Raw genomic sequence first — 60,948 nt, 5'->3', positions numbered from 1 at the left:
AAATCAACCTTTTTATCAAAATATCAAACTTTGTGACTTTTACATAATATTAAGAAAATGATATCATATTTCACTCTCTATGTTTTCTGTTATTTTCCTTTCTACTTTTTTTCTTGGTCACATTTTGGGGGAGGGCATCCCGATCCCCCATCCATCAGTATGCCATAGTTCCATAACCTTATTAGCACACAATGAAAGGATTTGAAAGAAAAATAGACACTTTCCCATACTTCGGTTTAAAGAAAATGTTCTTGCCTAAAGGAATATTCAAAGCTGAAAGAGAGCATACTAAAAAGGAACAAAAACAGAACTATTCAAGCAAATAACTACATTTGGAAATGAATTTGATCGCATAATTCGAAAATTATGGCAAAGATAATGAAGTCTGGTGATTAGCAAGAAGTCCGACCACCTATTTATCATTTTATGCCATTTTGGCGCAAGTCTCCTTTTAAACCCCAGACCAAAACATTCCGTGTTCGCTCAAGCATGAATTTCAATGGTATTTGGAGGGTAAGACCTTGGAGCATCTATTGATACCAAAATATGGAGATGATTTGAAACAATAATTTCATAGACTTTTCAAATTTGTTTTATAATGGATAATAACTATATTGTTGGTTCGGAAAATGAATATGCATGCATGATGCCGCGAGAAAGATGAGAAAACGTTTGTTTTCTCACAGATGTCAAGTTCAATTGCTGGCCTCCTTTCTTATGTTTGTGGCTGTATTCATTGTTCGTACAAGCCCTAGAAGGGACGATCGCCCGCCCCGTAGAGGAGTTTGGCACTTCTTTCATTTTTTTCGACACATTGATCTAAATTCCACTGAAATTGCTATCATATAGGCCAAATGGTTATTGAGAGTATTATAATGTCCATGTGTACCCATCATTATTGCCACTGCACTATAGATATTCTTCTTCCGCCGACCCCTATCAAATAATACAATATAATTGTTACAATGATGGCGGACCTGATTCATTTTATAGTGGCCTCCTTTTGGTTTTTGTGATTTTTCTTGAAATAAAAGAAATTATCGGCACCATAATGACCTTCACTTTGTAGTGGAATCCCCCCAACTTTTTTTAATTTCTCGGTCAAACACCGCTTTGGGGAAAAAGCTAAGAATCCACCCCTTATTTCATACCGTATAGTCCCAAGTTCGATAAGACACTGTACGAATAAGGTCTTATTTTCACTCTGCCATGAAAAAAACACGATAGTCCAGCCAGTAAGACATCGGAAATGCGTGTTGGGTTCTAGCAGGGGGCCGCGGTAGCGGGGTGGGGGTTCAGACCCCACACCTATTTTCAAAATTAAACCGTGCCCAAAAACGTACAAATGACCATAGGATTGTGATTTTTTTGCATGGTGTACCCCCCCCCTTCCTTCCAATTTGAAAACCGTTCCGCGCACCTTGTCTTGTACCAGTACCACTGGGCCTCGGCCCACCATTCACTTCACAGGCTCGGCTTCCGTATCATAATACACCCATGTATGATATCATTATAGTGACTAGTCTACAACTGCAGACCCACATCTGAGTGTATCACAACTAATTCAAGGAGTCTGCATAGCAGACTAGGTCTATTGGGGCTGCAGATGTGGGAACAAGTTTTCCGAAGAAGCATACTCTGAAACGGCTGGTTTGCTTTGCAAACAAGCCACGCCGCAGCGCGCGAAGCGCGCTGACTTCCCGCTCACGAGCCCTTCAGAATCTCTACCGGTAAAGAGAGTCGAGTCACCTCCAGCCCCACCCCCGATATCAACAATCTTTACCCTCCAATTCCATGACACCCCACTCTCCACTTGATTTTTTTTTAATCTTTCTGTGTCTTACTCTTTTTCTCTACACACATTGGCAAATATCATCGTTCGTTCTGTGACATTTTGTTTTATTTACCCACTGCTTTTCGTCAAAAACATGCAAGCACCATTGTTAGAAAATGGAAGAGCTCATCGGCAGAGGCTGATAAGATGGTTGGAAGAGTCAACGCTAACCCCTCAATTCGACATGCATGGTCAGCCACCAACGTCACACTCCGTGTTATTGTATATAGTCTTGATTTACAAGTCTTTCTCGATTGGCATATCGGTATCAAAGTGAATTATGTTCTTGTGATAAGATTACATGAATGTTGAAAGGTGATCATTGATAGCTCTAATAAGTCGACGCATGAAGTGCATTTTTCACTTTATATATGTGTGTATATATGTAAATATATATATATATATTTATATATACATATACTACTAATGGAAGGCGGAACTATAAGACGTTGCGTAAGAAAGACTAGTATGTGAGATTAACAAAAGAGAAACAGGAAAGGGGGTTGGCTCCCAACTCCCATGCATAAACCATGTACCCTATATAGGGTCCATGCATAAACCAAGGAAGATTTCCCTATTCACAATAAAACAATAGCAATAACTTTCGCGTTGATGATAGACCTTTCCACCCTTTCCAAACGTTATAAGTTATAAACGTAAGTCTTCTGAAGTTTCTCCAAGAGGTTTGTCCAGCTACATATCTAGCATCATGGATACCTCATCACCAGATGATCCTTATGAAACTGATCTGGATGAAGCCTATGTCCGTTACTTTCAGCAGGAGGTAAGTCATATCTTTTATGTATACAGTATGTGGTTGTTCATAATGATGGTTTGTGATGTAGTGGCCCAGGTTGGAGAAAAAATTATTATGTATCAATAAATAAACAATGGTGAATATACCTTTCAAAATGACAACGATTCTTGACATGTGTAATGTGGAATTTTAAAAGGAAAAATAGAAAAGAAAAACACTATATACGGTAACCCTTTTTTCTTGGTTCCTGACGATATAATTTTGAATTTTCCCAGTCTTCTCTTTCTATTTCTCACGTGGACGGGGGGGGGGGGGGGGGAGATGGGGTATACACATGTCCGACCGCTGTGTGTATATCAGAGGCGGAAATCTCTCCCAGAAGGTAGGGGGGACAAGAGGCTGGAAAATTTGACGAGCAAAAAAAAAGTTATCACCCCTTATTGAAGGTGATTTCGACGAAAATGAATTTGACAAGCCAAAAAAAAAAGGTTATCCAAAAAGTGAGGTCATCTCGTCCTAAAATACATGTTTTATTTATATTTTGAATGATTTTTTTTCTTACCATCGTAAAAGACCACAAATAGCCTAGTAGGGGGGGGGGGACATTTGATATTGTGTCCCCCCTACTATTTGGAGTAGGGGGGACTTGTCCCCCCTGGGATTTCCGCCCATGGTGTATATATACAATGTAATTATCTACAAGCGTCCCAAAAGGTACCATTTCATGTTCTTATGATATTTTTGGCGAAGTATTTTCATCACATGGTGCCTTTTTCCTCACGATTGGCCTATTGTAGCGTTTTAACCTCTGGAAAAACGCTGTATAAATTCAATTATTATTATTTCGTCTGGGGTCGTATTAGCGTATTGTCACACCATTTAGTGTTCATGCTTTTCACTTTGTTTACGCTGACACAATTTTTTTTCATAATCATGTACGGATTACCAAGTGTTTCAGTGCATGAGCACTGCGTGAGCCTAGCCCACTGGCGTAGGCCTATACAGACCGGGGTGTTTCCCCTAAAAACAATTTGTAAGGAAAGTGGGGTGTACCATGATGTTATTTCAATATTTTCTGTATATTGTGTCAAAATCTATCACAAAATAAGATTTTCCTTTCAGAAATGCCCAAATTTGCTCGCCTGATGGGAAGAATAGGCTTTTGACAGATCGGACGTCTTATTCATATTTTTTTGTTATAATTTGCGGTCATTACACCACTGTTGCATGTATCCTATAAAAATACGTGTATTTTAGACATGACATACATTATAGCACGTGTGTCAGAATTAAACGGTGGATGTCCAATTATTATAAAAGGGGAATCCTTCGAAATATAGGAAATTTGGGTCAAATTTCTACATCTTTGCCCATCTTAGCATAATTTGAACCTCATTTCCAGGAGGTATATACTGCCTGTCACTTTCCACCATGCAGCACTATCATGACAATAGAAAAATGTTAGGAGTGCTTATTCACCGATTCGGCATCCTATAGCACCCCACTTCCCAGTGCCTCCGCAATATTCAACTTGCTGTTGTAAGGGCCTTCTTCACAAGACTTTATCAAGCTGCACGCAACAGACAAAGTATATGTGGCCCGGTTTATTTCCAATTGGTCTGATGCCAATTCGTCTATAATTAATTTCCCCTCATCTACTATCATTGGTCTGTCATCAATTCGTCCACTATCCACATGGTGTAGTTGCGATTTCGCCTTCTCACCTGCAGTTGGTCCGTTAGCCATTTATCTATAATTTGGTCTTATTGGATAAGTTTCAATAGAGCGAAATGAATGAAAAGAAAATGGGTATATAGACCAAATGCATGGTTATGAGACGAAATGGTCACGGACGAACTGGTGAGTAGACGACGTGATTATTGGACCAAATGGTTGTTAGATGAAACGTTGATGGACGGAATGGCCTAGACTATATAAATGAAGGTAAACCATATGAGCGGACGAGTTGGCAATAGATGAATTGGCATTTTGCCTGTGCCCGCACCTACACGCTATTTATTGTAAAAAAAGGGGGGTGAACAAAATGTTAATAAGTCGAAAAACAATTTTGTGACTTGATAAAAAAAATGACATGTATTTTCTATTTCAAATTATGCAACATGCTCATCTCGATTTAGAAAGAAAGCCCAGAAATAAGGGTTTTTTATTAGAGAGGGTTCGGTTTTGGTTTTCGTTATCATTCGAGTAGAGGGGAGCGGGGGGGGGGTATACGTGTTTGGTGAGACTTGCATGAATTATGGCATTATTTTGAAAATGGAAAATACATATCAATTACAGATGTTGTTTCCGCCTTTTAGGCAGGGTAAACTGAACCAATTAACTAGCTTGCTTAGAATCTAGAATTTTATCTTTGGCGGATGCACGAAAAACTGTTCAAAATAACAATGGTACGCTGTCGCGGCTGTAGCCTTTTGTATTCGGTGTGAAGGCGCAACATCCCAGTCGATATGCTCACCCCCCCCCCCACACACACACATTGTGATATATTTCGTTGAGGGAAATTTGTGAAGTAACTGTTCGATGCTGTCGTCTCGCTCACCCTTTTTTTTGGGGGGGGGGGGGCGGTGCATGATAAAACTGAAATATGTGTATGCCATATTTGACAACGTTTTTGCACCCCAATTTCTTTTTAATGAAAATACATTTTCAATATAAATTAGGTCTAATGTATGGGACAATTGAATAACAATAATGAAATAAAAACAAACAAAGCAAGAAAGGGAAAACAAATGTGACATTTCATAATGCAGGTATTCGTGCCTAATTTATAGAATGCAAAATCTAGGCTTATTGCTTTGATACTGATCCGTGCTTGATAGGCCTACATTGCATAATGGGCAATTTATATTTGTATATGTTTGTCTTTATTGCAGCCACCTGGCTTTATCAAACTTGAAAAACACCCGGGAAAAACATAGGGCCTGCCAATGCCTATGTATATTCAAATGAATTTAGGTATTACTCATCGGCTTGCACTCCGAAAACCTAGCAATCCTTATATCTTCCATATTAGAAAAAAATGGTAGCTTTGATTTGTAATTTTGAGAATTAGTTATGATGCTTCAATGCAGAGAATCATAAAGTCAGAAGGGAGTGAATGACATCTACCTGACTTTTTTGTTCAAAGTGACCAATCAATGAGTTTGATTGAAATGGTGACCCGACCTGCCCTTCACCATGACTTCACCATGCACGCGCTAAATAATCAGAAACCGTAGCGATTTTTCATGTGTCCGGAGGTAGAATCCATGCACTGGCCAGGGACGTCCAAGTAGAGCTGCCGTACCCCCCCCCCCCACCAATATCCTACGTTCCACTGCCTTGCAAACGCAGCAGCGAGCCATCTGTCTCGCTCCCTGGTACAAGTATGGTCGAAGCTCCGTGTGCATTTGTCCGTGTGTGTGCTTCCGCATCATGCCTCGATTGCGCAATCCGGCATCTGTACATTCCGGCATGCACATACACTCTTCATGAAGCAGGCAGTGGACACGACGCTGTCCGAGATCCCGTTCTCAAGGAGTTCCTATTTTCAACCAGTGATGTACAGAAAGTACATTCCATAATATGAGCATGAGCATATTTGGCCGGGGCGTCTGTGTGCGACTCGAAAGGCAGAATATCGAGGGAGAGAGAGGAACACTGGAGTTGAAGGGGGGGGGGGGGGTGGAGTGGAAGAAAAGAGGAGGAATGTTGTAATTGCATATTTTTTTTTATTCTGTCCGCCATTCCTCTCCCATTATGCGCATTGAGTTCAATTTTATTCAATAATTACTTTTGATATAAACTTGAAATGAAACAGAGGCCTCGTTAGAAAGGGAGGAACAAAGCGACGGACAGAGGCGATAGAGTGGGAGGGAATGAATATCGGGAGAGGGGGGTAATCGAATTATATATTGTTTGGATATGGGGACGTGCATTACGATTTGGGGTCTAGGGGGTTTAGGAACTGACCATGATCGAGGGTAAAATAATGTCTGTTCCCTGTTGGAACTAAATATAAACCGGGTAGTGTGGAAAACGGAACGGGGTCGCGCTGGCACTGTAGCCAGGTTATCCATGGTCCCCATGGTCAACGCTTGCGCTGTGCATGTTTTATGGCGCTAGCTGCCAGCGGCTCCTGCTGCTATAGGGCAGCTAGCTCTCTCAAGCCCTTGGCCTTGGACATTTTTTGGCAGTGCTGGGGAACTGAGATGTTTCATAACGGGGGTCTTGGGAGGGTCGGGTGGCATTTCGAATTTGAACGGAAATTGTGTCAGTTGGAGTATTTCTTGATAAATTAAAATGAGGTATGAAAAAAGGGACATCAACGCGGCACGTCCCCTTGTCCCCTTGCTATCAATATGCGGACCTCCGGGAAGTTGGGAGACAGATGAAATAAGAATATCATCACTGATTATATCAGAAATGCACTTGTTTTGATTCCCGCGGCTTTTATTTTACCTCTAACAGAGCAATGCAAGTTACAAACATTGACGGTTTGACTCGATGGTCTATCCCCTTGTGGATAATTTTGCACTTAATTGGTCCAATTAATTGTCACTTTGTCTATTTATCCCTCATATTCCACCCATCTACCTCCACGTTTCACTCAATCTCTTTACGCTGTCCAATTGAAATATTGAAAATAATGTCAGGTGTAGTAGTAGGCCAAAACCGTGCCCCCGACTAACCGATTGTTGATAATGACAGACTGTATGATAAGACGAATAGGCGGCCCTGTGGCGTACCTGGGATTTTTCACGGGGGGGGGGGGTGGCAAAACCGTTCGAAGAATTTGACAAAAAAAAAAGGGTCTTCAATCAAAAAGCTCTTCTATCGTACCCGAAAAAAAAATTGACAAGGAAAAAAAAGAAGAAAGCTAGGGTCTTCAAGCTCGTCAGGGGGGGGGGTATGTCTTTTGTATGGGTTGTGATTCGTCAGGGGGGGGGGAGACTGCCCCCTCTGCCCCCCCCCCCCGTAAGTACGCTAGTGAATATAGGCCTATATTTGGCTGGTGATTGGATTGGGTCTGGTTGACATTGACGGAGACGAGGCCTATGTACAGAGGGTCAATATCGATCGCAATTTACTGAACGGCACATGCAGTTGCATGATATCACCTCACTTATTCTTGCTATACGGTTATTTTGTCTTCGTAACTGTCTTGGGGTGATTGATTTCGATTGGGTGCTAATTCACTGATTACATGGAAGTTAGTAAATTAACAACAGATCACCAAATTCCCTTCATTATCTCGATAATAGTTCCCTTCCTTTGACATCAATGTCTCCTGTCCAACTCTTTCAGGAGGCCTACCAGGTGGACACGAAAGAATCATGCACAAAAAAACGGAGAAAAACATTACCGAAAACGGCAAAAATTGCACACCGACCAGTTCTGTAAATTTGATATGAGAGGAAACATGAAACCCATACAATTTAGAAAAAAATTCTCAAAATTTCATGTTAGGGATAAAGTGTAGTAGAGGAAATAATTTCAGGGAGACGAAATGGGAATATATTATTTTCCCCTAATTGAAATACAGGGCATGAAGAAACCCATGAACCAGGATTAATTCAACATTTTGCGTTTTTCTTTTATTGTCATGAAAATGGTATTGAAATGAAGTAGGGGAGAGTGGGGAAAATAAGGACCCTTTTTAATTTCCAAATATATCTTTTTAATGTGAGGTAATGTATAGAAACGTGATTAGATGTCTATTACAAGATCTAGAGTATAGACCGACATTATGTTCATTAGAAATGTTAGAACTAATTTGCATTATTGCGTCATAACTACTTATGTCGGGTGGCTTTACATGACCCCACAAACAGTAGGTCCTAACCCAGTTGACTACCATCCTTTCTTCCCTGTCTGATTATGCCCCTGTTATTCTTGTCCTCTAAGGGAGTTTTAATGTTGCAAGAAGATATTCGTGATTAATTGCAAATTTCAGAAGCGCATTTACGAGAGATGGATCAATTACAGCTAAAGCAAATTAAATATACTTCTTGATGTAAAAAACAGGCCATCAATCAATTACATATTTGCAATGAAATGCACGAATTTCGATCACTTTTTGACATAAAATTGACTTGCGACCATTTGCAAGTTTCTCGCAACGCTCCATTAGATTTTGTATGACATGTTGTTTCCCTTTTTTTTAAATAAAGGATGGTTCACCAGTCGATCCAGTTGGTCCTAGCTCTCCAAAAAGACCCAGGGTTACAGAGGAAGTACAGTGCATTGACCCCACTGACCAACCATCGACATCAGGTCTGCAATCTTCCAGAGGGCAGCGGGGAAGTCGCAGAAAGAGGAGAGGGCGTGGTCGTGGACAATCCTGGATAGTCGGTTTCCAATCAGACACCTCATCTTCGGTTCCCGAAGGAGAAACTACAAATACAAGAGGAGCCAAGGGAAGAGGGAAAGGGAGAGACGAATCCAGGGGGAGAGGTCGAGGTACCAGAAGTAGAGGTGGAGCAAGAGGGAGAGGAGGAGCTAAAGGGAGAGGAGCCAGAGGGAGAGGCGTGACCAGAAGTCGAAGCAGGGGAAGAGGCAGAGGTGGAGCTGGGGGCAGCGCAGGAGTTGCCTCCCGAGCAGAAGTAGAGGGAGACGTGGAAAGAATTCAAGCGCTTCGTGAAGCGAGAAAACGTAAACTCAAAGTAGGTTAAATGGAAAGATGAATACGGGAAGATTCTCCCCTGACATGAAGAAAAAAAATTGGCCAGGATGGGGGGGGGGGGCTGTGCATGAGCATTGAAAAAGTGCCATATTATATGCAAAAAATGCTCCCTCACGAACGTAATATTTGCCCCTTTCACAAAAAAGGACGGGTTTTAAGAGGTTTGCTCGAGCCAATTTGTGCACTTTCTCGAATCTTTGTACCTAATAAAAGTGCCTCTCAAAAACATGTTTCCCTGAAATGAAGTGCCCGTTTTATGTTTTTGATGAATACCCCTTTGAAACAAGAAAACAATTTCAACATGTTTTATATTACCACTCATGAAGGAAAAAAAATTGTAAGAAGAATATTCCTATGTGCCTTCCTACATGTTCCCCTTGAACGTAAAGACCCGTTTCAAAACGAGTGCCCCTTTGGAAAAAACAAATTCTCATTTCTATGCATTAATACTTATGAATGAGCAAAATGGAAGAATAATCCTACGTGCTCAATATTACACTAAATAGTAAATTATCATGATAGATTGTATTAACAATTAACATCGCATCTTGGCCATTTCCCTTTTTAATATTTCTTTAATTTTATCCTTGGTTGTGGAGCAGGGGGTGTTGGTCCCCAAGTCCTCCACCATTCGGATGAGGGGTTTTGATTTACTTTTGAACTTGTGCCAATGTTGCTAATCATTTTAGTGAACTTCACGAGGGTCTGGAGACCTTATCTTCAAGGTCATTCTATTCAATGAAATATTTCATTTTTTTCTCTCATAAAAAAATGCGAAGGAGGACAAAAATTTAAAAAAGTCTGAGCAATCTTGAAATGTGTTTCTTGTCTAATTTTAATCAGGAGAATTAAAACCAAGTTGTTGAAAATGAAAACCTAACAAAAATCATACCTGTAAAGCATGAAAATCTCAACCAAAAAGTACTTTATTTTTTGTACCAAATATTGCAATAATTGATGCAGTATTTCTGATTCCTTGGGTTTCATCCTTTTCCTTTACCTGCTTTCTAGGAGGACATATCGAGGATGTCTAGAGATGAAATTGAATCATTGCTCTATAAAACAGTACAACGGAGACCAGGTATGTTGTTTGATCTTATGATGCAACCCCCCGATGACAACATCCCAAGTGGAGAGAATGTGCCTTGGTGCAGTTGTGGCAGGTGTATAGACATGCCAACCGATGCAGAAAGGTTATGCTGCGGACGAAACCCCCAGGACTGCACCAGCCAACATGCCGTAAGAATATAAAACATCACAATGAAAAAAACACCACCTTCTATCCTTGTGGGTCCAAAAAAAAGGCACCTCACAAAATGCCATGCATACATATGACCGGGAAGACTATATTCTCAGAATAATTAGATAACACATTTCTATGTTATGTGTTAAATGCTTGGATAATCAGAAGGTATTTTTTTACTGTGATGTTAAGTTGAAGTAAAATGTTTAAGTAAGGCATGGCTGCAATGGATGAATCCAGATGCCAATGATGTCATAATTATAAATCCATTTTCATAGAAATTGACTTTAGAATTGACAATAAAAAGAGTTTTCTTTAAGAATATGTTTAATAACTGTTTTTCAAAAAAGATTATGACATCATTGACTGGATTCATTGATTGCAGTCCTACCACATACCACATAAATATGGTACTAAATTATTTGGGAAGATTCTCTTTCAGGCCACATCTACTGATCGCAATTATATTCATGATGTATTTCTTTCAAATGTGGATTTACTATATTATTTATTGTAGTTACTGTTTAGTATATTTTCTTTACTGTCTTTAAATGCATGTATGGAACTGATAACAATAAGAGATTAATTAGGAAACATTATTGATGTGGGTTTAGGTAAAGGTTATCCCTGGGTTTGTCTAAGCACCACATTGACCCTATGCATTTAAAACATCGCCATTCATTCTAATTTCTAAAGACGGGGGGGGGGGTGTCAAGCTGAATGAAATGTTGACAAGCAAAAAAAGATCTCCACCACCGACTTTACTTTGTTTAGTACCCTACAAACAAATTGACAAGCAAAAAAGAAAACGGGGAGGGGGGGGGAATTATTATATAGATGGAAAACTTTTCAGGCGCGGGGGGGGGGTACAAATAGAATTTGAGGGGGGTGAGCACCTGTAACCACCCCTAGATATTATTATTGTGTATAAATATGAAATATGCATGAATATTGTTTTGTATCACTTGTGACAGTTGCTGGATCATTTTGCACACATTAATATGTATGCAAACAAGCAGATCTTTAGTTCATATTTTGCTGTTATATATTGTGTTTGCATAGGTCTTTGAACTGATTATTGATGAGGCAGCCCTATTGATCCAAAGGGCAATGTGGATTGACTTGTATAATCTAGAAGATGATCCTCAGGAACCAGGAGAAGAAAACCGGGCCATGAGACATGCTGCCTACCGGAGTTTTGTATTTTGGCAACATGGACGATTAGGACAAGGGAACAGACGGGTCATCCCCAGCTGTTGTGTGACCAAGATACGGTCTCTTTACCCTAGTTTAAATGGATTGTATACTGGTTATCTTCCTGGAAGATTTGTGTAGCATGATTTTTACCTTCTAATACAGACCATTATTTTTTCCTGTCACAGCCCTTTCTTTCCATTCAATTACTATTAGCTGGTTTTGACTTTCTTCATGTTCCTTTCATTGTCATATTGATTTTGGCGGTGTCTGCTCTCATTGCATATTCTAGGGGATGTAAGGAGATAAGCCCCCAATCACAATCTGAAAACACAATACAGGTGATGGTGACATGTTATTTACTTCTGAGTAGGTTATATCCACATTATAGTTCATACAGTAGAATGTAGAGCAAGGAAAATGCATATGATATGAACAAACTTTTTAAGTGATGGTTATCCTTTTCTGCCGTGTCACGGAAATGCATCCCGTTATGGTTATATAAGAAAGGTGGACTGGTAATGGTATAGACAAATAAATCCCGAGATTGGAGGTTAGCTTGTGTGAAAACAGAAAATTTAAAGAAATCTGTGTAAACTGAATATAATAAACAAGTAATATGAAAGTTTATTGACCATTCAATTTTTTTTTATCACTAATGCATAGGTGGATCCAGGGGGGCGGGGAGTCCCTTCACTATTTCTTATATCATTTCCTCTTTCATTTTTTGTCCTGTACTCTGATATGAGATATAGTGGTATAAATTCGAAGACTGATGTATGGGTTTAACAGATCCAGGTCCCATTTCATAAAGGTGTTGTAACTTTGCCTTTATGGCAACTACCATCTAAACCTGGATTTTGTTTAACTGCTGAGCCCTGTTACCATGGTAGTGATCATAATGGCAGTTACAACAGTTGAAAGTCCTTTATGAAATGGGGCCTGGGTTTATTAACACTAATCTGCTGAAGTTGCCACAGTTATTAAAACAGGTTGTATTCAGTTGCATTATTCAATGTTTACGCATTCGTTCTCGCCCGATGGACAATATATTTTATCATAGGGTGTTTACAACAGCCTCATATGCAATTCAAACTCCGGCATAGATATATAAATCTCATGATCTCATGTGTACTCCGTATAATTAACAGTCATTCAATCATTCAGTTTCTATTCATTGATATCCTTTAATACATTATTGTTAGAAATATATTTTGAACAGTTCAAGGCAGTAAGTAGATAATGGCAGAAACATCATATAGCAAGATGTATCTCACAAGCTGTGAAATGCATGTAATACTTCGATTAAAATGATATAAAAATACAAAGATATACCTTTTATGACTTCTCCCTTTGTATGTATGGCAATGGTGAAGAAGTGACTGATAAAAATCATAACGGTGGTTTATGCTGATGGTGATGTAGTGGTGTTCATAGAAAGTATGATTGAAATTGTCATGATTTGGTGAAAAATTGATGGTGCAAAATTCCAACAGAATGAAAAAAAACATGAAAGAACAAATGGCAAAAAATTTACAAAATAATTTCAAATGAAAAAAGTATGGATACACTTCCTCTGACCGTAATTATTACCAAAGCATGCTATGATACCTGCAAATACATTTCTAATATGTTTCCTGTACAAAATAACAAAACATGGGCTTTAATTGTAATAATCAATAATCCTTATAGAATGTTCATTTCCAAATGCAAATCTCAAAACAGCTAATATTTACCAGTACAGGCCATGAAGACTTGATAATTGCACTTACATGGAGTACCCAAAAATATGTAAAAGAGGGTTGATCAGAAATCATATTTTCTTTCAGTTTATCGTGGTATGCGTCTTTGTTTCACTTACTTAGGAATAACAAAGTTACAATTCCTGAGGTGAATTGGCAGTGTTTGTTTCATTATATATAGAAATGCAATATTGACATGACTGTGGATGGCACAACCTGCCAAATATTGAAGATAAAACATCCAAAGAATACAAACAAAATTTTTAAAGTTTGATTGCATGCATTCGAATTCATGCCACTAACATCGTGGTATAATCAGTAAACTAGGAAAGGAATAGCCCCTCAACAGTAAGGCATCAGTACCTAAAGTGTTTGCACTGTGGTGTTTCATGGCAGTATATCATAGTCATAGATATCAAAACCCAAATTCAGGAAACTATTTGTGTTTTTTACACACATTTCATCCATTTTACTATCTGCTTCTAGCCAAATTCAATACTATTTTGCTAGGTTTTGTTCTCTGATTAGAATTAATTTCATGACATATATGAGTGAAATGTTACAATTATTATGGATAAAAAGATGGAAAAGTGAATGGATGAAATGTGAATTCATGAGGAATTCACTATCCAAAATTGTTTACGAAATTTGATATTATTTAACACGTGTCTACATGAACATAAAAATTTATTATAAATTTGGAGTCATGCCAAAATCAGCAAATTCAACATATAAGATTTTACAATAAACAAGGCAATTTTTGCAATCATGCCGTTGATAGCAAAATGTGGCAATTCTTAGTAATACCGTTTAGTCATTGACATAGGCCTGTTGATCCACCAAAGTATTCTGGATTAGTTGGGATTTACAAGTTGCGAACCCACCAGAATCTGCTTATACCATAATCATGGCCATTTACAAACAATGATCTACATAACATAGACCTTACGACCCCCAGAAACTAATCTTATCCTCAATCGAGCAGATTTTGAAGAAAATCCATCATATGGTTCTTTATAACCTATGACTTACTGATAAAACAATCTCGTGTAGGGTTACTCCTAGGAAATGACCTAAGATACTAGTTACCTTTCCCAGTTCATTTTCTTTGATGTATTAACGTTTCAAATCTGATAAGAACTAGGCATAAACAGTTGATCTGAAAGCTACTCTTGCTGGAGTGTCAACTGCCATGAAAGTAGCGGAAATTCTGATTCCTAATTGGTTCTTCCAATGTTAAGGTGACAAATAAATCAGTGTTGCCGAACTGGGAATGAGATGAATAACTTTTCACAAAAAGCACAATCCATATGATAAAATGACAAGTTTATCAGTCCTAAATAACCATAGACCTTCATCATGTGAAATTAAATCATCTAATAAACAGTGTATTTCGATGACCCTTCATCCAAGTTTCATGAAATAGGTCCATTTAATTTGAAGTTACGATATTTTGAAAACTTAACCTTTCTGAATTCATTGACATACAATACAAACAATAACTGACCTTAAACTCGTGCAAGACTATCCGTAATATTCACCATCAAGCCTTAGTCTCATACCTCTGATTAATAAAATTCAAGAGATCATTATTATTCAAAATAATACCAACATGTTCTCATGTCAATGAGCCTACAGCTTTTGACTTTCATGATGTGAGCTGAAAATGATCAGTAATACTTGTCCATGTTACATGCGCTATATCCATATACTTGCAAACTTTCTGTAGTTGCAGCAAACAATTATTTCATGAGAAAGTCTTTTACACAAAGTTTGACATCCTTAACCACAACTGGTATTGTTCTTTAATGCCTCCGCAGTCAAAGGGTTAAATGACCTTGGTTATGGGGCTGAAACTAATACAAGATGAGCACTGATAATTGATTGCCCTTATGTTAAGGGACAATTCTGTGCAATGATTGTGAGAGAAGTTATCATATGAAGCACAGCAAGCTCTGTGAATTTGCCAATTCAACTAGACAAATTTTGCAACATTGAAGTACTCAATCAACCTCACTTTCTTCCACTTCATTTCGGCCCCTTCTTCTTGCTAAGATCTCTTCTATTGGAGGAGCAGGAAATGGAGCAAGGCGGGGGCGAATTAGACGTGGGTCATCTGGCCTGATTGTTGCTCTCCTAAACATCGGTCCTTCATCTGTTGCCTTCCTAACAAAGATGTCCTTCATCAAAGGTTCGATGTAGTCATATGTCTTTGGGACTTTCACTCTTACTGCGACGTAGTCACCAGCGTGCTTTGACCAAACTGCTACTTTCCTGCATCAGAGCGAAATGGGAAAAAAATTGTCAAAACATCTATTTTACATTAGCAAAAACCAATAAGCACATCTCTCACAATGATACATATTGATTTGATAGGTGCCAATCTGATCACTCTTTTTTTTCCAAATTGCAAATACATGTAAGCACAAATCTTCCAACAACTAGCTTTCCCCAGATTTCCATGAAAGGAATCTAGATTGCACTAGGAAGAATCTAACAATGCTAACGATTATCTTCTTTCTTGATATCTTGTCAAAAATTATGAGTAAAACACTCAAGCATGGCTTACATTTCCCACAAAAGTAGTTAGAAAATGAAAATACAATTTACTGAAATTAAAAGAGGCGCAATAGCACGGTCAGAAGAGCGGAAGTTACAGATCCCGGTGACCTGGTTTGATTCCCACTTGGTGCATTAGTACCCTTTGCTAAGGTAGTAATCTTCATGACCAGGTCCCTTGGGGAGGACTGCAAGTCGTTGGTCCTCTGGTTACTTGCTTAAAAGCATTCATGCTTTCTCAGCAGTCAGATATAAAAAAAAAACACTATTGCCAAAAACTAAAGAGGATTAAAAAAAAGATCCCTCTCACAGCACTAAGCTAGTTGTTGATTTGTGAAAATGACTTGGGATGCTTACTTTGGAGTTCCATCTTCATTAGTCTGGTATGGACGGTCCTTGTGGGACATGAAGTCAATCACAGCAAGAAGGTTCCTTGCTCTGTATCCAGGATACCTAGTATAAAGAAATGTGTTAGAAAAAAACAAGACATACATGTTCAATTCAATAATTTATACTCCCAGCTCTTTCCCATAATCTCACAGCAAATTGTACTCATACCTTTTTGTAAATCTCTGTAATGGCTTTTATGTAATATTTTGGTCACAGAAATTAAGGATGTAATGCTGAGGTGGAAACAAATATTAAAACAGTACATGCTACATTTGTTAAAAATCATACTCACCGAAAGGAAAACCTCTTGGATGCATACATTAATATGTGGTTGTGAAGGCTCTCGAGCATGCTCGTGTGGCTGTAATAGATTATACAGAGAAAATACTGATTGGTATTTCATAGGTCTATATGTTAATCTCGTGTTATTCATGGCAGAATCTACAAACCTAAGAGATCAGATTTTGGGAAAACTCTCATTATTAATTGTCAATTTATGCATAAAAACAAAAGTTTACTCAAATTAATTAAATAAAAGTATAAAACCCCTAAAATGCTTATTTTTGGTTCATAGACTCTTCATAGGAGTCTGATCAAATGTAGTAAAAAAATTAACATCAAATTTATATTCTTATGTTGTTTTCTAAATTTCTTATGCATTTGCTTTTTTTTCCAATTTGAATTTGCAGATTTTTCAAAATGAAATTGTTGGGGACCTTTTTTTACTGTAAGCAAGATGAAATAATGGCTTCTAATCAATAATATGAAAAATAATGACACATTTATGAATTTTGGCTGAAAAAATTATTTGCATGGGAAAGCGGCGCCTATTGTCTTGATCTGCCACATGTATGCAGGCGAGTCAAAATTATGTCCACATTTCCACTACATACAAAATTTATGTTGAATTATCACATTACAAATTGAGCAATTCAGGATTTCATATAACCTTGAAAATATGCCATGAAATACCATGACCCCCTTTTTGTGTGACAAATCTATCGAAAAAAAAAATCCTGAAGATTACTTGGATGGTGCATGATTATACATGAGAATTGTACACTTCTGCGTGTAAAACAATGTTTTGACCCTTGACCACAAGACAACCGCATCTTATCACCTCATACTCATACATTAGGCAATTGATGTATGAGTATGAGTTTATATCTATGAGACAACATAAACACATAATGCCATCAGCATCTACCAGAGGTGATGAAGGCAAATGCATGTTACTCTTACCGGTAGTTGACATAATGGCCCAAGTTGGTTAGAAACCTCTTGTCATAGCACACCTGAACCAGAGCTCTGTGTGGGTCTCCCCCACGTTCCAACCACTCCTCTCTCTCCTCAAGATCACCATGAGCACACTCAGCTGCACCTCCGAATCCAGCCACCCATGAATGTTGATTAGTGACATGGTGTGTCAAGCCATGCCACTTGGCCTGCAAATTTGACAACAATAACAAATGGAATAATACTATAAGCATTATTTTTAAATTGCAATAAAAGCAATATAACAAGTACGAAACCTCTAAATGCTGGTCCATCATTCACTCCATTAGTGTTGTGTTAAGTACCAATTTCTTGTGTGATATCACAATTACGTTGCAAAGTCAACATGCACTGGTGTCCCCTCACATTCAGCTTTCTCACCATTACAAAAAATCAAGTCATCCAAGAACAATTTTGTTTACGGTACATGCTGTTGTAGAGTATGTACATGCTATTGTAGAGCAAATGATGGAATTCAGCAGTAGCAATAGAGAGGGAAATAAATGTGGACCCCCCTTTCCAAGCTCCATATTTGAATTTATCATATTATCCGTTCTACCATGTTAGGCAGGCCAAAATAAGACAAAGATAATGAAAGATTTTGGCAGGAAACAAAAGCATGTTAAGACGTTTTTTTTTTTAAATATCAGTTATGAGAAAATAACCATACCTTGAAATCTACAAGATTCCCTCTGCATGTTTTGGAGCAATACCAAAAATGCCTAATGATGTGTTTTACCCAATACAGAAGGCTTCTTCTTGATGCTTTTGATGATGCCTATAGATTAGAACATGTAAATAGATGATCATAATAAGACAAAACAGACAATTTGTGTGAAATAAAATGTACATTTGTTAAAAACCAAAAACCAATTTGAATTAAAATTGAAAATCCAGTCGTGACTGGCTATATCAGAGCTGCCAACCTGAACAAGAACATTTCAGTATTTTCAAAGCAGAAAATCAGTATTTTGGCGAGGAAATCAGTATTTTCAAAGAAATACCATAGGACAACACATAAAAATGAAACTTGAGAAATCAGTATTTTGCATGAAACCATCAGTATTCTTCTCATTTTTCAGTACTAAATACGGAAAATCCGTACTACTTGGCAGCTCTGCTATATGCCATGTATCTCTGGAGAAGTGGGAGGGAATTTTGAAATAAAAGAGATGATGAATGGTGAAAAACTACTCCCAATGTAGTCTCTGTCATGAAATATGTCACATCATTATTATTTCCCACATACAAGGAGATTCCTTGCAAAACTTAAAAAAAAACATTGAAACCTTACAAAATTTTAATTCAATTTACCTTTGCAAGTTTCTTGGCAAGGTTCTTGGCACCGTGCCAGACGTCCCAGGAGTGTTTCACTTCGGGCTTTGATTCTCCTTTGTGAAGGAAAAAAAGTAGGGAAAAGAAAATTAAAGTTCATTTAGGTACAAAATTAACAAGATTAATTCATATAATTTTATACCTCTAAACAATTTGATCCATGAGAAAAGAAGAGACATTTTTGTGCGTGCTAAGTTTTTTCAAACGCACGATGGTAACAATCATATGCCCCTCTCCCTAGCTTTTATAGGTGTTATCATAGCACAGTCTTTTAAGGGTTCAAAAGACAAAATCAGGTCAATTCAGCATGTCCATAAAAATCTATAGATTCTAAAAACGGGACTCAGCTGCAAAGCTGCATTGTTAAGTAATTTGATGACTCTGCATATAGTTTATACTGCATATAGTTTATAGGAAACAACAAAACAAAAGACAGAAAAGATAATATCAGAGCTGCCAACCTGAACAAGAACATTTCAGTATTTTTAAAGCTGAAAATCAGTATTTTGGCGAGGAAATCAATATTTTCAAAGAAATACCATAGGACAACACATGAACTGAAACTTGAGAAATCAGTATTCTGCATGAAACCATCAGTATTCTTCTCATTTTTCAGTACTAAATACTGAAAATCCGTACTACTTGGCAGCTCTGTAATATAAAGTAATGTGAAGGATGGCAATAACATTGAAAAAAAAAACATACTCATGTATTTCGCAATTGAGGGATGGGCATCCGTTACCACCTCCTTGACTTTCAGACCTCTCTCCTCCATTATGGATAGCCCTTCCTTGAAGGCTTTTGCCTCCATGACATTGCTTTTCATGCCGACCTCCCTCTTATCAACAAAACCGACATGAAGCACATCGTTGGTTTCATGTTCCATGAAGGTATAAGTACAATATTGTGCACAGTGGCCGGGGCTGTCATTTCTTGCGTCCCCTGTAAGAAATTTTGGTAAAAGAAAGGTTCATAGGATGAAAAAAGTAACTTTTACATTGTGAATGCATTGATTGTAAGCCATTAATTACCTTAAAAACAAAAGAAAGTTATAAAAAAGTAAAAGCTTCAAAATTAATTATAGCAATGTAGGGATATGTTATTTTAAGACATTAGCTTGCTTGGCTGAACTTTGCAAACAGCCCATTGAACAAAAATTGAACAAAAATGGAGAACGTGTCCTCATAAACCCTGAAACCCACCATAATAATAAAAAAATATGATCTAGGCACAAACAGCGATTTAATAGCCTGACTTTGTTAAAAATCTGAGACATATTTAGTAGGTGCCCAGTTTTCTCAAATTTTCACGAAGTCTGTTGGTTGCAATATGTTGTTTGTAGCTCATATACACACCATTATTAGCTAGCTGGGGTAATAATAGCAGGGCCCACTGGGAGAACAGTATTCAGAACTACAGAGCTACCAAGTCTCACGCATTATGCGTGAGACTCAAGCATTTTGGTCTCTTGTTCATCCCCTCAAATCTCTGTCTCATGCAACTATCACAGCCTATCCCCATATACATTGTACACAATGTCTGTGATCTCACTCAGATTCACAGAAAATCTCACGCATAGCTGGTCTTTGAACTTGGCATCTCTGGAACTAAAGTGGCTTACCCAGGTAAACATCCCATATTATCATAGAATGTACATTCTCAGGGACAGAATGTACATTCTCAGGGACGCATTGGACGCACTGTTAGTGAATAACTTACCACATACAACAACTGGCGTTGCTTTGTGCTTGTTTATGGTTGTATCCTGGATCCCCTTCCAGCAAGCTTCTACTGCTGGGATGGCATACTGGGTCTGGATCGCATGAAATGTCCTTTGAGACATGAAATTCAATTTCGAAAATTGGGATAGCAGTTTGATTTTTTGGAAGTTGTTTCCAGACAGCAGAATTGCGCTACCAAGCCTAACATCCCCCACATGGCTTCTTCCTATGACCTCCTGGCTGCAAAATTTGCGTTCATGTTCTTTAGGACACACCTTCAACAAATAGAAATGAGGAAATATCCAATTAAGACAAAGATAAAATTAAGAGACATACTCTACTACAAACTATTCATAAACTCCACACTAGAAAAAGTTAAATGCGAAGTAGAGAGAAAGGACATAAAACAAATACTTTCTTTTGTCCTGGACTGCAATTCAAGCTTCTAAATATATTTGCAACAAATAACTCTGGAACGGTTGATTAATATATATCTACATCTACACAATGCATGAAAGTATGGCACTGAAGAGGGACTGTACTCTTAAAAAAATGTACACTGATATTCCCTTTGCAATAAATTAGTACAGGTGACTTATGGTTCACTTTTTTCAGAAAGGAATTCCCCATTCCAGCAATTCTTTTCTGAACCGATTTCATGCAAAGATGAAGGCCTCTCCTACAATGTGTTAATCAAATATATACGTTTAGTGCCTTTCTATTTGTAAAATATTTGCTAATATCCTGCATAAAGCCAGGGGAGGAATTTCTTAAATGTATATACCATAGTGAAGTAAACTGAAATAAAATAGAATTGAATAGCCTTAACATGACATTAGAACCAATCTAAAATGCTTAAATGCAAGACTGATTTTGAAGCTTATTCTACATTTGGATACAATGCTAGCACTTACCCAATTTACATGCCCAGCTGAACCATTGGCATCATGAACTGTTGCAATCGTCTCTGCACCACAAACTGCACATGTTGGGTAGGCTTCTTTTGCCAACTGTTTTAATCGGTTTTTTGATATCAGCACAAACCCTAAGTCCGAGGCCTCTTCTGGTGACACTTTTACATGCAGACCTGATCTTGTTGTCTGTAAACTGGACTCTAGTTCATTCTGCTCGCCAAGGACTTCTTCGTCCTCCCCGATTCTCCTTAAGAAAGCTATATCCTCAGGCCTGTTGAAGAAGAAGGACCCCCAAAAAAGATTTGATTTTACTCATCGTTATTATTGTTCTCTATTTATCATTTTGGCAATACCTGCCCCTCTGACCTGCTCATAAAAAGTCTTGGATTTTTATCATGCTGATATCAAGCAAAAAAGGGTGCATTTTTTCCTATCTTGCATACCAAATTCTAACTACTAACTTCATTTTTCTGCTGGAAATTTTGAGAAGGGTTAAGTGAACACTTGCCCAAATACAAACTTCATATAAAATTACCAGTATTGTAAAGTTTTAAAAACTACTTCTAAATAAAATGCATTTGAGAAAATGAGCGACAATAATGGGTATCCTGTCAGCTTGCAGTAAATGCTCAATCTTGATATTTATTTTTAATAACAATTAATCAGAATCTGACAAAGGGATTTCTGAATCAAAATAATAACGGGAACTAAGGATTTTTCAAATTCATTCAAGCATATTTCTAAGGTATGCAAATTCATTCAAGTATATTTCTAAGGTATGCATAGATTTTAATTGAAATTAATCAGAAAGGTGGCACCTTCAATCTTGGAGAAATATTCCCCATTGAAATTTAGATATCCTCACATGGGTTTGTTAGTTGTTCTTCATTCTGAATTATTTTCTGAGATTGTATTCCCTAAAAATACATTTAAAGAATTATGTCATCAGGTCGCCGTCATGAAAGAATGGAAAAAAAATTACAACACTTTTGTGTATAAATTGCAATAATTACCGTCTTTGTAATAAAACCTCTGCAGCAAAATCGCTATCACCACATTCATCTACAATATCCTCCTCTTCATGTGGATATATGAAGTCACCTACTTCAGCAAAACTTACGCTGATGCTGCAAAATCAGAAAAATGGTAAAATAATTTTGTAGATCAACCAAGTAAAACAAAAAAAATTATGCAGATGTGTACATTCTTCAAAGAGGAATGCATGTACTGCATACATTTCTGTAGACACAGGGAACACTGAAATTACTGAAAAATGAATGAAATCCAAATAAAAGATGGAAAGGTGTAACTCTGTATGATTAATTTGTTTAGTATATACCAGATCAGCATGAACATCCTGCATAATAAACTTAACCCATACACCATAAGGACAGTTGCATACCCAATATAAACAGAGGATCACATAAATGTACATTAACTTACTCATGCACATCTGCATTGTCAATATCAAGTTCTTCCTGCTGCGGTGGACTTGACGGTGCTCCAGATACAGGCCTTTCAAGATAAAATAGCAGAAAACCTTGTTAGTGTAGTTATAAAAGTTGGAATTATTATTTGACCAGATTTAGGCTGCGCTCATCTGTCAGCTATAAATGTTGCAAAATAAGACTGAGTCTGCAATCAGTTTACTATCATTGCCAAACTAAATACATGTACACATATCTGAATCTGATTCAACATTTAAAAAAATTATCAGAGTAGGATGTTTAAGCATTCATTGACCTGTGCAAGGGCAGCCTTTGACCCAATATTCCAGGAACAAAGCTTTATCCACGTAATATCTCATACCACATTTATATGTAGGGTTTATAATGACCTCTGTGATGTTTTATCTCAATATAACAAATTCTAATCAGTTTGTCACTCATACATGTATGGCCAAAGTTCTTGAAGATGAGCCACCAAATGATTCTTCATGATGAGAATGTAAAAGATGGACAGACAACCTAAAAACACAATGGCCAGAATTCACAAAGGTGGTTTTGAAAACCCATGGTTGAATCCATGGTTTATGCAGATTTCCTGTATTAATTACGCTTAATTTAGCGTGTATCGGGCGCGTGTATCAAAAATGTCCAATGCTGATGCGCGTTTTTGTCATAGTACGCTAAATTGATGCCTGTTACCATGGTAAGATACACTATTTTATTCATGAGTCAACTGTTTGAAGAGTGGACTCATGAATAAAAACAGTGGACTCATGAATCAAATAGCGTGGGTAACCACAGCAACAGGCGTCAATTTGGCGCGCTTTGACAAAAGCGCGCATCAGCACTGGAATTTTTGATACACGCGCCCGATACGCGCTAAATTAAGCGTAATTAATACAGGAAATCTGCATAAACCATGGACTCAACGGTGGGTTTTCAAAACCACCTTTGTGAATCCCAGCCAATGCCTCCATTTACAATGATGGGCAGTGACATAAAAGGTCAATGGTTCCAAAAATGCTTTTCTGTTGCTTTCCAAAAAATTATATAAAGTGGAGTACAAATAAATAAACTCACTGTTTTGAATGAAGTGATGATGGCATGGATAAATCATCTGAGGAGCTGAAAGAAAATTAATAGAAGGAGGATGTAATACACTTAAGATAACAACACACTTGACAAAAAAAACAAATGAATTATTACTTTTTTATGAAAATCACCCAAAATATGAAAAATTTGAGCTGTCATTTCATATTGGCATCAAAGTAGTACACTAACAACAACTTGAACTTGGCAAAACAAAAATTATTTACAGCCTATTCAAATTAAAATTGTTACACCTGACCCTAAAAAGTCTGGGCTATTTTGATGCCTACAAAGACAGAAGAGCAGGGGGGTGGAGGATAATTTATACATGAAGTAATAACAGGGCCAGACATAAATGTAGATTGAATTTTTTTTTTCATTTTCAGCTATATTTTAAAAAAAAAGGAAATAAAAAAATGCATATAGATTATAGACATTTCATTTATGGTCACTCTGGATACTAAAAATAAGACATTGATATACTAATATTCCAATGCATTAACAAGAGTAACTTTTGACTTTACACACTATATTATTCAGGTATTACAAGAAAGGGTAATTTTCAGATACACTATTTCCTTTGTGACCTTTCTCATCATAGCCCCAAATCTTATACATGTATACCAAATGTAATTCCCCGTTAGTGTTTAACTCCTTTCCTGGGTACAATAAAAAATGCATTGCATTTGGTCTTCAAGCCTAGGTAAGGGGGGCACACAAATAAATATATAAACTCACTGTTTTGAATGAAGTGGTGATGGCATGGATGAATCATCTGAGGAGCTATAAGAAAATTAATAGGAGGATGTAATACAATTGTGATTATGGCGTACTTGACTCAAGAATGAATAAAAAAAAATTTTTCTCTTTGGGACAATCATAAAAAATGTGATACTTGTGTTAGATTCATAACTGAATTAAAGACGGATTCTCAACTGCACATAGCCAAAATCTTTGCCTTTGCCATTGCCAGCTCTGAACTTTATCCCATACTGTATATTGCATATTATTATTTAGATGTATGGTTTTAGAGGCGCCGATATATTTTGACGTCTTGTGAGGTTGTGTCAAAGAGGCAAAATATTAAAAATGAATTTTAACGTGCATGCCTATGAATTGGATGAAATTAATATTTTGCCCTGCACACAAGATTATTTATTGGTAATGGTAAATAATTGATATTGTGCATACAGCTATTGTTACGTCACAATAAAATTGCATGGCGTATTAGTTGCAAGGTATAGCTAGGGAACGAAATTGCATCAGTTTGAATTCAGTGTTTAAAACATGACAATACTCAGTTGCCATGATTTACAGGATTAACATGAAATAGTAAATAAAACCCCACTTTTTATTCATTAATCTATGTTTAGCTTTGTGGAGGTATCTAAATAGTAATACTGGATGACCCATTTTCGTGGGATGCGTAGAAATATTGTTACTCACTGAAGAACAATATTGGATTTGTCTCCGACTCATCCTTTATTATTCTTCAGCTCGTACAATAATTGGATGGATCCCACTCAAAACCATCCAATAATCCCTACTAAAATAGCTAAGCCCTGGAACACAAAGGGATGTTATGACAATGTGATATGCCCTATACAAGAACTGCATTATTATTATACTTTATTTTGAAAATGTGAAAACCATCACATCAATCTAATTACACTGGTAATGATTTTATTTGAAATGAAGAGGAGGTTCATGCATAATCACAGTTTGAAGTCATAACTTGATTAGTTAATTAATCAATGTATCATGAATATAATTTTAACATGATCCCGAAACTAATAAACATAACTGTTAAAATGCCAAACGGTTCTCGAGTAATAAGAACAATGACCATTGTGACTATCAATCTTTGACTAATAAAATCAATATCAGATAATCAGTCCCAAATCCATACATGATCCAATGGGTTCTTGAGATGTCACACAAACAAAAACAGGTTAAACGGACAGTTGAAAGTTTTGTGCCTCAAGCACTACTCACAGTGGGTGTGCAGTGGGCATAAATTGGTACCCTAATTTGGTAAATGCTGACCTACCTATTGAGAAGAACTTGGACCTCAGTTCCGTCTTTGCCAGGAGTTGATGTCTGTACTGTCTTCCTGTAACATACATGAATGGTAATATACATGTACATCTTCATCTGGATAGATTATCTTATGCTTTATAAACATTCCTCTACATACAAGTTACCTCAATCTACATAAACACACACTTCAAAAACCAAATTCTTTCAGAATTCCAAACAAGATAATCATTGCATTAACAAAGCTCCAATTTTTTTTTCTTGAATCTATTAGAATGGATTTTAGCATTTAAGTTATTCAACTCCATGAACTTGTACACTATCATTTTGTCAACCATCAATAGACATTCGCTTCCTAGACTGATTAAAAGATGGCAATAACAGGGTATTCAAAATAGAGGGGGTAGTTAATTGGGAAGCAAGATAACCAGAAGGTGACATCATGATTCTCCCTAATTGGACAAAAAATGGTATTATGGAATAACTCTCTCTAGACTTTTTCCAAATTTTTTTCTTCCTTCCCTTTCCCCACTTTGTTTTCTGTTTTGTTCTTAAAAAAAATTGGAGTGGGAAGGGGTTGGCAGGCACAATCGTACATATATGCACACCTTGATGATCAAACAGATTTACTTTACATTCTTACAGACTATTTATCCATTGCTGGAAGATAACCAAACATATTTTGTTATGATTTAACTAGCTCCCCTATCCCAATCAAAAACTGTTTAACCCTAAACCTCCCAGGGAATGCTGATTCTTGGAGGGGGGGGGGAGAATTACGTAAAACTCCCCCATAAGATCTCAGCCGCGGGTTGCACGATCACAACGAAAAATTTGCATGATGGTAGAGAATGACGTAATTTACAGCTGCATTGGTAAATCTCTCTGAATTCATATTTTATATGATTTTTGAAATCATTCTTTTTGCTCTGATTTACTAAATACAGCTCCTAGAATGCTATTTTTGGTGAAAATATTCTTTATAGCATTCCTAACAATTGTAAATGAAAAAAATTCTGGCACCAAGAACAATTTCTTATATTTATTGTTTTTTTTAATTTCTTATGTATTTCTATGTTTTCTTACATGTTGTTTCTTTATTGTTTTTTCAATATGGAAATCGTTTCAGACTTAATTCTGATCATAAACAAAGCAAAATTACAGTGTAACTAAGTTTAATCAATAAATAGTGATACACAGGGCCGTCACCAGCTTTTTTCTAGGGGGGGGGGTGCTTTTTATGAAAAAAAAACACAAAAAACAACGTATTAACTCAATTTCATGCAGTTATATAGCCCGCCGGCCAGATCTTTTTCAAAAGAGCCCTCAAGTATCCCTACCCCCCCCCTCAGGTTTTTTTTTTTTTTTTTTTTCTGAAGGGGGGTGCGTTCGCACCCTCCGCACCCCCCCTGGCGACGGCCCTGGATACATGAATGAATTTTGGTAAAATATACAAATTGCTTTGGATTTGTACATGAAATCATGTTTATGAGCAATTTTGGGTCTGAAATGCAATTACATAATGTCGCCTAATGTCGTAACCATGCAAGAGTCACATATTTGGTCTCAAAATTTGCGCGAGACTTTAAAGTAAAAAGTTAGTGAGCAGTGAGGTAAAATAAAATTGCGCAGCAGATATTGAGAAAATTGTGGAGGGGGGGGGCGTGCATTTATGGCCCCTCCGCCCTCCAACCTGGGAGAATTACGGTTAAACTAGAAATTAGAAACCAGGCATGCATGTAACAATCAAAACAGAACTTAAACAACTTAACACCAAACTGGTAATGCGGGCTCAACTTGCTTGACCTTTTTGACCATGCAATTACAGAATGTAAAATACAGGTAGGTAAATACAGTTTTGTCTCACAAACAAAATGACCAATCAAATTATAGAATTAATGAAAATAATATGACCCACTAAGAGATAAATATCATACTTACGTGCTCAAATTGGCTCCAGTCACCACTGATTGCTCTGAGTCAGTTAATGTTCCTTCCTTTTCTTCAGACCTAAAAAGATAACAGCAATATGGACTTATGAAATAATATCGGTCTTTCCTGGAATGGATTTCAGATCACAAGTACCCGCATCTTCCTAATTCCAGAATCGGAAATTGGCACAACTTCCCTTATAACAATCACTTTCACGAATTATTATCCAATTTTTCATCTAATATCTAATCATTGCATACCGGTAGTCACTGATTTCTATTCAGCCATTGTTTCCAAACATGAACTTTCACATGTCAAATATCTATACTACATATTTGAAAAAGGGACGGCCAACTTAAAACTGTTAGTATAGCTTCATTACTTAATTATTAGGCTTGTATTACCTTGATAAACTAACCCGGTGAACTATGGAGGGGGGATAAAACCAACCCCCCCCCCTCCCGACAATTTCCGTGACCATTAATTCAACTGCATTTTTTTTACAAGGCTGCTCGCTTACTTTTTTCTTTTGATTCCTGCCCATCTTTTCAGACCAAATTTATGATGGCTGGACATCTTGGTTTATGCAACATAAGCATACCGATTCGTACCAGTACAAGTCAGACCCCAAATTGCTCAAAAAATATGTACATCTCCATAAACGTTATTTCTGTCTTGAGTTGGATCTATGTTATCAAACGTAATGATTGATTAGCTATAAAATAAATAGAATCAAAGGACATCTGGATGTGAAGTGTGACTGAGTTGAACTTGAAGTCACAAATCACAAGCTACAGGGCTACATCTACTTCTACTTCTACGACGATACTCAGCAGGATCCATAAGTCAGGATCTAAGACTAAGCTAGATTATATTTTTAAACTCATAAGTCTAGACTAGGCAAAATATAATCAGGAAGAAAATAGAACGATGATTAACCCTACATGTAAATAGACTGGGCTATTTCGAAGCCTAAGAAGAGCCCCCCCCCCCTTACAAAAATGTATGATCTCGGCCATCGATCGCGCAATCATGACAAAACTTGGCATGCGCATTACCCATGGCATAATCTACAAAACTACTAGGGCCTAGTACTAGGCCCCTATTCTGCGAAAATTTGGATTTGTACACAAATTCATGTTTTTGTGCAATTTGGGGTCTGCATACTGTTGCAAATTTGGTCTCCAAAGTTGCGCGAGACTTGAATGTAAAAACTCACAGAGCGATGCGGTCAAAAAATTTCCAAGACAAATTTATCACGAAAAATGGGGGGCTGAATCAGCTCCCCCCAATGCCCCCCAGTCATTTTAGGGTTAAGTATTGCGATTCACTCATGCATTGGTTGCTCAATACCGGTAAGGCTGCAACATTCATGCAGACTGTCTAAAGCTACATGTAAACTAAAAGTAATGAACAAATTCTAGGCCTACAGCATGATAATTTGATCCCCGGCGCGGCGCGGGGACCCGTTACCTCAACCGTACCCCGGCCGCCGTAGTGTTCGGGCGCGGCTGTAGTGCTAGAGCCGCCCAAGATGAAGTGCATGCCGGTGATTGTCGGAAGTTATCAATTACAAGGTAGAATCTTAAGTTATGTCGATTATAGGCATAAAAATGAAGAGGGTGTAAAGATTCGGTAAAAATTAGTTCTACTCACATGTCCAACAAGTTTGACAAAAATTGGTCATTGGTCAGTCCTCCTCGTAGACGAAGTTCACTCCATCGCTCAAACACCTCACTCTGAACTCTTATGGTTCCTCTCTTTTTTCTTGAAAGTTCATAAGCTTTCGAGGTCTCCCTCCTCCTTTCAAGTCGTGTACCTGGAGAGGCACCCTTCGGTCCCCTCCTCCCTTCTTCTTCATCCCCCATATTCTCTTGATTACTGGATCTAGTATTAATTATTTGGTGAGTCTGGGAATTAAACCTGCTTCTTCGGTGAATTGCAGTAGATCGCTTCGTGTTGGTTGCGCGCGCTGGTTGCGGTGTAGCGCTAAAACGATCGCCGGCCTGGCTGGGCTAGCTATACACGGTAGATGCTGACCGTGCATTGCTGCAGCAACTATGCACTTGGCGAAAAATAACATAAATCTTTGCAAACAGTGTGGAACAAAGAAATAAAGTAAGAGATGAATACTTCACGGGTAAAGGGGTGATTAAAAGTAGAGAACGACTCAGTAACAATTAATATTAAACATGCACTATCTTTACATAGGTGCACGAACACCATCGTGGTGCGACTCAAACCAAAACAAATGTTGTACTTTCTATTGTAGAGGGAGCTATGCAGGAATTCAAATACAAACCGCCGTGGCACGCCAAGCCGACGAAAATAAACCCTGTCGGGATACCCGTGTTTTTATAAAATCGATTATTTTCACTATCAAAACAGAATTTCTGTCCTTGTGCTTCATGTCAGATCATTTTTAGGGCAAACACAATCATATTATTCATAAATGAAGTGAAATGAAGACAAACGCATTTTTGAGAATCTCCAAAACTATCCACCCTCTTTAATGGCACAGATGGAAAGTGAAATAATCCGCATCCCAGAATTTCAATTGAACACCAAAGATAGATGAACAATTTATACTTAAGCAAAATATTGAGTAAAATTCTGGCTCAAGTATTGAAGATTCTTCCATAAAGATTGTTTGATATGATAGGCCTATATTAATGAAAAGAAACATACAGGTTCTGTTAATTACATCTCAAATTTTGTTAGTATCCCATGAATGACACCTCCCCCCCCCAAAAAAAAAAGAGAGAGAGAAGAGAATCTAAAGTATGCTTATAGATAGAAAGATGCTCATATTGTGAACCCAGAAAATCAAAAGTAAAATGAAACATCTTTCTTATATTTGACCTACAGGCCTAAAATCATATTTGCATAGGAAATTCAGCTTTGATACTGTTTCTTGATCACACTTCCATAGGGTTAAATAGTGCCATTGATCTATGCAGGAAATTTATAGTTTAACACAAAAATGGTCAAGAGTAAAGATTTGGCTTTTCATCCAATTGAATATGCTGGGAATATATCCAGACAAAACCAGAAGAAAAAGAAATAAGGAATCACAACTGACACAGAAACTCACCCATTATTAATGCTAAAGAACTGAGCAAGTTGTCCATGTGCAAAATTAAATTTCTTTGTGTGCTGAAGCCACACAGATGACCCTTCAGACTGACCACAAATGGTTGACCTAAATATGCTAGAGGATGTGATACAGTCACTGGTCAGTCTCTGGTCAATCAATGGTCAATAAGAATTGGGTTAGGTGAGGTCAAACCTATCAAATTTCTGACCGCAGCACCTGAATGATGCCCTTGACGAAGGTTGACCCATGAGCTAGAACTTGGTCAACTACAGCTAGGAGGTGCTATTCCTTCTTCTTCAGTCTCTTTCTTTCTTCCTCCCCCTTCTCCTTAAATATCCGGCAGCAATAGGCATTATATCTACTTCCCCTTCTCCTTAAATAACCGGCAGGCCTGTGTACATGTATGGCTCAAGGGGGGGGGGGGCTGGTGATTTTTATTTTCTTCTAGGACTACCTTTACTTTTTAGCACAATTGCTATGTTGTACAGTTTACTTGGTAATTTCAGAAGCTCTTTTTTGCTACTTTTTCATTTTGTATAAAAAAAATATAGTAATGTGCCCCACAGAAAAGCCACCTTGCCCTAAACATTTCAGAATATATTGACGATACTCGATAAATAGTGGAGAATACAATGAACAATGCAGTAATAGTTTCTACTCTAGTTCTCAGTAACAACACTGCACCCAACTGCGTTTCCTTTCACCATTCCAGTGTATTCATAGAACTATGTACACACAAGTCCAAGGTTAAATTGTGCAGTCATCATCATGTACCAGTGTTTTTAATTGAAAAATAACATACCTGCAATTCAGTTCCACATGAATAAGCCGTGTGTAAAGAATCCACTTCCGCTTAGCCGCAACAATGAATGGCCTTTTAATACACAAAGTAATCTGTAAAATTCTATGACCTACATCATCATTTCATACTAGTGAAAACTAATGATCATTTCTACATATTTTGGCTTCCGTAAAAATTGAAAAAATGGCTGCTCATCAAGGCTAACTGATTATTGGGCTCAATTCAATAAAAAATGCAGTTTGGAAATTAATGAAATATCAAATCTTTCCCACACCCTTTTGACCACATTATCACACACCCAAATATATGTCCTTATGCAATTCATGAATAATATACGTAAGAAGCGTAAAGCAGTTATTGGTCTGTTCTTTGTATTTTGATAGAGAGTGGTATGGAGACTGGTGAGCTTTCTACAGCTAGCTCGAGAGATCTCGGAGGTAAACATAAAACGGAATGATTGATTGTGATGGTCATACACGGTCGAAAGGCAATTAGAAGCTCCTCATGAATTTACATGGCACTGCCTTCTTCCAATAGGACTCCTTCCCCCATCAACCAACTACAATAAATGGAGTTATGGAATTAATGATTAACAAACGGGATTACTTGCATGCATTTTCATTTTCTACCATGGGTATACATTACAAGGTAGTATTCAAATCTAACCACTCTTTCAAACAAAGAACTTCAAAATAATTGCTTGATATGATATTTGATCAAAAGCAATACTGTGTTTTTCAAGTTTATGATATTTTTATGATGCCATCCATTGAAAGACAAGGAGCCACTGTATATGATAAGGGATCTAATTCTAATGCGACATTTGTGATTAAAAAAATCTACTATTCCACAGAACAAGGCATCATGCATGCCTTTCCAGACACTTAAAGGGCCTAAATGTACGCATCTAGATGGTGTTAATGAAGCCACCGCCTCATATAAAAAGAATGATCAATTACAAACAAATCTACAACATAACTTAATAATGTTTCATCCTAAATCAAATATAAAGAAACTTGCTCGTTACCCCAATGAATTCTGAATGATTTTGCTAAACACATATTTGCCATAAACTCCAGCCCACGCATATGCAGACTCATACCCAACAGGTTTATACCTAATGGAAAAAAATGCCTTGAATTCGCCTCTGCCCTCTCCCCCCCCCAAAAAAAAAAAAATGGAGTGATATAAAAAACGATAGAATCTCTGGTTAATAGGATGGACTATCAATAGAATAAAGTTGAATTTATCCCAGGAAAAGCTCTTAGTGATATTAGAGATTACCAACTATTTGCTTCAGGTTTCAATTCTTTTTCAAGTCACTCGTCATCAATTTCATACTATTCATTCGAAAATAGAAATGGCACAATGTATCTCCATTTTTTCTCTCTTTTTGTAGTCAATTTCTTTTTTTCTACCTGCGTGCTCCCCTTGCTATTCAAATAAGCTAATGCACAATCGAGTGCAATGAACTTTCTGAGGACCCTTTTTCCCCCATTTTCTGCTGACGTCAGAAATAGCGCTTCTGAGATATTATTGACATTTCAGAATCCGCGGGAAATCAATATTCCACCTAAGAAGAGAGGAATGTTGTGGGTACAGTACGCGAGCTTTTGTAGGAGAACGCAAAGAATGGTTAATTTGGACAAAATTACAGCAGTCATGCCATTAGATACAAATATCCTGTTATATTACAATTTCCTGAAGTGTACTGATGCAATTGGAAGAACTAGAAATCTAAAGGATTTTGTGACTTATTGAGGAAAATAAAAGAAAGTTTTTGAGGGAAATCTGAATTAAATCAATAGGCCCAATCATTGTTACACTAAATCACATTTAATAGTAATATTTCTCTTAAACTAAGGTGTCAAATTGAAAATTAAGGATAAGAATTAAAATCTACATAGATAGGTATTTCAAATGTAAGAAAGTATTTTGATCATTTCAAAAACCTGTTTTTCCATTCAATTTTACAGGACACCCTATAAATTATAAAATAATTACATTTTGATTGTGTGATAATGATACACAACACGCTGTTGTCAATTGAGTTTTTAGTGTTCATTCATATTTCTTTCTTTTATAAAAGTCTATGAATTCATTAATGTGATAGTTAAGAAATTTACATTATTAGAAATTTTTAATTAAAAAATTTACCATTTCAAAACACCTATATGCATATGATAAAAAGAAAATTCTCAGCTAGAATCCTGAACAAACATTGGTGGTCTTCAATTGTATTCATGTATAGCATTATTCCAATTTTGATTGGATAAGAAAATGTATCTAGTGGATGCTAATAAGCCTCTATTACAAGAACTATCAACAGTATAATAAAAAATCTTTAACTCGTTAAAAGATTTGGCTACGTATATGTCTTCAAAATATAATAAGATAGGCCCTTCTCAGTAAACGGTCACACTTCACATGTCAGATCTAATTAATTCCCACTCCCTGATTGGTGAAAACAGAGAGATGGAATTAATGAAAGAAAGAAACGGAGCCATCAACATCAAAGCATCATCCAAGGTAGAAAAAAGATGAGTCAAAAAGAGAAGACAAATTTACACTTCATTCGTTCCCTCATTCCAACTTTTCTGCCCTTGGGCTAGCTTGATTAGAATTTCTAACTGCCGTATTTACGTGTGTTGGACGGATTCTTCATTACGCCACTCTTCTCCTCAACAAATTGATTGTCAAAATTGAATTTAGGGTGTTTACCAAAATGTTAATTTCTTGGCCGATAGCGAGCACGCTGGGCAAATTTCTGACTTTCTAGGCGATAAAATCTAATCAATTATGATAACTGGTAGGTGGGTTGGTTATATTTTAAATAAATATTCCAATTATACCGACATGATGAAATGAGGGGGAGAAACTTCTTCTGGATATAAAATCAAGACAAATCAAAAGATCATTTCCATTATTAAATATTGCAAAAGGAGTCTAACAGACATGTACATTAATTGTATAATTGCATTACTTGCCTGGTTTACCATGGGCAGTGCATAGTGACGGTATATTCAATAAAAACAATACAAAATTAAAATAATTCAAGAGTCCCAAGGGGTATTTCAAATAACAAGCAAGGAATATTTCAAACAAATTAGTATATTTACAGCTAATTTAGAATTTCATGACCGGCCTTGACAGTTGAACTACCCTACAATCTGTTAGACCTACGATTTAAAATAAAAATAAAAAGAAATACAAAGTAAAAAATCAAATAAAAGATTGCTCTATTACAAATAAAATTCTTGGTAGAGTAATGGTAAATCTTGTTTGAGGAGAAATTCATTGACAAAATAATTCATTACAAAAACAAGATTCTTAAACTTGTCCTATAGACAAAATGATGGTGCAGTATATTAGGAAATAAATTCATTTTAAAAGCAAAGCCGAGGAAACTAATAGTTGGTATATAATTTTCACTATAAAATTAGTAAGTGCCATGCACTTTTATTGAAGAAAGTACATTACACACTGTTAGTGCATTTTTGGGGGACAACTTATATCATATATAACATTTCCATATTAAATCATGCTGGAATGCAACAACCACCATAAACTTCGTTTATAAAAGCAACTCAGAATTTGAGAAAAGAAAACAAGCGTAAAATTATAAATTCTTCATTCAACACTTGAAATAAAATCTAATTCTGTTTTATCAATTAGATGCTTTTCTTCTTCATGCACAGGTGTAGATCTTTAAAAAAGTAAAGTTAATCCTGACATAGTACTTACTCCCCTTTACCATAAAACAGAGTTCAACACTCACAACATCAACAGATCAATTATGTAAGCATGTTTACCATGAGGCCATTGCAAATCCCCCAATAACTACCTTACTCATACAACCATATGATATAACTGAGTAATGTCAATGGCCAAGTTATTTATCAATAGTATATTATGCAAGATTATTCGAGAATAGAAAAGATAGAATGAAATAAAACAAAAAATAAAATAAGGAAAGATCAGGGGCCTATTTCATAAAATTTGTTAAAATTATAAATTTGCAAAATGGTTTAAAGTTACTGAAATCTATCAATTTGATTGACTGGTCGTACTTGTTATATATATATATGTATGGTGCATTTGTTATTATAACTATAACAAGTGTAATATAATACAAGACAGGACCCAGAGAGAAACAAAGGGATTGAAGAGAGGGGAGAGAGGAGGATAGACTTGGGGGAGGGGGACTGAATAAGTCCTACATAAAAGAGTAATGAAATAGATATGTTTTCAAGTACAATACTAACACAAAGAGAATTATAATGCCCACACCTTTCTTTCACACTTGCTGGTAGGTCCATGATTTATATCAAAAAACCTGTACAATATCAGAAAGTTATTATTTCTTCCCCTAAAGATGCATACATGTACATGGAAGAGTAACAACATTTGCAGCTGTGCTTCCAAGAGAAAACACCCGAAGATGTCAAAGAATAATACCGTGTTTTTTTTTCAAGAGCATTGTCTTATGAGGTGCAGATGGTGGGATGGGTATAGGCCTATAGCTTTTGATATCACTGATGAATTAAAAAAAGGGGCATGGAAAATAGGAGCAAGGACAAGGGCTCATCACTCAGCGGGGGTGCCTTCAGAAGCATCTATCATCCTTTCCTTTGTTCTGCCCAGACCCGGTGGCAGGGTACGCTATCCTGATGGGGAACAATGAGGGGGATACACTGCCACCACCAACACCACCACCGCCCGCACCAAACACCATGCGGGCAAAACACACGAGGTTTCTGCCAAGGTTTGGGGACGGCCTGGTCTTTTGTGGTTTGGGAAATCGGAAGCTGGCACGTAAGCCACTCTACCTCCATTTCTCTTGAGTCTCCGTAACCGAGTCTCTTCTCCTCCTCTCTCTCCCTCTCTCTGCTACTGCCTACCATTCCGTGCATATCGCATCCTCCCAATTTGTTGGTTATCTATTTTTCTCTTCTGCTCTCCTATTTATGTAATAAGTATCTTCTCTTTTGATAATCCCAATCCCTATCCCCTCATTCTCTTTCAGTCCTGTGTCACCTTCAATGCCCTGGCCTGGGTGAATTCTCAAAGTTTCTCTCAGGAGAAATAAAACAAGTTTAATATAAAGCAAGGTGTCTTACAAACTGTACATTAGACTATTTGATGTAAATACACTAAATCCATCCTTAATTGATATTTATAGACATGTCATATCCAAGTATCATAGGCTTTGATTCTTTTAGCCCATCCCCAACAATCATCCTACAGCTACATGTACTTCTGGAAGACAGAAAGGTGTGCCTAAAAACATAATTAAATCTGTTTCTTTTCATACTATTTAAAACTTTACTTATGCAATACAAACATGATAAAATGTCTATAATTCTCTAATCTTAATTGGTAAAAACATTTTTACTGAAGGGAATCTAAAGGTATGTCAAATATCCTCTTGTGTGTCTTTCATTTTCTCCCCCACAAAAAAAAATTACATCACAGCAGGAATGCTTCTCTAAATGTTTGCATGCTGCATTTGAAAATGTAAGGAATATACAAAGCTTTCATGGATCTATGCTATTTCATGTTTACCAACTTAATTAAAACTTCTGGAAAGAACAGAAGAGTCAAGGAGAGGAAGAACAAAATACACTACATAACTTATTCTAAAATCAATAATGCAATGCAAAGTTGAGTGCTTGCCTTTATAATACTGGTTATTTTCCAACAAAATCTCTCTCTGGACGCAATCAAACTTTGAATGAGTATATTCCAGGAGTAAAAGATGTACGAGAAGAAAACAATTAGATCCACAGAAGTGACAGAAGTGACAGAAGTGACAGAACTATGCTGACAGAGAGTTCAAGATAAAAACGATGGCAACATCAGCCTACCATAATAGCAATGCTCGGCAATACCTCCAGTATTTCTTTTCCAAAAAAGGACATCATAACTACAGAGGACATGACGACACAAACATTCACAAATGGGCCCCTTACCTCCGTTATTCTCCTTTTCGTCTTTCCTCCGGTCGTAGCAAACGACCAACATCCACCCCGCCATCATCCCTCCTGAAACGCTTTCCAAAACATGGCCAGTTTCACTGGGACTCAAAGGTCCAATCTGGGATAAAATATGAACGGGCAGTGCTCCAAGATGACATCCTCTTCCAAAACATCTAAGAGAAAATCAATTTTCATTTTGATCTTCATCGCTTCTTTTGAAGCAAAAAAGTATGAGTGGGACAGTCAAGTTCAATATCTTTCTCCACCACTGAGCACACAGGCAAATAAAGAACTGCGGCGAATATATATTCTGCGGGGTGGGTGAGCTACAACTACTACGAATAACAAACTTGACAGAGAGCAAAGGCTCTCAATTGCTTTTTTCCTTCCCTCCTAAATGACACTGAACTCTTCCACTTTTAAGAGGGGGGTGGTCAGCCCTCCTGGCCAAGCAGGGACCTATGCATGTATTTGCCAAGCATCAGAGCGAGACCCACGCTGCACAATGGGTTGGTCCTTTTTGATAAGGCATGTGTGACTGAAGAATCTAGATCACGATCAAACAATTAAACTTCGAAAAAAGAATTTCAAACAAAACATACAATGAATTTAAGAGTATCATTTGCACTCAGCCATATCTGAAAGTTTAATTTTCATACATGTACAACTTAATCTATCTTTCAAATAGCATCTATCATGCATGAAGCAAACTAGAGCAGCAGTTTGGTGATTCTACTACTACTACAAAGCGTATCAATCTCTCGTGCTATTTGTTGAAGGTTTACACGGTCAAACTTTTAATAAATCATACATTGCTGAAACCGATTTTGTTGTAAGGGATACATGTTTATGCACATATTGTACGAAAAATATGAAATGATTTGTATTTCTTATAAAAGAAGGAAAGAGGGGACATGATATTATCAGGAATATCAGCCCTCTGTATCAACAAAATATTGCTTAACTTAAATTGCTTCATTATTTTTCATCAGATGAAAATGACATTTTCAACATTTTGCTATTTGAATTTTAAACTCTGTAACCTGGAATATCCCTTTGAGTGTTTAGCTCAATTCAAGTTCTTTAACTTTGCCATCCACTTACAACTACCATTGGTGACAATGCGCAACACCCAATCAAGATCAACTATTTAATGAAAGTATTAACATTTGACGGCAAAGCTACCATAGTAGTAATTTCTATGCAACGGGCACATATGTCTCACAAAGTAATAAAAAAAGGTGTGTTCAACAAAATCATTCAAGTATTAATGGAGAATAAGTCAAATAATTCCCAAATTGAAAAAAATAATTCCAAAGAAGCCAATGGTACATGTAACTTTCAAGCTAGAACAGTGTGCATCTTGAAGAAATCATATATAATAAAAGTAAACAGAAGAGCAATTGAACAAAATAGATGGAAAAAATACAAAAAACATTGTTTTTAAATTTCACATAAAATACAGTCATTTGTGAGATCTGCAGCTACATTTGTAAATTGGGATTATTAAATGAGCTAATCATCTTCACAGATCTTAACAAGGATAATAAAAAATAGAGAGTCATTAGGAAGAAAAACAAAATTAATGACCTGCATTATTAAGAGGTATGAGTATCCCATGGGTGTAGCCAGATGCTACGTACCGGTTGTTGTCTACGATAACCCATATATGGCTGGGAAACAGAGACTGATATTTACAATATAGGCCTATATAAAATAAAGTAAACTATTGAAAGCATAGTGTTGTGGCCCAATGCATTAGTCTCCTGACTTTGAAACAGAGGGCCACGGGTTCTGATCCCAGCCAAGGTGGAATTTCCAGAAACAAGAAATATAAGCAGGAGAATTATCATATTGAAGATCACAAACACAGATATGCACATGTGGGACAGTGTATCATTATTGCATGGAAAAGACAGGACATACCATATTTATGGTAGTCCATTTTTCAGCAACTTCACATTACCTGAATTATTGCACATATTTCTGAGTTATACAAACTTTTGGGTGGTCATTTCATTGGATTTCAGTTCAAACTAATTTTTAAATTGTAAACCATAACTGGTATTTATATATATCTTTAATTTCATATCTAAAAAAATGAAAGAACAAACACCTACTTCCTCTTCTATATCTTGTGACTGAGATAAGAATCACTCCTTTTAACCACACCATACTACCCCCACAAGAGCCTAAATATTTGTATAGCACATACACACCTTTATCTTAATATGTCCCCGACTCTCGTTATCACTGCAAACTTTTCGTTTGACACTGGGCAAATAATCAAGGAATGATAAAAATTTCCATTGATTCTTGAGATGGAGCCAAATGAACATTGAACCAAAACACTCGTAAGTACCTTGCAGCCCACCAACGTCCTGACGTAATATTTGTTTTAATTTCATTTTTAGTCAAATTCCTACTCGTACTACCAATTCCCTATTAAAATCCAGTCACTGATAAAGCAAAGTACAGTACAGTCTGTACATTAAACTTCAAATTTGCAGGTGTATCACTATCAGTTTTAATCTAAAGTATTCATTTTACAAGAGGGAATGAGAGACAAATGGGAAGTTGCAGGCTTGAGAACAAAAAAAAAATATATTCACCATTTAGAAAAATACATGTAAATGCCATTGCATAAAGACTTGTTTTAGTGACAGATGCCCAATATCTGTAACAAATTTACCCTCAGCCAATCAGACAGAAGGATTTCAGTAGCTTTTAACTGCTTTAAGAAATTTGAATATTAATCAGTTCCATGAAACAGGCCCCGATAAGAGGCTAGATTACAATGATCAATATTCACAATCAAGCATACAAATCACTTATACAATCAATTGCTAATAAAGCTTTGTGCCACAAGCCCCATGTTTAAGAAGGCATATACACACTGTAGGTACAGTGTATTTATAAAAGGCATCAGTTTGATAGATCATCAAACAACATAAAAATTGCTCAACTTCAAGTTTGTTTACCTTCCGGCCATGCTGACCTTTAGAGAGCAAACAAGAACCCTTCCTGCTGCAATTAAAGCTGCCCTTTGGTTCTATATGGGATACCAGCCAGCTATAAAGAATATCAGATAATTCAAGGGCAAAGCAAGGGGGAAGGTGAGGGGGGGGGGTGCTGGGGTTTGGGTTCACTCCTTAATAAAATCTGGGCGATAAACTGACAAGAAAGAATTTCTAAAGGTCTCATTGACGTGTATGATTGAAAATAATTGTGATAATAATACTACTACTAATAATTATAATAACATTAAATAATAATGAGCCAAAAAATTTGAGGGGCAAAATGTTACAAATTCTGCAAAAATTTATTACAAAAATCAAATTTTGACATAATATTCTGAAGTTATCCTCTTTCACCCTTCTCTCTTTTTATCTTCCTTGGTCATGATTTTTTTTAGGGGGGTGGGGGCAAGCGCCCCCGGCCCCCCTTCCATCTGTATGCCACTGAATAATAATCAATATTCAACATTACTACATGTAAGTAATTTTTATACTCTTATTAGGAAAAATTATCTTATCTTCTTTGAATGCAAAACAAGTGTTGATGAATTTGTAGTTTTGAATGGAAGTCCAACCGACCTAAAACTTGATTTAATTAAAAAGAGGAAAATCAAACACTGACAATTTAATTCTTACCTGATAAAATAACAAAGAAATTTAAGACATTTTAAATGTTTTCTCATTTTTCACAAAACATCAAAACATTTATGTGCACAACACAGTGATATGCTGATGAGAGAGTTGATGATATCACTTAACTCCTAACTATCTTTTGTTATTTTATTGTATGACTAGCACATCAATGATGTGGAGCTCATCCGGCATCTCGCAACACAATTTAACAAAATTTTAATTTCAGCCCAGTTGGCACTGTAGTGAATTATATTGGTGACATAAATTGAGGATATAGAATTGAAATTGATGAAGAAATGACATAAATGTAGAAGCATTTTTTGTGATCTATGAATAAATTTCATATGAATTAAGTATTAATTATTATCTAGTCAAAGCTTCTTAACTCTGTGTAGAACCTTGGTGAACCTTATGTAGCTCTCAGATGGAACAAAAATAACCAAAATCAATCAACAAATAAGTAAGCAATTTTTGTGAGATTTGAAAATATATGAATAAATAGCAGATTCAATGAGTTTCAAAATTCTATGTTTAAATTTTCACCACCTTGAGCTATCATATAAAGCAAAGAAAACTGAAATTGATCAACAAATGAAGAAGAAAAAACATTTTTTGTGATTTATGAATAAATTTTGCATAAATTAGAATAAATAATTTTCCAGACAAAATTTCAAATTTTTGTGTACAAGTTTGGTGAACCTCATGCAGCTCTACCAGATGGAAAAAAAAAAATCTGTCAACAAATAAAGAAAAAGAGGATTTTTCAGTGATTTATGAATACATTTAGCATAAATTAGCATAAACAATTTTCTACTGAAAATTTTCAAAATTCTGTGTAGAAGTTTGATGGGCCTCATGAAGTTCTACCGGATGGAAGAAAAAATATCAAAATCTGTCAACAAATAAAGAAGGAGAGGCATTTTCTGTGATTTATGTATACATTTAGCATAAATTAGCATAAATAATTATTCTTCTAAAATTTTTCGAAATTCTGTGTAGAAGTTTGATGGGCCTCATGAAGTTCTACCAGATGGAAGAAAAATATCAAAATCTGTCAACAAATAAAGAAGGAGAGGCATTTTCTGTGATTTCTGAATAAATTTCGCATAAATTAGCATAAGTAATTTTCCACTGAAAATTTCAAAAATCTGTGTCAAAGTTTTGTGAACCTCATAAAGTTCTACAAGATGGAAGAAGAAAAAATGTAAAAATCGGTCAACAATTAAAGAAGAAAAAGCATTTTATGTGTAATTTTAAAAATATGAATAAATTAGCATAAAAATTGTTCTAGTCAAACTTTCAAAATTCTGCGTACAAGATTGGTGAACCTCATGAAGCTCTACCAGATGGAAGGAAAAATCAAAATCGGTCAACAAATAAAGAAGAAGCATTTTATGTGAATTTTAAAATATATGCATCAAATAATTTTGCATAAATTAGCATAAAGATTGTTCTGGTCAAAATTTCAAAATTCTGTGTAGAAGATTGGTGAACCTCATGTAGCTCTACCAGATGGATGCAAAAAAAAATCAAAATCGGTCAACAAATAAAGAAGCATTTTATGTGAATTTTTAAAATATGCATGAATTAGCATAAAAATTGTTTTGGTCAAAATTTTAAAATTCTGTGTAGAAGTTTGGTGAACCTCATGAAGCTCTACCAGATGGAAGCAAAAAAAAATCAAAATCAGTCAACAAATAAAGAAGTAGCATTTTTTGTGAATTTTGAAAAATGCGCATAAATCAGAATATTTAATGAATTTCAAAATTCTGTGTAGAAGTTTTGAATGTCCCATCCAGTGCTATCAAAAGCAAACAGAATTGAAATCGGACTTGAAATGGCGAAGTAGTAGCATTTTGAAATTGTGGACGGACAACAGACGACGGACGCCACGCCACAGGATAAGCTCATCTTGCCCTTCGGGCCGGATGAGCTAAAACTATAATTATATAGAATTTTTCAACTTTTGCTGATTTGCTAGTAGGACACTCTTTAAAAAATCACACTAGGTTAAATGGCAAAGCTATATTTTCAGGGACAAATCAAACTTTTTTCATTAAAATTACAATGGGGATATACTAGAAATATTTTGTATATCATATACCAGGCTGTATATGTTACCCTTTTGTGAAATTACCCAGTAAGCAAAACTTTAAATAACCAATTTTGATAAAATAATTGTTGGCTTTCTCAACTTGGGCTAACTTTTGATCTCTCAAAAAATGAAATGTAAAACAGATTTGTCATCTGAAAGCACCTTCCCCTAAATTAATTTCACGTAAAAAGCCTGAATTTCTGAATGCAAAGAATGTCAAAGCTTTGTGAATTATATTTACCGACGAGCAAAGAACATATCAACCAATGTACATTAATATTGCATGAAACAATGATAATGTTCATTCCAAGTAAATTTTTAACTCCATCTTGTCCAAATTCGCCATATTTAGATATGATTTTATGTAAACACTGAACTTCAAACAAGCCATTCCGAACTTTCCCCCCAAAGGGGCCACAGCTCCATTCAAACCATGATCTCGCTGACCCCTACATACCGACACAACAGATTAGGCATTCCAAAGTCTTCTATCTAGCCCAATAATATAGGCCTATATACAAATTTTGGTTGAACAATTGTAATTCAAATCCTGAAATAAAATTTGTATTCATTTGAAAGTCCTTTATACAGATTCATCTGAATCATTATACATATACATAGTTTGATCGAGCCAAAGTTATAGAATAATGAAATCTATGTGTCAACCGAGTTCATGTATTACTGGAAGGTGCTGAGAAACCCAAACCAAACATTAGTTTAATGGTCAAGTCCACCTCAGAAAAATGTTGATTTGAATCAATAGAGAAAAATCAGACAAGCACAATGCTGAAAATTTCATCAAAATCGGATATAAAATAAGAAAGTTATGACATTTCAAAGTTTCGCTTATTTTCAACAAAATAGTTATATGAATGAGCCAGTTACATCCAAATGAGAGAGTCGATGATGTCACCCACTCACTATTTCTTTTGTTTTTTATTGTTTGAATTAAACAATATTTCAATTTTTACGAATTTGACGATTAGGACCTCCTTGCCTGAATCACAAAATATTAAAATAATGGAATTCCACGTGTTCAGGGAGGAATGAAACTTCGTTTCACATGACAATGACGAGAAAATTCAAATATTTCATATTTCATATAATAAAATACAAAAGAAATAGTGAGTGAGTGATGTCATCAACTCTCTCATTTGGATGTAACTGGCTCGTTGGACTTGTCCTTTGATAGATAATCAGATAATTATTCCTTTCTTATGACAAAGAACAATGATTATTCTCCAAATTACTTGGCGAACTATTTGCTTTCTACAAGAAGCAATTAATCATCTATCTCTAGAGATTCTTTCTGCCCATGTTGTTGAAGTTGATTGGAAACCTACATAGTGATCACCAATGCGAATGCCTATCAAGACTAACCTGAAACTTTGATTATTCTGGAATTCATAATTAAGCCTACCTGATTAAAAAATCTTTGCAAGCAAAAAAGGACAGGGGGGAAACTAGTATTTGTTAAATTTCTTCATTATACAAAAGAGCACATTAATATGGAGCCCCTGGCCCACGTACATGTACATGTATTTCAATGATCTAAAATTGAACAAAAATATTACCTCCATGTATCTGAACAGCCATGATCATAGAATGCCCACACATGTCATTTGTCTCTTTTTATCAGTCGTGTGGTTATCGTTTATCTCCTGCTATTACTAGGCAAACAAACTTCATTGATAAAATTGATATTACTCAATCTGATGAAAAAAAGGTAGATAATACAACCACCTCCTCATATTACATCATTGCTAATTCTGGCTACTATCTAATCACCTTCCTGTTTGGAGCCATGCTATCAACCCAACACTCCCACATCTTTTTATAGTGTCTAACTCAATATTCATCCCTTTCAATTTTTAGTCACAAAGATTTACATTTTTATTTTACAAATCTAAACCAAATCGATCTTCATCTTTTTCAATTCTTAGTCACAAAGGTTTACATTAACATCTTTCATATTCAATCTAATTGAAAAAAAATCGTATTGAGCTGAAAGTCACATTCTTGTAACTACAGCAGTCTTCGAAGATTATTCTATCATAAGGTAGGGATTTATCCAGAAAAGTCAACTTTCAAGCTACAAACCTATCTTGTATGATAATTACATTGTAGAACAGGATGAGGGGGTAAAACTGTTCCAGTGGGAGTTTCATAAAAATGTTTGTTATTAAAGTTACACATGACTTTACACACAACAGGTGGACGCTTCATAAAGCTGTTCGTAAAGTTATCAGTTCTCAATTGCTACACAGTAAAGTCAGCTACATATGAATACACCATTTAGCAGAAGAAGGAGCCACCAGCCGTTAATCGTTACTTATGAACAGCTTCATGAAACACCCACCGGATCATCCTGGGAGCTTCTATGTCATCTACACTTGAGCGCAAGAAAGGCACAAGTCGTGCATACAGTCATTAGTAACTTACAAACAGCTTTACGAGACAACCATCTAGATAGCATTTATCGAAACAGGATTAAGCAGATTATAAAATACAATTGAAATGTGAATCACAGCTAAGTCTGAATAAGTCAAGTCGATTAATCATCTGAAGTCGAATTAATTCTTCAAACAAGATTGTTCAAACCATGTGTTATTCTTTTACTTCTTCTTCGTCCAAATCCTAATATCAAAATTGAACCATTTTTCTGGTCCCTACTATTAAAATATGACCTCAAAAAATTCACCTGTAGTTTCCTATTTTCCTTTCTTATTTTTAAAGTGAATAAGAGTACTGAATTTCTAAATTGATCAATTATTCAAACAAGTTGAATCACCCCCTTTGAAACACTAGGAAATGTGGAATGTTTGTGAATTCACATGGCACAAGCAGAAAACTCCCCCTAAACTTACATGGGTATAGCAGACTGGCAGAAACAGAGGAACTGAAAGACTATGACCTCGGGGGTCGACCTCCTCTATGGACCTACCAGGGAAGGGTCACGGGGGCCAAAAGAGAGGTTCCTGCAGAAAACTTTAAGCTTTGACAATGGTCCCGCCTGTTTCTCTAGCACACACTCCACAACACAACACATGCTAATGCTACTATGAGAAATGCCTTAACATATCAAAGCTAATTTGAACGATCCAATGACGCGGAGAACATTCCACACAATACAAAAGAAAAAAAAACCCGCCAAACCAGAGCGTTACTTGGGTGTTCGAGATGGAACAGCAGGTACTGTGCCTATTCGCCGAGAACAGTCAATTACAGAAAAAAGGAGCTGAAGTTATAAAAATAGACAGGAAATAATAAATTCATGTCAGATTTCTGAGAAAGGAAGGACCGCCCACTGATGAACGCTAAATATACGTGATAGTTTTCAGGTTCAGTGTGCTCCAATGACGAAATGCTCTCCCTGCCATGTGCTCACATTCAATGCTAAGGTAGAAAATTGTGGTGGAAAAATTACATCAACTAGAGTCTAAACACCTGTTCCAGGACTTACTTCAGCACTTTAAATTAATATACATAATCAGCTGGATAAGGTCGATGTTCTCAAAGCACTGGTTTTAAAAGTATATCCTCAGGTGACTTAAAAAACATGTTTAGTCAGTGTTACATGTTATTGCAAACTCATTCACCAAACATACATTTATTTATAAAATAACACAGTGAATATTTGTCAAAAACAAAATGACTTTGCTCTCAAATGAGATGAAAAAGAAATTATGAGTATACAATGTATCTTTCATGAATTTTTGGTAGGCCTACTTGGTTGGTTTCCTCCAAAATATTCTGAATGGGAATTGACTGGAGGTTTCTTTTTCATGAATGCTGAAGAGGATACACAGCACTATATGCAAATGAGGACTGAAATCCTTTATTTCGTTAATTTAAATGAGAATACCACCCACCTTGTTTAATACCTGTGATATCATGTTTCACATTTCCAGTCAGAAGTTTCTATAATTATGTCACTGGTTTCAATAGACAGTGGGTCAAGAAAGGAATCTGAACTATCCAGTAATATTCCTTGGGGAAACTCTGGTGAATCTTATGTCAGATAGGTGTCAGCTTTCAAGAGGAGTGGATATTACTTGCTTACCCCAGACTTTGCAAAAAAAAATGGAAATACCTGTAAGAATGACATATTTGAAAGGAAAAGTGAAATAGTAGTAAACAAAAAACAAGTGGAATGCCTCTGGCGGTCTCACCTTGTATCACGCGATTCAATGTGGCAGCAGTGCTTTACTTTGAAAACTACTATAAAATAATTATTCACAAAAAACAATACAATATTACGTTCACTGATATATATTACCTGTTTCTATTGAATTCTGTAATTCCCCAATGCTTCGTACAAGGATCAACTGATTCAGATGATGGTATAAAAAAGAAATGTGAAAATATCCAGTAATATTCTTTCGGAAACTTACACACTCTGGTGGATCTTTACAGTCAACAGCATCCAGAATTGTGGGAATTGCGATACAGGCCAATATTAACTAGTTGATTATTGAATTCTGTGGCTTTGTACCAGGATCGACTGGTTCCAACAGGCAATGGGTTTAAAAGAGAAATCTGGGCCCTGTTTCATAAAGGACTAGCAACTGTTGTAACTTTGCCATAATAGCAGCTACCATGGCAAAAGGGCTCAGCAGCCAATCAGAATCAAGGTTTCCATGGTAGTTGCCATAACAGCAAAGTTACAATTTCAAGTCCTTTATGAAATGGGCCCTTGAAGTATCCAATAGCGTTTCTTGGGAAAATTTCATACTTCAGTGAATCTTTAAAGTCAAAGCATCCATAATTGTTGGCATTGAGATAAAACTATATATATTAACCTGTTGACTATTGAATTCTGTAATTCATTTAGGCAATGGATCAGGATCAATTGGTTCCAAAAGACAATGGGTCAAGAAAGGAAGCTGAACTACATGTACCCAGTAATATTTTTTGGGGAAACTTTATACACACTCTGGTGTATCGTCCAGAAGCGTCCCAAATTGTGGGCATCAAGATACAACCATTCAATCTGATTACTATTGAATTCTGTAATTCCCAAAGACTTCGTATCAGGGTCGAGTGTTTCCAATGGAGGATGGGTCAAAAAGGAAACTATCCAGTAATATTCCTGGGGAAGCTTACACACTCTGGTGAAGCATCCAGAAGCGTCACATATTGTGGGCATTGAGATAGAGCCATTTAATCTGTTGCAGGGTGCTACATAACTTTATAGAAGCACTTGCCCAGTCGGGCAAGTAAATTTTTAACTAGGTAAAATATAATTGCCCGAAAATCTATTTCACTTGCCCGAAAAAAATCCTTGAAAAAAGTTTTATCTCTTCAAAAGAAAGTATTGCTGTTTTATATGACCATTGCCCTTTTTCTCTCTTTTGACAAGAACTGATCTGCCTTGTTATTGTTATGACCAAAGTTAGGGTCAATATCATATCATATCGACCCTAATTTTGGTCATTCTACTGTTAGAATTTTGCTTGCCCAATCCAGGCAAGTACTTTTGGTCTTTACTTCAAAACACTTGCCCGACTCTAACTTTTGCTTGCCCCGGGCAATCGGGCAAGTGCTTATGTAGCACCCTGCTGTTGAATATTGAATTCTGTAATTCCTATAGACTTTGTACCAGGATCGACTGTTTCCAATAGAGGATGGATCAAAAAAGGAATCTGTACTATCCAGTAATATTCCTTGGGAAAGTCTGGTGAATCGTAAGTCCGATAGGTGTCAGCTTTCAAGAGCAGTGGGTATTACTTGCTTACCACAGACTTTGCACACACACACACAAAAAATGGAAATACCTGTAAGATAGACATCTTTGAAAGGAAAAGAAGAAAAGTAGAATAATAATAAATAAAACAAAATATTGAAATTTAAAAGAGACATCTTTGAAAGGAAGAGGAAAAAGCCTGAAACTATTGAAAAAGGGTTTGTTTCTGCTTTACAGATTGAAACTACAGTGCGTATCAAAAAAAAGTTTACACTTTGAAAAAATTCTGTAAAATTATACATTTGTAATATCCTGAAGATTTTTCCACATTTTAACATTGGTACAGATCCATTTAAGCAAATGACGATATAACTGTCAAAAATATTTCTGCTTGAGTGAGCACCACTTACTTTTGAAAAGTTAGTGAAAAATAATTTGCGCAGAACTTTGAAATAGTTATGCGAATAAAAGTAAACCTTAATCATGAAGAACACGTGGAATTTAGCTAGTTTAACTGATTTGAAGATATCTTTTACCTTTCTTGACTCGTTTCTTTGCCCAAACCACTTCAAAAAGTGCATTTCACCCCTCCCCACTCCCCACACACCGAGGCCATCGCGACGATATTTGCTTTACACTGAGCTGTGATTTACATGAAATGGCTTAGGCTTGATTTTCATTTTGTTAATCATTGTCAAGCTTGGGAAAAGTGTGGAGAAACAAGTATTAAGTGAAAAATGAAATGTAAACCCACTTTAAATGATAAAAACTTAGTGACAAAATGCTGGAGATGTCTGATATAAACTTTTGTTCAGATTCAGCTATGTCCTCAGATCCAGCTGGCACAAAAAGTGTAAAGCTTGTAAAACTTACCAAGTGCTGAAATTTCAATTTGGGTGGCAAAATGGTTGCAAAATGCTCGAATGTATCCCTTTTATTTCAATTGACTTAAAGTGCAAGGGAGATGTATGAGAAATGTTTAGCAGGGAAAGTTTGATTTCACCATTTCCCCCTTGACACAGCGTGAAAACAAGCATTTCTGCACAAACAGATTTCTGCGAGCTTTACAAAGATGGACAGTGCTCACTCAAGTGTAACATTGCGTCAAAACTTTTACTTTTATTAGATAAATGAGACCCAAACCCAAGATTATATGTGAAAAAATTACCCACATATTGTATATTCTATAATTCCCAAGGCTTTTTCAAAGTGTAAACTTTTTTTTGATACGCACTGTATATTGTCACTCTGCTAGTTTCATCAGCAGCTATATCACCAATTATGGGTGGTTAGGCTAGTCCTAAATCCTAAACAGGTAGCCATTAACCTCACCTGGGTTGAATGCAGCACAATGTGGTTCAAGTTCTTGCTCAAGAAAATCACACCATGGCTGGGATATGCCCCCTCCCCCCACTGTTTCAAAGTCTATCTCTTAGGTCCGTGTACATGTAACTGTGATAGAGTCCGATGAATGTAGCTTTGTAGGGCACTGTGGCCCAGTGGATAAGTCTCCAGACTTTTAAAGAGAGGGTAAAATCCCAGCCTCCCCAACAAAATTTCCCTCAGCAAGAAATTGATCCACATTGTGCTGCACTCAACCCAGGTGAGCTGAATGAGTATCTAGTGCTTTATTTCTTTAAATGCACAGCACTGTAAATGGCAGCTTCAGGCAGCTATCAAAGCTGGGGCTGTAATAATATCGTAACCCAGAATAAATTATTTCTAGATAAAATGTGCTATATAAAATCTTATTATCATTATAATAAACTGAAGTGCTTCAGTGCATTATGCAAAAAGCACAAAATAAATGTTGGATATCATTATTGCCATCTTTTACTCTCATAGCACAAGTAAAAACTTCAGAGAAAGGCCTGGGTAGGCAATGGAACGAGCATCTTGATAGAGATAGACTAATAAAGGAAGAGATTGTGGGCAGATACAAAAGAAAAATAAGGTACGAGTTGAGAAAGCATTAGATAAGATTTCAAGATACCTTTCACTCTCATCTTCAAACAAGACCTCCTTGTCCTCCACTGCTTCCTCAGCACTTGCAGTACTGGTATCCTCCAAAGAGAGTCCTCCAAGAGAAGGGTCAGGGATACCAGAACTGCCTTCTGTAGCTGATGTAGCCAAGGGGTCTTCCTGCATGTACCTGGTTCCAACTACCGAGTAGAAGCAACAGGAAGGTAAGTTAAGGCCACTTGCTTGTGGTTGACAGTGCGGGGATTGCTGCCATAAGTGGTGTCCACAGGTAGGTTGTGAACTTAGAACGGCTGTGCATGGCGAGGTCTGCTGGGCCTGGGTTAGCAGCAACAGTTTGGAGTTGGTGCTCTGTAATCGAGTGGACAGTTGCAGAATGCGTTTCTGAAAGAGTCTTGCGAACATTGCGGTTCCTGGATATGAAAAATGAAGGAATACCTCAAAATGAGAAAACTCTGTGGAAACTTACATTATATTTGGTAATGATACTCAATATCAAAGAGCTCTCTATATCTATACCCAGAGCCTAGACTACAGTGCATTTCAATATATTGGTCTGCATGGAAAGGGGAGGAGCAATCAAGCATAACAATCCAAATTTCATTAAAAATCGAATGCAAAAAGAGAGTATTTTCAAATTTCATCAAGTTTCTTATTCCATATAACAGTGCGACGTAATGTAACTCAATAAGCTTTATTGCCAAGGAAGTAGGAATGTACATTTATGTAACTGTTGCCTTGACAGGAACATATTCATGATATTAATCCATCAGTAAAAAGAACTGAAAAGAAATTTAGAAAATTATTGTTAGGTCAGCAGGTAGTATTGAATATTTTCTTTGATATTTGATATCACAATTTTGATATCGAAATTAATTCAATCTATTTATTAGAGAAACTACATAGGGCCTACATATGATCCTGTACACCAAAATTGAACTTGGTAATTGTAGTAAACAATTTCAAGAGTCAATAAAAACAAAGTATCTTGTTCTAAATCTACATTGTAGCAAGCTTTGACACATATCATATATACATAAAAACTATTAAAACATTTGTGATATAAAATCTATAGATGCTGAAACCCAAACATGCTGATCTGCGACACAAAAAGGCACACATGGGCAAATGTTTTAGAGCTGCTCAAGAGAGAGAGAAAAAAAGACTAGCACTAGAATATGTTATTTGAGCAATTTTTTTTCTTCCAGAATCGCTTTGCTCATAATTGTACAATATTCATGCACATTTGCACACCTGAAGTTGAATGGCCATTTGTTGGATTTTGTTGCAATTCACTCAGTGGTGGTTACCATAGCAGGAATTCACTGAAGATTGAAGCAATGCAAGGTACATGACTTCATGCATTACCACAGTGGGCAACTGGGACTTTAGACACCGTTCTCACTACCGTCATAAAAGAACAGTCGAAGCGTTCCTGGAAGCGATATGCCAAACTTGTTCAGAACACCACCACGCGATGTAATTTTGAAGATCACTTGGTCTCGTTAAACTGGTTTTAGCATAGGACACCATTCTCACTACTGTCCTACAACTAAACTAGTTTAGTGGAAAATAGTTTAACATGTAATGAAAACGGTAGAAGCAGCCTTGGAAGCGATCTTTCAAACCGGTTCAGAAAACCACCTGGCGATGTAGTTTTGAAGATCGCTTTGCCTCGTTAAACTGGTTTTAGCGTGAGGACACAACCGTTCTTCGCACATTTTGAACACACTACTCCACAAACTGTATGTGGAATGCCTACCCAGCGGCTTCTAATTTCGCGCATAACATGTTACCCCACTGAGAGTGTTCCCATAGTAATAAGACCACTTTACGTTAAGTAGTTTTGAAAACCGTTTTCGGGTGATCAAATGGGAACACTAGCAATGCGATCATCCAAACTGATTTCCCGAACAGGTTTTCAGTAAATCAGTTGTAGAAAGTATAATGAGAACGGTGTCTTACTGCCTCTTCACAACTTTTGACCTGTCCACTCCAACTGACCTAAATCAAACTATTCTCTGTCCACCAACCATTGAGAGGTCAATGTCATGAGTGGTCAAGTGTTGGACATGTGTATGAGAACAACTTTTTTTGGACAGATTATCTCATCAATCTTCAAATCAAGAACAAAATCACAGTTGATTGTCGGGTCAAGATGATGCTTACAAATACAGACAATGGATTCGACAGACAAGGATGAACAGTACCTATGTAAAGAAAAAAACAGAGGCAGAGAAAGTTCTGAAGATGGGGATGTCTTCCTTAAATAGTTATTTTTATTTCATTCCTTTTTAAAGTTCCAATATGACTATCAATGATAAATAAGAATAATCAATGACCAAAATTGATGAAAATAGAAGTTAAGCAAAATTGAACTTTAAGTTAAAGCATCACCAATTCCATTCAGAATGAGCATATGGGGGTTATGAATGAAAAGATAGGTCAGCAAAGAAGAAAATTCTTTCAAAAGTATTTCCCTGGCTAAAAAATTATGAAATGCAGATAATTTAAAGGACAAGTCCACCCCAACAAAAACTTGATTTGAATAAAGAGATAGAAAAAAAGCATAACACTGAAAATTTCATCAAAATCGGATGCAAAATAAGAAAGTTATGACATTTCTAAGTTTCGCTTAATTTCGAGAAATAGTTATTTGCACATCCCGGATGGTATGCAAATGAGGGAACTGATGACATCACTCACCATTTCTTTTGTATTTTGTTATGTGAAATATGAAATATGGGCCATTCCGGTTAAGACTTGGACAAAGGGGTCGAAAAATAAAGTACTCGCTAGGCTTGATTTTTCATGTGTTTTAGATGGGCTAACACATTGGTAAACTGGTTCAGATATGGAAAAGATAAGCTGGCATGTCAATTTCACAATATCACCTGATTTCTAAAAATGTTGAGACGTTACTCTTCCCGAGTGGACATGCATAAAAATGAATAAATAAGGATGATTTCCGTTGTTTTTATGCATAAAGTCGATCATAGAAAAAACTTGGAGGTGACTGAAGCACTAGTTTGCGCTGCCAAGCTCAGTCGCAAGCGCAATCTTCGATACGCCGGTCTGTTGGGACGTTACTCTAAGCGATATTGAAATCAATTGCATAATTTCAAAATATGACTTGAAAATGCCTTTAAATGACAAACATCTCTGATCTTTGATGAAATACTAGTAAATAAAAGACTGAAACATCGAGTTTTGTGCACCAATTCTTCGCAGTTGTGAAGACAATTCGCGTGTCCACTGTTGAGACGTTACGGTGCTAATGAAGGAACAAATTTTCAAATAAAAGAAAAGGAAATTTTCTCGGCTTTACAAACGATGTGACTGTTTGAACGCAAATTAATGACACGGTAACATTACGGGGAGTCTCGGGCAGAATTGATAATCATAAAATTGAAATAGATAAACTTGAATGAAAGAACTAAAACTTAGTAATGAAATATAATGTATAGAATAAACAAATAAATTTGATTGAAAATTGGAACAATATCAAAATAACGTAGTTACATCTAATCAATTTATTTTTAATGTCTGATGTATATGTACTTTTCAACCTTTGAAAAAGCGCTTGATAAGAATTATTTTTTTTATTATTATTAGGTTGTGAACGTTTTGATTGATTGTTGTTGTGTTATATTTTAGACATATTCTGTGAGGAGATTATGGAAAAGAAAATAATAAAAGGAAAAAATGTCTCGCGTGATGTGTCTTTTTTTTAAATAACGATTTCATGATGAAATCCTTGAATGAAATTATGGAGAAGAAAATAATAATAGGTACAAATTCTCGCGTGATGTGTCTTTTTAAAAAAAATAATTTTGAGTCTTGTATCGTTTATGCATCCTTTGACAGAATTTCTGCCCTCAATGAACCATCTTTTTTTATTGCGTAATGCATTATTCATGCTACAATGAGTTGTCAATATCAATTCAGCATTTATTTCAAATTCATTAAAAGTACTGGGTGATAAAATAATCATCTGACAAAATTTTAATAAATTAAAACAAAAGTGATATTATTTGTTGGCACATAATTATTTATACAAATTGAAAGATAATTGATAGAAAATCGGGGATGCAATAAAAAGGCAGAAAGCTTGTTAAAATGATTTCACATCATTCTTGTCATTACGACCATTAATCTGATCTTCATTGTGCGACATTGTTACCTTCATTGTAATTATCATCATCACCATCAATCATCATCATCTCATCGAACTTCCGAAAGGTTTATAAAGGTTTTTTTTTTTTTGGGGGGGGTATTCTAACGTTTAAAAAAGGTGTTTAAACCGTCTAAAACTTACCACATTTTGACGCCCATAAAATGTTTTCACTAAACGTCAAAAAAGCCAACTTGAATAGTTTTTAGAACATCAAAATATATCAATTTTGTTAGTTGGGAAGTCATTAGTTTGAACCCCTTCTCATATCCGGATCTGCCGTATGGGACATTCAGCAACAAATGAAACCGTATAAAATATCTTTTTAGGTAGCGAACCATTAAAATGTGATTATTCAATACATTTGTTTCCAAATCCAAAATAAAAAAAATAAAATGCATTTGATTACAGCAACATTATAATTTTATTGTCAAAAGAGAAGAAAATGGAATTCTGTCACAATTCGAATTACAACATTGGCCACACAAAAAACACCTTTTTTCGATTTGCAGAATTTTAATATCGGGTATATTGGGGAGGAAACTTATGAATATTTTTAAAAGGAAATATAGGCCCTAAATTCTAATGAATGTTCATAAAAAAAATTGAAAAACGAATGATCGTAAAAAGCATTTCTTGAAATTGACATAATTTGGGCACCTAAATCCAAACCGCTGCTGATACCATGGGTCCCAGAACGGGGGGAGGGCTGGGATGGCTTTATCCCATCAGAAAAAAAATCAAATTGTGATTTTTTGCATGGTCGACCCCCCCCCCCCCACTTCCCGTTTCGCAGCCCTCGATGTCAAAAAAGTTAGCCGCCACTTTCCAAAAATCCTGGATTTGTTATTATGAGACATTGTGGAATATTAAGAAGAATAAATAACGTCATAAAAGGACACTTGTCTCATCGTGCATCGCTTGCTACTACTGCATGCCTAAATTATTATTTTTCTTTTTTTTCAACTCTTGAATACTAGTTTATTGCGAGGTAAAAAGAAAATGAAAATAAAGACAATTTCAAGCATTTTTAACATTATATATGCGATATAGTTTTGTCAATGTCGTAACGTCTAATTTTTAGTTTTTGTATCTTTTGATACTTTTTTAATCTAAAACAGAACATCAAATTTGCTTGTAAGAGCACTATTTCATGAATTCATGTGAATAAAACAACCACCTAAACCTAAAGAATCACCACCAACAAATTATGGTGTAAAAAGTCGTGCGACGTTACGGAAGACATTGTCTTTTAAAATCATAACGTCTAAAGTTAAGAGAGCAGCCATAAACATCATGTACAGTGATCACTTTATAAACGTAAAGCCTGATTGTGATTTAAACTTTTTTCTGAGAACGATTAGAAGATTTTGATATGTTTTTTAAATATATATAAAACTAAATACGGTAAAATATATCATTGTTACGAGGACGATATTGCAGACATTTAATTCTACATTGTCCTCATGAAAATCATAACGTCGAGTTCGTTCTAATGCCTTTTACATCATTTTTATACATGAAAAATTGATAAAACATTTTTAAGTATCTCGGAAGGTATGGGCAGTCGTAAGATTTATTATTGAAATACAACTTTATATCCATAAAAGAGTAGATAATGTACGATGTGCCGTTTTTACAATTTGGACGTTATTGGATAAAATATTGGACATGTCTTTGTGATTCAGAATAACATCCTAGCGAAGGTGAAGCATGGCAAAAAAGGTAAGAAAATTTCTTGCTTTATTTTGCAGCATTATGAAGGATAAGAATTTGATAATCTTGCCAACTAGATATGATTGTAGATCAGAATTCAATAAAAGTACCGATTATGCATGTAAGTAAACTGTTTTAGATTGAGACGCGACGGTGGACACCCTCAAATCATGTCCACATTAAATGAGTAACGTCGTCATAATATCTGAAAAATTTTCCGGATTATCTCCTTACCTATATATAATTTCTTTTATTTGTGTGTTCAGAATGTAACTCCCAACAAGACTACATCTCTTGATTACTACATTCCCGGTCATTTGTAGAATTACGTAGATTTAACCTTAATATTTGTAATAATCATCAATATTTAGGTCGTCGTATTTTGAAAACATATATTCAAGTAAATGCAATTTATATTCTAATAAAGAAAGAAAATCATTGGATATCTTTACAAATACGTTTAGAAATGATGGTAGGACGGAAAAATATCACTAATCAATAACCACACCGCGACAAAATACGATAAATCAACACCAAAACACAACAATCACCCAAGACAAAGCACAAAAGTTTAGACGTTACGGCAAACAGATTGAGAGGACGGACATGCTTTTTTTCACCCTGGGACTACGTGACTGGAAACACATATGGAAAACTTTGTATATGTATGAAGAGAGTTGACCGGCGCACGTGCTCAAGAACTTTTGAGATGAATCTCATATCGTGTGTTTGGTAAAAACTTGAAAGTTGGGACGTTACGAAGTGGACGGACAAAAATATCAGATTTTTTAAAGTACATTTTCATATCTCTCGTGCATGGAATATCTGATCATACCATATGGGATTGAAAGAGTCCACATGAGTGTATAATATGATAAGGTTAAGAATGACAAGATCATTTAAAGGCTCGATATGATAAGAGATTAATGAATCTAATATCAGGGGACGGACACTGTAACGTCTCAATACTAGTTTTTCAAACGGCAATATTTCTGAAACGTAAAACATGTCAACAATTTATTTGGAATTATCAACAAACATACACATCGGACTTCTTTATGGTAATCCAACTCCATCACATTTGTCTTTATTTTTGTTTTATTCTAGTTTGTTTAAGTATATATTTTGTTTGTCCAAATTTTCAGTACATTTTTTGGAGAAATTCATACTTAAATCGTAAAATTCTCAACAATGAAAAAAAATTGCGTCTTGAAGTTATTACTGCTATCTCTACAGGACTAGTGAATAATAATTCACTCACTACAAATTTCCTAAGTTGATATATATTTTTTGGGGAGGGGCTTGATTTTGACCTTGCCGTTTTCTCTCCTTAACCGGAATGGCCCATATTCTAATTTTCTCCTCATTGCCCTGTCAAATAAAGTCATATTTCATCCTGAACATGTGGAATTACAATTGTTGAACATTTTATGGTTCAGTCAACTTGGTCCTTATTGTCAAATCTGTAAAAATTAAAATATTGTGAAATTCAAACAATAAAAACAACAAAAGAAACAGTCTGTGAGGGACATCATCGATTCTCTCATTTGCATGTGACTAATTTGTGCATATAACTATTTTGTAAAATTAACCGAAACTTTAAAATGTCATAACTTTCTTATTTTACATCAGATTTTGATGAAATTAAAAAAAAAAAAAGTAACAAAATATGAGAGAAAGAAAAACGTAATACGGTAACATTGAAAAAAAGAAATGTTGAATTTCATGGAAGATGTGGATCTCATTTGATGGTCATCACAACAATACCAAGCAATAGGTCTATGCTTCTACTGTCTCAAAAATACCTCATTGGCTCTCCCACCCCCCCCCCCCCACAACAAGTAACAAGTTCAAAAGCGACAGATATAAAGATAGACAAAACAGAGCTGAATAGAGGCGCTCGACTGTCTGAAAGTATTTGAACTCTCAAGCAATTTCAATGTCACCTCGGTTTTATTATAACTATAGAGTTTACCTTTGCAAATACAGACATTAAGAGAGTAATGACAGAATAGTAAAATGGTAATAAATGAAGGGGTAAAATATTCCTCTGGCCATTTGCTTTTCATATAGAAAAACATTGACCTCATTTATCTATGGCCTCCAGGACAACTCGGCAAAACAACTGTCTTTGGAGTTGACCTTTCTTTGTCAAGAAAAGTGAATAACTTCTGAAACGGACAATGGTCAGCAGCAAATAGGTGAATGATTTTGGTCATTCTTTACTTTCACAGTAGCAAAGGATTTTACGAAGCATGGATCACCCAGAATACCAAAATCTAAAGCAGGACCTTTATCTGATTGCCATATCAAATTTATGGAGCAACATTTTTCAGGAAATTAACAGTTAACATACATGTACATGTTATTCAAAATTACAAACTTAAAACTCTCTTCTTTCTGTTGCTTATTATTTCATTCTGCAAATTCAATTTGTCTTCTAAATTGTAAGAAGAACTTGAGCACTGATAACACTGGAAAAAATCATTTTTAAAACTTGGGGGAAAGAACATAACTTTGGAAAGCTTAGAATATTTAGCAGAATGCATTTATAACAGGCCTTTTTTGCACCAGGCGCGTATAGCTAAAACAGATATATTGCAGAATATTTGACTTAACTTAAATTTCATTCAAACTACTAAAACTTGACAAAACTATTATAATATTTGTTCTAGAGAGGGAGAAAAAGCTGACTTTCATAAGCCAAGCAGTATGCAATTTTAGTAAAAAAGCAGTTATATTGCATTACATTTCAATAAATTACAATTTCGTTCAAATTCATATTTTGTCTTCCAAATTGAACAAAGTCCTGAGCACTAATTAAACTGGACAAAACCATTTAACTATTATTGCTTTTACGAGGGGAGAAAAATATGACTTTGACATGCCTTTTAGCAGCAGAAGGCATCGTCATCTTGTTTTTTAGAAGATGGCTACCAAAATTGAGCAAAATTGAGTAGATAAATGCCTCAAGGGGTGAAAAACGAAAGCAAAAGAATACAGGAACAAAAACAGATATAGCTAGAGTGGGGGAAATAATTGGGTTCAAAATTTTTACGATGATGTATGGCCTATGGCCATATAGCAGTGTGTAAGAAATATCAAAAGAAAAGGGAATGAAATTATGTCAATACACTCCCTGGCATATGCATTTCTAGGGCGCAGTTGCACAAATAAGACAAACTTTTAAGCATTTAGCGATCAAAATTATGTAATTTCTTTTCACTTTTTTCAATTTTCTGACAATAGAAAACAGAGCAAAGAGACGCTCACCTTTTTTCTGTTTTGTTATTGATGCTTTAAAAGAATTTGTGGTTCATTTTTGTTCCTTTTTTAGGATGGTTCAAATCTAATAAACAAATTAAGGCAAAATGCCATTAGTATTATTTCAAATACATAATTGAAATATTCTATTTTCTTCCTGTTTTCCTATGAAACACAGTTTTATTCTTCCCTGAACATGTGGGTTTACCAATTTTTTTTAACATTTTATGCTTCAGTAAAGCTGGTCCTTATTGTAAAATCTGTAAAAAAATGAAATATTGTATAATTCAAACAATAAAAAACAAAAGAAATAGTGAATGACATAATCAACTCTCTCATTTGCATGTCGCT

General features: G+C 36.0%; 2 protein-coding genes across 4 annotated transcripts; one reads left to right on the top strand and one right to left on the bottom strand.

Annotated features, from left to right (window-relative positions):
• Positions 1-2,331: 2,331 nt before the first annotated feature.
• Positions 2,332-14,280, top strand: LOC121416098. The gene is made up of 4 exons (XM_041609556.1): positions 2,332-2,618; positions 8,765-9,256; positions 10,288-10,515; positions 11,582-14,280. Exons 1-4 carry the CDS (start codon positions 2,544-2,546, stop codon positions 11,852-11,854), a joined length of 1,068 nt encoding a protein of 355 aa, XP_041465490.1. The 5' UTR covers positions 2,332-2,543; the 3' UTR covers positions 11,855-14,280.
• On the bottom strand, positions 14,275-30,653 carry LOC121416097. 3 transcript variants are annotated; one of them, XM_041609552.1, is made up of 16 exons: positions 29,812-30,653; positions 28,165-28,233; positions 26,237-26,299; positions 24,925-24,969; positions 24,178-24,222; positions 23,093-23,164; positions 22,663-22,776; positions 21,650-21,920; positions 20,734-21,010; positions 19,720-19,956; positions 18,994-19,070; positions 18,350-18,457; positions 17,647-17,849; positions 16,697-16,765; positions 16,372-16,467; positions 14,275-15,729 (listed from the first exon to the last, which is right to left on the bottom strand). In XM_041609552.1, exons 1-16 carry the CDS (start codon positions 30,021-30,023, stop codon positions 15,459-15,461), a joined length of 2,229 nt encoding a protein of 742 aa, XP_041465486.1. In that variant the 5' UTR covers positions 30,024-30,653; the 3' UTR covers positions 14,275-15,458. The 3 variants fall into 3 exon arrangements, with proteins under 3 accessions (XP_041465486.1, XP_041465489.1, XP_041465488.1); XM_041609555.1 differs by lacking the exon at positions 18,350-18,457; XM_041609554.1 differs by lacking the exon at positions 24,178-24,222.
• Positions 30,654-60,948: the final 30,295 nt, after the last annotated feature.

This window comes from Lytechinus variegatus, chromosome 5, assembly GCF_018143015.1.
Source record: "Lytechinus variegatus isolate NC3 chromosome 5, Lvar_3.0, whole genome shotgun sequence".
NCBI lineage: Eukaryota > Metazoa > Echinodermata > Echinoidea > Temnopleuroida > Toxopneustidae > Lytechinus > Lytechinus variegatus.
The sequence above is the reverse complement of the archived record's forward strand: the minus strand, read 5'-3'. Positions and strand labels throughout refer to the sequence as shown.

Bases quoted from the DNA above. Each gene is read 5' to 3' on its own strand.
- LOC121416098 (XM_041609556.1), top strand. From the start codon at position 2,544: ATGGATACCTCATCACCAGATGATCCTTATGAAACTGATCTGGATGAA. The intron at 2,619-8,764 runs GTAAGTCATATC...TTTTAAATAAAG, and splicing joins TCCGTTACTTTCAGCAGGAG to GATGGTTCACCAGTCGATCC. The intron at 9,257-10,287 runs GTAGGTTAAATG...CCTGCTTTCTAG, and splicing joins CGAGAAAACGTAAACTCAAA to GAGGACATATCGAGGATGTC.
- LOC121416097 (XM_041609552.1), bottom strand. From the start codon at position 30,023: ATGGGGGATGAAGAAGAAGGGAGGAGGGGACCGAAGGGTGCCTCTCCA. The intron at 24,970-26,236 runs GTAGGTCAGCAT...ATTTTCTTATAG, and splicing joins GTCCAAGTTCTTCTCAATAG to CTCCTCAGATGATTCATCCA. The intron at 18,458-18,993 runs GTAAATTGAATT...TCTAATCTATAG, and splicing joins TTGCCAAGAAACTTGCAAAG to GCATCATCAAAAGCATCAAG.